Below are 72,089 nucleotides of genomic sequence, written 5' to 3'. Positions count from 1 at the left end.
CTGGGCTAAGCCACTGCCAATTTTTATAACTAGTAGGCGTGCGAATGCATGCGTTCATTATTGGCCTCTTCTTTCTGGCATCTGAATGTGCACGCAACTGCGTTTCTCACTCTTCATTTTCACTCTCTCCACCTGGCGGCAGGTGGCGCGACGCTCTTCTACCAATGGCTGCCACTGGCGCGATGCTTATTGGAACTAATCCGATCTTCTTCCGAGGCTTCACACAAGATTTTTGGTCGCGTTAGGCCCCATGAAGTAGTGCTTTAGTTTTAAAGTTAGAGGGGCATCTCAGCGATTCCTAAGGTATGTAAATGCGAGATAATTGTTTTCCGCTCCGTGTGTCGTTGAGTTTTTTTCAGGACGTCATGGTGAACGTTGTTTCGCGGACAAGCTCTCTTCGGACGTTTCGATGAGCGGCAATGGTCGCGTACTTCGTCGACAGTGAACTGCCGCTTTCGGTCCCGCTTTGCTGTCTCGCCTAATGATGTATACGAGAACGACTGAAGTTCGACAATGAAGACTCCATGGCCACGCAACCTCACTCTCTGAAAGCTGAAGGCCAACTGACGGCGGAAGTGACGTTTCCTTTAGTGTAATCTCTAGCTTCGTTTACATGAATACTCCAGTGCAGCATCGTATTTCCGAGTGCATCTCACTGAGAGGACACGCCACCGTTTACATGTACCACATCAAGACAGGCAGGACACTGGCATCTCGTTAAGTGCTTGCGGGGTAAGCAGCTAGCTGTTCGCATATACTGCATGGTCTGATTTGTTATCCGAGTGAGGAGCTATTGCATAGCGATTCCAAAGAGGAGTAGGGGGGGGGGGGGGGGACCTGTTTTAATTCATCCAGAAAGTCGATCGCCTTTGTCCGAGGTGTAGAGTCACATTTCGCACTACGAAGGCTGATGGCGTCACTTCACTGCGGCAGTTCTGCCACGCTTTCCTGCCACGGCTTTCTGACAACGGCGCGGTTTTCGCACTATGAGCCGCGCAATGTTCTCACCTTAAAGTGGCTCTGAAACGAAGTCCAAGGACAGCACTTTAACACACTTAATCGCTGCACTGTGTTGCCATGAAAACCAGAGCCAAATAATACTCTTCTACACGCATAAGACGACCCACAATCACGCGTCAAAGGTGGCGAGCCCTTCCCGGCGACTTTTTTCATGCTCGCGCCCTCCTCCGTCCCCAGCATCTGCATAGACAAGGTGAGAGGTTGTTAGATTCTTTCAGATGTCAGGCAGCTACCGTAGCCCCGGCAAATAAGCAGCTTATCTCCGGCGGGTCGGGAAGCTCTGCTCCAAGAGGGCGGTCGGCGAAGGAGCGCCTAGCTTTCAGCATGCAAAATGTGACCAGAGGAGAGGGAAAGGCGCGAAGACGCTGAAATTCAAATGTCAACTACAGATAGCTTCTACAAAGCGCATGTAGAAAATCCTTGCTGGGCACGATTCCTGATGCGGCGTGCTTCAATATCCCAGGCATCCCGCAACTTTATTAGAACCCCCTTCACAGCCCCTTTAAAAAGAGTAACCTACAACCGCTGAAGCGGAATCGCCCCGCTTGGTGGGACGTCTCGCAACGGGTCGACAGTAACATTGTCTGGATTGACGCTCTGAACTATGACCTGATAGAGACGAGTTTAGGAGAAATAGCTCTGAAGTCATCTGTTTGAAAAATTTTCGGATAAAGAGGCAATTGAGTAATGAAAAGATGTCTGCTTTCCGCTTCCTGCGCAGCGCAGGACAGCACTTCGCGTTGCTCTCACTCCTAGACATACACTAGACGGCGCTGATGGCTGGCGGTTTTTCGGGAGCAGAAATCAAACAAATAAAACCAGCCCGCTAAATGCGTCCCCGCTTGATGTGAATTACGGCGTCAGCATCAGTGGTGCAGGTTACTGAAGGCTTAATTTTTTGTCAACGAGCACTTAGTTTCTAGTAACACCTTTTGACGAGCTGGCTGGTTCATGATCTTTGGAAAACAAATGTACGCTTAAGGGACGACCACGGAGAGCGTCTTGTGTGTCCTGCTTGTTCCCTGTCCGTCTTTGTCCGTTAAGGGCACGTTTGTTTATTAAAAACTTACTTTCTTGGACAGCTAGGCTGCATTGCGTCATTTGTCGAAATGTCTATACTGAACTGTTTAAGAGGCCATGGATATCATCTTGGATTGCTACGTGGACAGGCCATCTAAATGTGCCGCCTAAATTCAGCATCTCCCTCAAGATGTAAGCGTGCGTGGTAATTGTTCTTGCAAGAAGTTTCGTAACACTTACTGTTCCGCTAGTTGGTTTCACAAGACGAGCGGGCAGCGTGAATTCTCGTGGGCGCCTGCCGAGAACCGACGGCGACAAACTCAATTCACTTGACACAATGTGGTCTGTAAACGACTTATTTTCCGTGAGCTCAATATTTTGTGAATTAAGCAGATGTTGCACTGTAATATTTCGTGGTCAGTCAGTTTCGGGATGCAGCAGTGCCAGGCCCCATAGGACTCCCATAGGACATAGACGTAGATGTGCCAGCTTACGGCTCTTCAACGGCAAGCACTAATCGTTAACTGATATACAAGGAGGAAACATACCTGATATAGCGAAGGTGGCTGTAAATCGCAATAGTAGTGCAAAATCTTTGAAGTAGATGACGCTGCTTGTATCTTAGAACGAATGTTTCCGAACCGAAACGCCCTCAGATGTTTGTATTTTGTCTTTTCCACGTTTGCTGCGCACCCCGATCTAGCACCCTAATCTAAACACTTAAAGCTCTCGTAGCTAACGCTCTTAAGTCAAACGCTGATGCAGTGTTGGCGGAGAATTTTTTTAGCGGCAGTGACGTGGTGCTTATCATAAAATAGCAAAAAAAATACTTTACGACGTCGTTCATTGCCTTCACTGAAAATTTCATGACGGTGACACGAAAATGTCGCTAAATATAGACAGCAGCGTATGCAGCCGAAGGTGAAATGCGGCGGCCAGCGAGTTTGAACCGATTTGATTCTCGGTCGAAATGAGAATAAAGTCTTGGGACTGACGTCAACCGCGCGCTTTAAAGAGTTTCGCCTGCTCTGACACAGTCTAGCTCCGGTGCACCCGCGCTCGGTCCTCTAAACGGCTCTGGTCCCAGTGTGACTATGTGCTATGACAATCTGAGCGAAAAGGAGGATGTCTGGGGGTTTTGATGTGCACCACGGCCATACAGTTGAGCGACATGATATTGTACGGGCGCGGCATGCCAGCCTGAATACCGGCCGCCAGCGTCAGAAAAATCCGACAGTAATGTTTGTTCAAGTTCATACTAAGCCGTCGGATGGAGTATCGTTGTTCAATATCAAGTCGTTGGTAGAAGCGATAACAGGAATACAAACAAATGTCTCCCCACGGCGCCTTTAATTGCTGCTGCTCAATCGCGGCTCTCCTGGCCTCAGCTGGCTCTGCTCCTGAAGGCGTCACGGAAACCGAGCATATCTTTGTTTTACTATGAGACGAGGTTCACAGCAAAACGATGACGAGAGCAGCACCTCAGCGCTAGCCAGTTTCGAAGTGCACTCAGCTGCTGCATCGATGTGAAACCGGCTAGGCTTAGCGACGACTAGGGCAGCCAGGGGGTAGCGCGTAGTTCATTGCCCGGCGGGCCCGCGGGCGGCGTCGTTCCCGAAAGCTCGCCTCGCTCACTCCCGCTGGCTAACTGATTGGCTCAACAGCTTGCGACCTTCACTCGGAAGGCTGGAAAATCGAGAAGCGAGTGACTGGCGCTGCGACTGAGCGATACTTTATGCCCACGTTTTCAGTACTGGTGAACAGCCTTTAACGCACATATGCTTGGGTTATGGGCTGCGTTGCGGCGAGTCTTAGTTAAGATTTTCCGCGACGCCATCGTCACCGTCCGTGACGCACAGGCTGAAAACTTCAATTCCAGTACGTGCCGAAACAGCTCGTATTTATCGTAACGATGCGAACCCGAAAACACGGCTGCTTCGATGCGCTAGTGGGCTCTTGCTTGTTAAACTACACGCGATCAGGATGCGGCGAGTGCTAGCTGCTGTTGCATATTAGCTAAAGTGAGACGCAAGTATCGACGTAGTCAGTGCTGTGGCATGTTGCAAGTTGCGCGTCCGCGCCATAAGTGTCGCCACGGTCGGAACGATTGCAGCGATCCTGGTATCTGGCAGCAAACGCGGCTGGAGTCAATGACACAACGCGTCTGCGCCGCCAGTGCCGCCGCGGGCAACGCTGCAGCGCAGTGGCAGCAGACGACAGCGACCGGCGCAAGCATAGCGAGCAAAGTTTTGAGCAATTTATGTTTTTACCGCCAACTCCCAGGCACCGCCACCGTCGCATTTCAAAATCGTCCCCATTGGCTCTACGGGAATGTCACACCCTTGACGTAGTTTCGTAACGCAGTTGATATCAAAGCAATCCGCTTGTACTGGTTACCGATTAAGCTGTTAAGTTTCATGATCTCCGGTGAGCGTGTCAGTTTCGCGCAAATTAATGAATCGCAGCTACTCTTCATCGTGCCAATTGCGTTCAACTTATCCACGATATTCGCCAGCTTGAGATACAGCGCTTTTCTTCGCTGGTTTTGTCGCAACTTAGTGATTTTATCTGGCATGAAACGAAATTGCATTCTGTCAACACCGTCGTCTGCTCCGTCGTCTGCTAGAGCATCCGGGTCACTTCAGGGGATCACAGCATCGCAGCTTCTACAAACGACATGCCAGAAAAAGTAACTGAAAGCGCTTCAGTATTCTTAAATAATCTAAAAATAATTTAAAAAAATGCAGTGTCTTTTTTGTGAAGATAATATAAATATTCATGGTTTAAAAAACAAATATTTTTGTCGGTTTCAATTTTTCACCGACACGAAAGCGCAGCCGTCGGCACCATTGCAGCGCTACCGACGCGTCATGTTTTGTATTATTTGCCTCTTTGGGGCATTGCTTGAGTACTTGTACGGCGGACACGTGTGAAGAACTCATTCAATAGGAAGGTGAGGAGTGTGTTTTGGAAGCCAACGACAAGGATTTCGGCCTGTCAACATTGGCGAGTTTCAAGGGGTAAGCCATGAAGAAAGACAGTGCTGTGACGTCTTGTCATCTGTAAATGGAACGAAGACTCCTGCGCCGTTTTACTAAGCCTGGATGAATCGCATGGCCGGTGAGTCCCGCTCTGCGTTTCTTTGCTAATGATCTGTATTCACACGCGCTATTTGTATGCGGCTATATAGGAATGTGAGTGGAGGCAATCCGCCTGCGGTTGCCGCAGCTATAATGCGGCGCCAAAAAAGCAGGGCCTATATCCTGCATGACAAGTGTTGTTCTCATTGTCTTTATGTGCATTTAGTACTCGCGTGCTGTGGTAAATAAAAATGGCACCAGATATCACAACAGAGTTCGCTTGCTAGCGCTTCGACACTCGGTGAAAAAACATGGATTTGCACTGCGTAGAAGACGGTGAGCGAGAAGTGCCGCGCGGCGGAGCGCTCGCGCTAGGCCAGCTGCGATCAGACACCGCACTATTTTGCTCAGGGTTAGTACTCATCGGATTAGTGCTTGTGCCTTAATATGCGTCATACTAAATTCTGAGACAGTGATCGCATGCGAAAGGCTAGTGCATATTCCTCGCCTTGTCATTTGAAAACTTGTCTGTGCTTCGCCAGTGGAACAAGATTTGAGGCAGTGTTATGTCAAAGATAAATCTTGCGTCTCCTGAGCTGTAAACGTTTATGCTTCCTCTCCTTCTGAGCACTGCGAGCTGTCGGAGATGCAAGTGCACAATTATTTAGGATTTCTACCTTTTTGCTATATCGCTCGCTTTTGCGGCCCGCATTCAAGTCGTTCGCCATTGTCGATGTTTTTTTTGTTACTTATTTTCGCTTTATTTATTCTTGGTTGCGTGCCATCAGCTGTGGTGCCGGCGATTCTCTGAGCTCGGAACTCTTCCCAGGCACGGGATCCTACCCACAGACCTCCCTTCGCCGAACTCACGAGTGTTCTTTGGTATTTTTGTGTTTCTCTTGCCCTAATTGCATTGCCAGTCGACAAATTTGTGCAGCTTTTAATTGTATGCGGATTTGTTAAATGCGCTAGCAATTTTTCTATGATGCTAAGCTGTGCTGTGAGATACCAAGCTTCTTGCTAGTGAAGGCATGCTTTTTTCCATTCTCTTCTCATTTAACCAAGGCAGACTGGTTGCAACTTTCAATTTAATACCTAGACATTGGTGCAAGGCAGCATGATAGGAATTAATGAAAACCTGCACATCCTATATTCAAATTGGTGTGCGGTATTTCAGCCAGCTCATCTTTCAGTGTGGTTGCAACAGTTATTGTGACTCTTCTCAAAGAATGTATATGGGTGCATTACATAAAATCTGTTCATTTGTTTTGTCATGGGCTAGCTCATTGGTTTTTTTTTTTACTTATGTTACGTCTAAGTTTAGTTTTTAAATCAGTAGACGATTTCCTCTCTTGTCATTCATGACATGGCTACAGCCACTGACAGCTGTTGCTCTGGATGTATTTATTTGCAGTTGCCAGCGGCCAGCATCTATTGGACCATGCGTGCTTCCCACCTTCGGCTGTGTCATCCCTCCTGATCCGTTCATGGTAGTTATTCTTTTTCAGTGATGCATATCTTAACTGCCTATTTAGAAAAATATTTTCCATATAGGCTTGCAGCTAGGTTTAGAAATGCATGAAACTCTACATGCACTTCACAGCAGTACCTCAGCTTACAATTACCGTAACTGTAGACTTGTACAAAATATAGTCGCTGATGTAGCTCTTGACGCAGCTGCTGTTAACATAAACATGCTTTGACATTGCACACCTGTTGCCTGGTGTGCATATGTGTCCTAGAAAAGGACCTATATGTTCATTTATCCCTTTAAAAACATTGTGCTCTACAATGATGGTTTACCAATATTTCTGATACAGAGACCAAATTGTCAGTCAGTAATGTAACATTGCACAATGACACCAATTCTTGCATGGCTTAGCATCCTTGCAATGCACTGGGCAAGCTGCTATCAGCACAGATTTATTGCTGGTTTATTGCCATAGCATATGGTTATACTGAACAGTTTGTACCTCTACCTTCTTAAAGCTGTATACTTGAAAAATTTAAAATTAGTTGAAGGAAAATTCAAGGAAATGTAACAGTAACTGTCTCACATTTTGGTGGACACTTGAACTGTGATATAAGAGAGGGATATAGAAGGGAAGTAATGAAGAGCTGATGCCCATGTTAGATGCCCCTCTTTAGTTAAACATACCTTGCAATTAACACATTTGGTGCAAAACAAACCTGGGATTTGCACGCTCACTAGCACCCTCATGTCAGTAAAACAAAGTGCCAATGTTGCCGTACTTTAGAGCTTTGCTCTTAAAAGCGCAGCTGACTGCTGCTCAAAGTTGAGAGCAAAAATATGTCTACTTTTCCTCATGTGCAGTCTGCGGTGCTGGTGCCATTTCCAATGGTGATTGACATTGAGTTGCATGATGCGCAGTTCCTTCCTGGAGTTAGTGATTTTGTCTGTCGTGTGAATGTGCTGTTAAAATTAGTGCAGAACAATGGTTCTCTAGTTCATTTTAAGTAACTGTGTCCTGTGACACATGCTTCCACCCTTTTTCCTCAAATTTCCTAATCTCATTTAGCCATCTGATTGCCACCCATTCATGCATTCACCTACTCTTGGAATCCTCCCAGTGTTTTAGTGTGGTATTGCTTATATCTTCTCTGCATTACACATGCATTGCAGTTCCTCTTTTTTTGATTTAGTCAAGATATCTCTGTTCCTGTTTCTTGCATAAGCATAAGAGGCGACTGAAGTGCACCATCTGGGCTTGTGATCCAATGTGTAGGGCCCTTCGTTTTGAGTAAAACCTGGTTTCTCCCTACTGTTTCACCAATAAAGATTCTTAAAGATTAGGTTCAACGCAATTTCTGTACAAATGTGCCTGTAAGAAAGTGTGGTTTGAAGGTGCTCAAAGCCAAAGAACTGCTGGAGTGTAGTGGATGTCACATAATTCTGACAGATTTTTTAAACAATTTTGGTTACTTTATTTCCCTTCTAATGTTTATTGTTTGTCGGTTGCTTATAAGTTTTGGATAAACTGAAAACTGCATGTACTGACTAGTATTTCATTCCAATAATTATACCCATTATAATGAAGCTGTGTTGGAAGGTAGGTGTGCATTTAGTATGCGTGCTTTGAATTTCAGTGATTGTTTCTGCAATGCAAAATGGAGGACAGAACTCTGCTGTGCGAGTTTTTTGCAATGGAGTGAAAGTAGCTGGAGCAGCATTTGCTGCTGTGTCACCCAGCCAAAAGTTCTCCCACAGACCACTGAGCTTCTGAATACTTATGGCTTTAAGCTCGAAGCTCTGGTTGTCCTTTCCGAGGTTTTCTGCATTAATGAGTGCAAGCGCAAGGGCTCAGAGCTAATAAGCATTTGAAACCATAGAGTAGTAGTGCTGGGGCCGTGCAGCAAGTCAGTGTGAAATAGGTCTGGATAAACGTGGTTTACTGTAGAAAGCTAGTGTGAAAAACTAGTTGCGCTCACAGAAACCGCTTTTTTTTCTTATTCGGTCATTGAAACAAAGCAATGCATGTAAAATTTGATATCTCACTGATCCCTCAATTTTTTTCCAGCTAAAGACCAAGAGTTGCATGGAAGTTGTGCAAGCCACCAAGTTGCGTGTGATTTTTGCCAGGGACCTGGAGCAGGCTGGGAAATTAGTGGATGGCTAGTGGTATTCACTCAGTAAGGCAAGCTTTTTCTGTATGTACAGTTTTTGGCATGGCATTGCTTAGGAACGCATGCACTAATCTGACTACTCTATGCCCGCCAATGCTTCAAGAATAATGAGGTACATGAAAAAAATTGATTGCCGAATTAAAATTGCTGCTTTTGTTATGTTTTTCAGGAAAGTATTTGCCATTTAAAGGGCTGGGAAAACCATAAAAATTATGTGCTTGTAGTGGCTTTTTTTTAAAATTTCCACGTCTATGTTGGCCTGACCTTGTAGCTTGTCTGCATGATATTGGCTGCTACCTACAGTTTGCTTTTTTGTTGCTTTTTTATTGCCAGTCATATTCTTTGCGTGGCAGTGTCATGCAGTTTGGGAAGTAATCTGAGTTGATTTCTGCATTGGCCTGAAGTGCAAGCTTTTGCATGTGGCGCAGGTTTATGGTGTCCTTTTGTTTGCTGTAACTGCAGTTTGGCCATGAGGGTTAGCGGTTTAGTCCTTTATTTTGATGCAGTGTCATATATTTCATGCATAAATTAATGAAGTAAGCACTATTTTTTGTAATAAATGAACATTCATTATCGCTGTGGCCATTATAAGTGCACTTGACTCTAAAATGGCTGTCTTCCAGCATTCAGTATTACATCTCAAAACCAGCCGGAAGACACAAAGCAGGAGAAGAGATGAGCACAAGATGAGCCTGGTCTAACAACTGAAATTTTATTGAAGGAAAGTGGCAAAAGAAGACCTGCAAAGAGATTCAACCACGCAAAACCCCAAAGCAGTGAGAGGGCAAAAAACAATCGAAAGGCACTGAAGTACTAGTAAACCATCTAAAAAACTAATTCCTTACTGTGAAGGTTCACCGACGGTTTAGCCAGGCACTTGTTTTTAGCCTTACTGATGTAGTAAGCCTCCACTATATCAGGACAGATTTATCACTTCCCTAAACCACTAATCTGCGGCAGAAATCAGGCGTGCAAAGAGAAAGGTCATCCTCCGATTGCATTCACGAGATTGAATGTGCAGTGTCAGGTGAAAATTCGTATTCCGCTCTATACAGTGAAATTGCTCTCAGCCAGGCGCACATTCAGATATCTGCTTGTCTGCCCATAGTAGTTTCAGCTACGAGGCAGTGTAATGCAAAAAACCCGTTTACTTTTGCAAGTGGTGAACATTTTTTATCTGATACTGTGCATAGCGGACGATTACCCGTAGTTGTATCAAGCCTAGTTTGAACGAAGAAGCAAAGGGCTCCTACTTTACTTTTAGCGGTCAAGACAACAGCAACATCATAATTTGGTGCAACTTTCTTTGGACGGTGAGAAATGGCGTGGAGGTAAGGTATAGAGCCCGTCTATTTGTGCTGCTAAACTACATCAGCATCATGTGAATGGTGTTCCGTTCCCTCGAGAGAGTAAAAACACACTCTGACAGGTGCGCGAGATGGGCAAGAGGGAACCCAGGTGCCATTGGCTTGGAAACCTGCTCCGAGAAAGCATTCTAAACACTGTGATGGCATGACTTCCATAAAGCGGTCGTGATGCATGCGATTGCCAACCTGTCCTTCACCAGCCTCGAGTGGTTCAACTCGTAGCTAAGAGGCTTCCTGATCTTGGGCTGTGGCGCCAACATATGTGGTCGTCCACAAAGTGCAGGTCTAAGTCAAGAAGCTACAAACGGTTATGCTTAGTGAAATTCAGACATAAAAGATAGGCTTTGACCACATGCCTAAAGGTTTCTAAAACGTCTTGTGCCAACTTATCTGAGCCCTCCTTGTGCAAAAAAATTAGGTAGCTATCAACATAACGAAATGCTACTTAGGCCAAGGTCTTCCACACAGGGCTTTGATGCGGTATTGACTGGACAGAAGATTGTCGCGGAGGAACAGTGCAACCTGGGACCCTCTGCATATGCCTGATTTCTGATGTAAATACCGCCTTGCCAACTCACAAAAGTGGAGTTCTGTGGAGTTCTAGTTTCTTGTGGACAGCAACCTGGGCAGGTGCTCTGCAGTGAGCATCGACATGGAGGGCCTGCACTATTCATTGTCACATGATAGACCGCTGACACATGTGCAAACTGCATCAGGGTGAACAATGAACATGCTTTTACAGATGATTGCGTGATTTCGGTTGCTGGCTTCATGGGGCTGTTGTCCTTTTACTGCAAATCTGCATTTGTCAGTTGGCAGGGCGGTTTTTACACGCAGGTCGTACCTTTGCTCAGCAACATTTTTTTGTCTAAAGTCGATAAGGCATTAGAGCCCTGTTTGGAAGACCTTGGAATAGTAGCATTTCGTTATGTTCTTGACTATCTAATTTTTCTGGACATAGAAGGGTCAGATAACGTGGCACAAGATGTTTTAGGAGTCTTTAAGGCATGTGGTCAAGGCCTGTCTTTTACATCAGAATTGTCTAAGCAGAACCGTTAGCAGTTTCTTGATGCAGACCTGCGCTTTGTGGACGAATATGTTTGTCGGGGCTACAGCTAAAGATCGGGGAAGGCTCTTTTTAGCTACGATTCGGACCACTCGTTGCTGGAGAAGGACGGTGAAGAGGTGTATTTGTCGCTGGTTAAGGTCAGTAAAGATGGAAACACTTGATGGGTGTGCAATGTATGCATGACATGAGCTTTACATAAGTCATGCCATCACTGCTGAGGACGCATTCTTGTAGCAGGTTTCTAAGCAGCTGGGTTCCCACTTGCCCATCTCAACAACCTGTCATAGTATGTTTTCACTCGCTCGAGGGTAAGCAGCACATACTCCGATGATGCTGACACACCTTACCTCCACAGTATTTCACAGTCTCAAGAAAGTCGCGGGAATGCGTAATGCTGCTGTTGTCTTAACAGCGAAGTGCAAGACAGGAGGCTTTTGCGCCGCCATTAAAAAGGCTTGATAAAACTTGGTACTTGTCCACAATGGACAGTGTCACAAAAAAAGGTTCACCACTTGCAAAAGTAATGGAGTTTATTGCGTTCCACTGCCCTATGGCTGCAACCAATATGGGCAGAAAGGCAGATATCTGAATTTGCACCTGACTGAGCACTTTCACTCTACAGGGGGAAGGCAAATTCTAATCTGGCACTGCATGCTCAATCTTGTGAATGCAAATCTGAGGATGACCTGTCTCTTTGCACGCCTAATTTCACGACACATCAGTGGTTTTTGGAAGGGATAAATCTGTCGGTAGATACCTGAGGCATAATACATCGGTAAGGCTAAGGTCACAAAACCTTCACCGTAAGGAATTTGCTTTTTTAGATGATTCATTAGTATGTCAGTGACCTTTGATTGCACTTCACCCTTTCACTGCTTTGGGTTATTGTGCGCTTGTATCTCTTCGTGGGTCTTCTTTTGCGGCTTTCCTTCAATGGTGCCGCCGCGGTGGTTCAGTGGTTATGGCGCTCGGCTGCTGTCCCAAAAGACGCAGGTTCGATCCTGGCCGCACCAGTCAGATTTCAATGAAGACGAAATTTTAGAGGCCCGTGTACTGTGCGTTGTCAGTGCATGCTAAAGAACCCCAGGTGGTCGAAATTTCTGGAGCCCTCCACTACGGCGTCCCTCATAGCCTGAGTCGCTTTGGGATGTTAAACCCTCACAAATCAAATAATCAAAATCTTCAATTAAATTTTAGTCCCGCCTCTTGAGCTCATGTCTTCTTGTGTGTTCTGGCTGGTTTTAAGGTGAGTCAGTACCAACTTGGCCAGTCATAAGCCTTGTTCAGTATTACAACATTTTGAATAAAGTGAAGTTTACTAGGCTATGTTGCCGGGGATCGTGTCCGCAGCAGTTGTGGGCAACTCGGAAGAGATAGCGTCATACGATTGGTTGCGTAATTGGCAGAGGATGATGTGAGGATGCTGCTCGAAAAGAAAATTTCATAATCGGATAATTATTTACAGCCAAAAATGTCCAGAAAGTGGCTGGGCCAGAGAAAAAGTGCCACGAAATTTGAAAACGCTGAAAGTAGGTGCAGCTACAGCGTAGTGCCAAGTTTGAAAAATGGAAGTATGGACAAAGCCAAAGCTTGGCGCCAAGTTTGAAAACTCGAAATGAGCAATCACATGACCAGTGATAAGTGTCCTATACTTAGCCAGGAGATGGGAAAAAGAATTATAAATTAGAGGCAATTAGGTAATTATTGAGAAGCGAAAGGCAATGAACGGGTGATTAGACTGGGCGGGTATTCAGTGAGTGGGCAGGAACGATCCATCGAGTAAAATTTGAAAACTCCAAATCGTTGCTGGGAGGAAATGAGGGTAAAATAAGTTAATTGATAACCAGTCAAGTCAACGAGAAAACAACCATGGCGCCAAATTTGAAAGGCGACCAGTGTCGAGGAGGCGTCAACGCTTTCACATTCTTTTTGCGCAGGTAGCAGCGGTGATCTCTATTTTTCTTTTTTTCAGCCAAGGCAAAAACCTTCTTGGCTCATGGGCGATGTATCTAGGAACCTGCGGCCAGGACAATGCTGGACAGCATGCATCAGCAAGCTCGAAAAAAAAGCACGAAACAGTAAATAAATATTGATCATTTTCATTTCAATTCTAGTGGTTTTGTGCACGAATTACTCTGGAATGCACAAAGCTTGTGTTAATTGACAGGCGACCATTAACAAGCTGTGCATTTTTGTGCATTGCCTACTCCAGAATACAAATTCTGTGTTAATTGACAGGTGACACAGTAACGACTGTTACACAGTGTACGAGCACTACACAAGACACACTAAAGAAGACAAGGCAAACTACAGAAGACAAGACAGACTACAGAAGTCAAGACAGACTACAAAAGAGAGGACAAACTACAGAAGACAGACTATAAAAGACAAGACAGGCTACAGAAGACAGGACTACAAAATACGAGAGAGACTACAGAAGACAAGACAGACTACACAAGACATGCCCAAAATACGACAAGACTACAGACTACAGAAATTTTCTGTCTTAGAATCCTGTAGTTCGTTTTGACTGGGAAAGAGCCACACGTCTCGTATATTGGCCAGGGCTCAACGCTGCGATCACTTCTATGGTGCAAATGTGTCCTACATGTCGCAAGTACGCTTATAAACAGCCGCAGGAACCGCTTCAAATGCGACCCGTGCCAGGTTGTGCATGGTATAGAGTTGGGGCTGACATTTCTTTGTATGCGGGAGACTCGTACATCGTTGTTTTTGATGCCTTATCAAACTTTCCAGAAGTGCAGAAACTGCCAGACACATCGGCGCGATCAACCATTGCAGCCCTCAGTGCTAACTTTGCAAGATTTGGCGTGCCAGTTGAAGAATGTACTGATGATGGTCCGAATTTTCTAGCTATGAATTTGCTGTATTTTCAAGGAAATTTGAGTTCACACACATTACATCTCGTCCTCGTTATCCGCAGTCTAACGGACTTGCGGAAAAAGGTGTGCAGATTGTGAAGCGCATGTTGAAGAAAACTGCAGACTCGGGGGATTTCTGTTTGGGCCTGCTGGCTTACCGCCTACCCCACTGGAGGACGGGCGATCCCCTGGTGAACTCCTGCAAGGAAGGTGTCTTCGCGCCAACCTCCCGGACTTCAGTGCTGTGACTGCGACCGACATCAATAACCACAGTCAAAAACAAGCTGGAAGGCCTTTGCCTCCTCTCCACAAGGGTACCATCGTGAGGCTCAGAGATACTGCATGGTCCCGAAAAGCCCAAGTGATGGTTATGTCCTACCCATGATCGTACCTGGTAAAAACGGAGGACCAGAAGCTCCTCAGGCGCAACCGCCGTCACCTGCTGCAAACCGGCTAACGGCTCTTAAAGGCAAGCGATGACTACATCAATACCCCCCCCCCCCCCCCCCCGCGGAAAACGACGTTGGCTACCATTCAACAGCGACAGCTCCAACCTCGCAAACAGTCACGTGTCAACCATCGACAACGGGCGACCCTGCGACCACGGTTATGCCACCGCCAGCTTTGAGAAGGTCGACCCGAACCGTGAAGCCACCGCAACGTCTTCAGTATGACGAAAGTTTTAATCAAGTGTCTGTATAATCCTTACGTGTGGTGCGATGAACTTTCAACAATTTTTTACTTGCTACCGGAGGTTTTAAGTGTTACCGGAAAGGGATGTATCCGATAAGGCCATTGTAGCATGACTGCGCACCCTAAATGCGCAGATACTGTCGGCGCACGCTCTCGCGCCTATATAATCAAATGCTTGAATAAAGCAATCGTTCTTCTTGTTCTGGCCATCATGCTGTTGTGTCGTCCTTGCTAGTTACAGTGTGAATAAATGTCTTGAGACACTGTATAAATGTTAATATCTCCCATGATAAAGAATGGTTTTTGATAGGATTTACAGTACTCCAGAACCACCTCGAACTTAGCCAAGAAACGGCGCTTTTAGCCAATTGGCGGTCTGTACCCAACCACAAGTATGAAATTTTTTGCATCAATACCCAAGCACTCAATATCACAATCTGATTCAGTAATGTCATCAATTATCTCACCTGCGAACTGGCAGGTGCCATTACTCAAACCATCTCGGAGCCGCAGCGGTAGCTGAGTAGTTGTGGTGCTCGCCAGCTGGCCCGAAAACCGAGGCTTCGATCCCGAATGCGTTGGTCGCATTTCGATAGAGAGGAAATTGTGGAGGCCTGTGTACTGTGCAATGTCAGTGCACGTGAAAGAATCCCAGCTGCTCCAAAATATTCGGAGCTCTCCACTGCGACGTCCCCCATAGCTTTTAGTTGCTTTGGGACGTTAAACCCCGTAAACCCAAGCCAGTGTATCCCACCACCGCAATAACTAGTGAAGTAAAGTTAAGGTCTGATACATATTTACTTTCGTGGTTCTGTTATGGGAAAACTTTTTTAAGACTGTCGGTATTTTGTTCAATGAAGAGGGCTAAGTCAGGCTGGTTGGTGCATGTTGATGCAAACGACTGGACAGCGCCAACGGTACGGAAGAGAAAGCAGACACCAGCGCATGTGTATGTGTTCTTTTCGGTCCCGTCAGTTAGCGCATTTCAGCCGTTACCAGCAACATGTATTTTTTGTTTGCCTATAATCAAAATGGTTCGAAAATATTCAGTTCGCAAGCAAAAATTTCATACTCGCGCATCCTAAGGTTCTTGCCGAAGAAGAATAAAAGTCTCTCGCTTTTTTTGTAAGCGTCCTTTCATAGTTTGCCCAACAGCCATTCTTATTAAAGCGGATTCAGTCCTTGCCTAGCCTCTCAGGCGCCGATACACCCTGTGTATGCTGGCCGAGACCACGTGGATCGAGTACTGAGCAGACACAAACGGCGTCAGAGGCTTGTTTGGCAGTCCATGTTCCTGGTGCTGGCTGCCTCCCCTCTCGAGCAGATGGAGGAGGCGGAAAAAACTTCATTGTACTCTTGTGCCTCTTTCTGCGCACAGAAAGAATTCTAGCCATGGGGAAAAGAGGTTGGTGGGGGGGGGGCGCTGAACAGACAACTAAAACCGCGAAGAAAAGTTCTGGGAACCTGGAAGAGCTTCAAGCTGTGAAGAAAAGTCACTGAGAGCGCCGCTGTACTCCGATTGATGTAAACCGGACCCCGCTTCTAACACGTGCGCGAGCGCCCGTTAGCTGGCGCCTATGTCTAGCACGGACAGATATCGGCGCCTCGCCGAGGTTCGGCGGCGTCTCCTGCAGTGGGCATGCGTAGACCGGTTTTATCGTATGTTAAGAGTGCCGACTTTGGGCGTGTGCACCAAAAAAAAAAACGGCCCTTGGAGCACACTTGAAGAATATCGAGCGTCATCTACAGTTTGCCAACCGAAAACCATCTCTCCTCATGCTAACGCCTTCAGTCAGCAGAGCAGGAAGCGAAAACGCGGTTTGCAAACGTGGGTTGCTGGTTGGAAGCAACCTTCCTGTAAGTCGGCAATTCTACAAGTTGCCCATTCACTTCTGAGAAAATGAATGCTGCACGTCGGGAGCACCCTGTCGATAGATCTTTGTGCTTGGTTGCCTTAGGGTGCAGTGACGCGAGGCAGATGAGATCATGTGTCTTTGAAAAAGGGTTGTCTGCACTCTCAGAGCACGCGCTCACATTTCCCCGTTGAGAGGTACATGAGCACAGTGACATCACGACTAAAAGAATAGTGACGCCATTCGTACTCAAGGAAAAATGAAAAAAAGGCAATAATGAATATATCTGCCGTTCTGCAGTGGTAAGCGAGTCTCACAATAAACTGCACATCTCCAACCAAAAATCATTAATTTTTACCGAACATTTCAAAGCCGACTCGGCTCCTTCATCAGGGATGACTGAGGCCAGTAGCTAGTGTTTCTAAGCATGGAGGGGAGGAATAGTCCAAGGAACGAAAGCTGTGATGCGAAAGGCGTGGGGGAGGGGGAGGAAGGGGGAGGGGGTTAAGGCTGTTAGTCACATTGTCGCACTGTGGGGAGGCTGTCAATAGCGACTTTTTTTTGGGGCATACACTGGGAACAGGTTTCCTTTTGTGCGGTTGATGGCTTTCGTTGTGGTTTGGATGTGCCAGAATTACAGAAGGAGCCTTTTGTGGTAATTTGTTTCGGTTACTAGGATGCTGGTTTCTTAGAAGTTGATTCTGTGGTCTGAGCCCTCGGAATGTTAGGCTACAGGATTTCAATCTCTTGCGAAATTGCGGACGTCGTTTTATGTTGCTGAATTCTTTCTTTCAGGTTTTTGGTCTCGTCGATGTAGCCTGCGTCGCAGTCGACGCAAGGAATTTTGTAGACAATGCCTTGGGATCCTTCTCTACGCGGCCGGTCTTTATGAACAGGTAGGCAAAGCGCTACAGTGTTTGTGGGCTTGTGCGCAACCTGAAGACCCCCTTTTTTCGGTAATCGGGCGATGGTTTCACTGACACCTCCGACATCAGGTAGAGTGACGTATTTTGGTGGTGGCGTTGGTCTTTGTGCGTTGATTTCTTCACGCACGTGGTCGCGTTTTTGACGTCGAATGGTTTTTTGAATGAAATTTTTGGGTAGCCATTCATGATGAGTTCTTTGAGTATCGTGCGGTGTTCTTTTTTCTGTCAAGTTCTGTGCTTTTTGTGCAGATGAGACTGAGATGTGCATTTTTTATGTCTTAAAACCCAAGCAGACAAGAAAATCTGTCAAAATGCTCAGTTGTTTTAAACTAGTCTCCTGATCTTTGTGTTCTCCTTAGCGGTGTTTTTTTGACTTTGATATAGTTTCGTTGGAGACTCCATGCACCGTGCTCGACCCTTTCGTCGCCAAATGAACTCAGGTGAAAAGAACAGTTTGCTCTATGCGAGTAATTTCTTGCCACACAAAGCGAAAACACGTGCTTTTTGAAGCTGTCACCAATTACGCGGCGCAGAAGGGTCTCGCCCATTCACAATGGTCTGCTTTATTTTGTACTGTACACAGGCCATAACAACACAGTGCACTCACGTTGAATGCCAAGGAACGAAGTAAAGGCTCTAAGGAAAAGCCTTTCAGCGTGCCGTGTTTTTCAGTGAGTGGCCACTCGATGATGCGGTTCCATCGAGCGGCCGCATTGATACCAACCGCTGCCTCCACACGCTAATAGAACAACAGCGGGCTAACGGGGTCGCATTTTTTTATTGTGGCAGTGAGGCTTCAATTCTGGATTTGGAAGTGGTCTGTCTGTATGTCTGAACTTTACTTCACCTGAAATAAAATAATCGGAAGGGTTTTACGGCGCGAGTGAGCTTTGAAACCGGGACGGCGAGAACACATCAGTTTTGCTGGTTACTCCAATAGACCACTGCAACATCGCCGCAGCCGAAAATTTTGTGTATTAAAATACCAGTCTCTTGCGCTGGGTTTAGGATATCATCGTCTTCATCAACTGCATCCGTGCGCAACGGAGCCGAACACCGAAACAGCACTGAAAACTGAAGTGCTAGCACTCCTAACTGCATTTGGCGAAACCACGCTAAATCATCCGAAATTTGTTTTTGTGCGACTCTTTACCTGTGCCATGCGCTGTGCTTTTAACAATGCTGGTAGAATTCCTTTGGTTGGTGGAAGGCATTAACGAATGTGACTGATCTTCTGCAGAAACTCTCTGGCAGAGTTTTGCCAGCGTCAAGGAGAGACCCTTTGCCAGGACTGGCACATTAGCGATTGTATAAATTTTTTATGACAGCCTGCAGACAAAAGTGCATCCATGACCATTCCGGGCCGTTTTCACAGAGGCGCCGACTACGTCATACTTCACACCGTAGGGGGCAGAAACACAGCACATTCAATAAGCAACCACGTACAGAGCTCCACGATTCGAGGAAATTTAAAAGGAGGAAAAAGAAAGGCCGACAAAGGCACAGCAGGAGACCTTTTCCCATTGTCCTTTAATACCTCCCCCTTACCATCTGCAACCGGGTGCCCGTGTACCTCTTGAAAAAGAATTTCGTCCTACCTAAGCACCTGCTCACATCTTTTACCCTTCTCGTTACCGCCTCTCCCTCTTCTTCACCGTTTGATGCTGCGAGCCGTGCGTCTTGTTCTCGTAGCCTTTGGGGGAGGAACACTGCCAAAAATTGTGCCCGAAGGGGTGAGGGAAATTCAAGGAAGTTTTGATTAAGACGATTCCCAATATTTGCTTATTTTAAAAACAAGCGACAACTGCAATGGCATATCGCTTTAAGCATGCGGCTCGAGGATGGTTTGTGGTTCGTTCCCCAGTGCCGCCGTTTAGCCACTGGTTTCAAATGGGCACAAGTTCTCTCGAAGGCGGGCGCTTAGTTTCTTTGAGCTGAAGCGCTCGGAAAATGGTCTTTCACGTAACCTTGTTTTGAAGAAAACATTTCATCCCATTGCGCTTGGCGCGATTTTGCCATTGCACTATTAAAACTCATCATCAGCAAAAGAACACATTTCTAAGAAACGGATACCCAAGATTCTTCACTCGATGTATCCTCCAAAATCGAAAAAGATGCATCGAAAACTACTGCATATGCTTATATGTTAAGGACACGCCGGTGGCAAGATCGCGCATGCAGCTTGTACACAGAAGGTGTCAGCGAAGCCTTGGCCAGTATTCTCTGAAAGGAAGGAATGCAAACTACACACAAGCCGGCCACCATTATCAGACGCCTCCTATGCCCCTTCAAAGATATTCATCCTAAAGATAATGCCTAAGGCGTTGTCATGATGCAATATATACCTTTCTTCGACTGCTTGGTGTCCTAGGCTGTGGAAACAAGCTATGGCACTTTTAAAAGTCGCCGGATATTGTTAATCGTTACCTGGAAACGGCTCCCTCTTCTTACTCCGGCGGTTTGTGTGCTTATAGAGCCTCTGCAACTCCCAGAGCCACACCTTGAAGAAGTAGTAGTTTACTAATCGCTTCAGAGGCAACAACAACTGATGAAAATACAAAAAAATTAAAACTGTTGCCGACCCGACGATTGCTATCTAATCTCTCAAGCACCGGAACTGTAACCGGCGGAAATAAAGACAAATAGGGAGGATAGCGAGAAGAACATAGATGAGTAATAGAAAAAATAATCAGAAACGGGATAGGTTTGCACACCATATGCAAAAAAACTATGTTCGCGCCACTCTTGCGACAGTGCTTATATGTACTGCACATATTCGCAACACGGTAAATTCAGTGCGTATTCAGGGCCGCGCGTATGTAGCGTCCGGTCGCTGATCGCTCGTGCGAACGTCACATTGCACAAGCGCGCTGGGTAGAGCGCCCCGCCGCCGAGATGGAGATAACCAGTAAGCTTTGAAACGTCTTGTTATCGGACAATAACTTCTGTTCATTTTTCAGCAAATTTCATTGATAATCAAGAATATTTAACTGGGGTTTGATTCTTGATTGCTGCTCTGGGTAACGGCGTAGTTACTAACTTGCCGTACTGATCGCCCATTCTTCAGAATAGTTCCCAGCATGCCATTCTATGAAGTCTTCGTTAGCGGTTCATAGTTTACGTACACGGTTGACATAATTGCCGAAACTAGCATCGAATACAGCAATGGTAAATCCCTTATCGACAGCGAGCGATCGAGTCTGAGAGGCACTTTACCAAGTTAGAAAAAAAATGTTGTGAACTACCACACACTAATTTTTACAGTGAACAAATCACCTACTGCCATATAACGCAGCATCAAGTTTGCTGCCTCTTATAGTGCAGCACTCAGTCACTTAAACGCGTCCGTGCTGCACTTTTACCACATCGACAAAACTCTCGAAGAGCTGTCTGCTATTGAGGCTAATAACTGCAGTGTTAAAATGTAGTCATTAATACACGATTTAAAATTTTCAATGCACAGTGCAAGAACCTTATACAAGTATCGATGAGTGAGCTCTAAGTATGAGCGTCCGGGAATTACGCATTTCACTGCTTGCACGAAAGTACCTGGATGTTTCATTGCTTTGCACTGCTAATGCGCACGCAATTCCACAATCACCTATGCCCGTGTCGTGGGGTCACTGTATGCGCTTAAAAATGTACCGGTCAAGCAAAAGAGTCTCCTTATAATTTCCTCTACATACCTTACAGTAGGCACGCGCTTTCTTGTAGGAGCTCATGGTCGTAGCCTCACTCCGATGGGGGAGCTTTTGATAAAAGTGCGCATTCGCACGGCGCGGCCCAACCTACCAGAGAAACCTACCAAAACAGGGACATTCTAGCAGGGGCACTGTAGCACGGACGTGAGCCTTGCCAACACACCGAGAGTAGGCGCCACGCGTTTTTTGCGGGTGCGGAGGATTCATAGTCAACAGAAACACAGCGCAGGAAATCGTTTGCTAAACTCAAATGTAAAATACTTTATATTTTTTTAAATGTAGGACATTACAGTACCTGAAGCTCCGAGAGCTTATCGATGTATATTAAGGTAGGGATTTGGGGAGCGATAAAGTGAAGTCAAGTGGGGCATGTTTCGGGACCTCGCCATAGGCTCCATGCTATGGTAGCTCATTGAGCATAGTAAGCGCAATATATAAGCTACACTGATGAAACTCTATGAAAAAAATCTTTAAGAAGCATTCAACATATAGGCGAGAGAGCTAATCTCTAAATTTTATGCACGACTAGGTATTAATTCTTATTTTTCATCGCCATTGAGTTACGTGAGCGCGGCCCTGAATATACGGTGAATTTACCGTGTTGCGAATATGTGCAACAGTACTTATAAGCACGGTCGCACGAGTGGTGCGAAGATATTAATCATTTTTGCTTACGGCATGCACACGTACCCCCGTTTCAGATTATTTTTTTTTCTGTCACTCTCCTATTTACTACTCCCTGTCCTACCTATTTTCTTTTATTTATTAATAATAATAATAATTGGTTTTGGGGGGAGGAAATGGCGCAGTATCTGTCTCATTTCCGCCGGTTGCAGTTCTATTGCTTGAGAGATTAGATAGCAATCGCCGGGCCGGCAACATTTTTTACCTTTTTGTATTTTCGTCAGTTGTTGTTGCCTCTGAAGCGATTGGTAAACTACTACTTCTTCAAGGTATGGCTTCCTTTGAGTTGCAGGGGCTTTATAAGCACACAAACCGCGGAAGTAAGAAGAGGGGGACGTTTCCAGGGAACGATTGACAAAAGCCAGGGACTTTTAAATGCGCCATGATTGCTTTCCGCAGCCTACGACACCAAGGACCCGAAGAAAGGTATATATTGCACCACGACCCCGCCTTAGGCATTTTCTTTAGGATGACTGTCTTTGAAGGGGCAGAAGAGGCGTCCGATAATGGCGGCCGGCTTGTGTGTAGTTTGCATCCCTTCCTTTCAGAGAATACTGGCCAAGGTTTCGCTGATACCTTCTTCGTACGAGCTGCATACGCGGTTTTGCCACTGGCATGCCCTTAGCGTAAGCGTATACAGTTGTTTTCGTTGCATCTTTTTTTGTTTTGGATGATACATCAAGTGAAGAATCTTGGGTATCCATTTCTTAGAAATGTTTTCTTTTGCTGATGATGAGTTTAGTAGTGTAATGGCAGCCTCGCACCAAGCGCAATGGGTTGAATTGTTTTCTTCAACACAAGGTTACGTGAAAGACCATTTTCCGAGCGCTTCAGCTCAAATAAACTAAGCGCCAGCCTTCGAGAGAACTTGTGCCCATTAGAAACCAGTGGCTAAACGGCGGCACTGGGGAACGAACCACACACCATCCTCGAGCCGCATGCTTAAAGCGATATGCCATTGCAGTTGTCGCTTGTTTTTAAAATAAGCAAATATTGGGAATTGTCTTAACCAAAACTTCCTTGAATTTGCCTCACCCTTCGGTCGCAATTTTTGGCAGTGTTCCTCCCCCAAAGGCTACGAGAACAAGACTCACGGCTCGCAGTATCAAAGGGTGAAGAAGTTGGAGAGGCGGTAACGCGAAGGGTCAATGATGTGAGCAGGTGCTTAGGTAGGTCGAAATTGTTTTTCAAGAGGTACATGGGCACCCGGTTGCAGATGGTAAGGGGGAGGTATTAAAGGACAATGGGAAAAGGTCTCCTGCTGTGCCTTTGTCGGCCTTTCTTTTTTCACTCCATTTATTTTTCCTCGAAACGTGGAGCCAGTCCGTTGTTATTTATTGAATGCGCTGGGTTTCTGCCCCCTACGGTGTTAAGCATGACGTAGTCGGCGCCTCTGTGAAAACGGCCCGTAACGATCATGGATGCACTCTTGTCGCAAGGCTATCATAAAAATAAAAATCAACCGCTAATGTGCCAGTTCAGGCAAAGGGTCTCTCCACACACTGACAAAAACCTGCCAGAAAGGACATCACTTTCTGCTGAAGATCAGTTAATTCTTTAATGCCTTCCAAAACCTACGGAATTCCACCAGCATTGTTAAAAGCACAGCGCATGGCACAGGTAAAGAGTGGCACAAAAACAAATGTCGGATGATTTAGCGTGGCTTAGCCAAATGCAATTAGGAGTGCTAGCACTTCGGTTTTCAGTGCTGTTTCGGTGTTCGGCTCCGTTGCGCACGGATGCAGTTGATGAAGACGATGATATAAAAAACACAGCACAAGAGACAGGTGTTCTAGGACGCCGAATTTTCGGCTGTGGCAAGGTTGCAGTTTTCTAATGCAGTAACCAGCAAAACTGATGTGTTCTCGCCGCCCCGGTTTCAAAGCTCACTCGCGCCGTAAAACATTTCCGATTATTTTATTTCAGGTCAAGTAAATTTCAGACATACAGACAGACGACTTCGAAATCTAAAATTTAAGCCTCAGTGCCACAATAGAAAATGCGACCTTGTTAGCCCGCTGTTCTTCTAGCGTTTGGAGGCAGCGGTTGGTATCAATGCGACCTCTCGATGGAACCGCATCATCGAGTGGCCGTTTTTCTCATCTGCTAACTCACTGAAAAAGACGGCACGCCGGAAGACTTTTCCTTAGAGCCTTTACTTCGTTCCTTGTCATTCAACGTGAGTGCACTGTGTTGTTATGGCCTGTGTACAGTACAAAATAAAGCCAATCATTGTGAATGGGCGAGACCCTTCTGCTCCGCGTAATTGGTGACAGCTTCAAAAAGCACGTGTTTTCGCTTCGTGTGGCAAGAAAACAGTCGAGTGGAGCAAACTGCCCTTTTTGCCACAGATCATTTCGTGACGAGAAGGCCCGAGCACGGTGCATCGAGTCACCAACGCCACTACATCGAAGACAAAAGAACACCACTAAGGAGAACACAAAAATCAGGAGACTCGGTTAAAAAACTAAACATTTTGACAGATTTCCCTTTCTGGTTGGGTTTGAAGACTTACAGTAAACTGCACATCTCAGTCTTATCTGCCCAACAAGCACAGAAATTACAGTAAATACCCTTCAATTCTCCGTATACCGCAAATCAACCCACTCAGGCTGGTATCTCCACTTCTCTTCGAACCACCCGGCAGTCCATAAAGCGTCAGTGGTGAAGACACTGTTCAGAAGAATTGAGACACACTGCAGCACAGAACTTGACAGAAAAAAAAGAACAACGCACGATATTCAAAGAACTCATCATGAACGGCTACCCAAGAAACATTATTCAAGAAACCATTCCATGTAAAAAACACGACAACATGCACCAAGAAATCAACGCACAAAGACCAACGCCACCACCAAAATACGTCACTCTACCTAATGTCGGTGGTGTCAGTGAAACGATCGCCCGATTCCCGAAAAGGGGGACTCTCCAGGTTGCGCACAAGCCCACAAACACTGTTGCACTTTGCCTACCTGTCCATAAAGAACGGCCTCGGAGAGAAGGATCCCAAGCCATTGTCTACAAAATTCCTTGCGCCGACTGCGATGCAATCTACATCACCGAAACCAAAAACCTCAAAGAAAGAATTTAGCAACATAAAAAAGACGTCCGCAACTTCGCAAGAGACTGCAATCCTGTAGCCGAACATTCCGGTGACTCAGATCAAAGAATCAACTTCGAAGAAACCAGCATCCTTGTAACCGAAACAAATTACCCCAAAAGGCTCCTTCTGGAATCCTGGCACATCCAAACCACGTTCAGGGACTTCAACGAAAAAAAGTCGGCATTGACAGCTTCCCCACAGTGCCACAACGTGACTAACAGCCTTAACCCCCGCCCCCCAGGCCTTTCGCATCACAGCTTTCGTTCCTTTGACCCTTTTCCCCCCTCCATACTTAGAGACGCTAGCTACTGCCCTCAGTCACCCCTGATGAAGGAGCCGAGTCGGCTTTGAAACGTTCGGTTAAAATTAAAGATTTTTGGTTGGAGATGTGCAGTTTATTATGACACTGGCTTACCACTGCAGAACGGCAGATATCTTATTCTTTGGTGACATTTATTTTTATAATGTTTTGAGTACGCATGGCGTCACTATTTTATTCGTTTAGTCGTGATGTGACTGTGCTCGTATACCTCTCAGCGAGGGAACGTGAGCGCGTGCACAGAGAATGCGGACAACGCTTTTTCAAAGACACATGGTCTCATATGCCTCCTGTCACTGTACCCTAAGGCAACCAAACACAAAGATCTATCGTCTGGGTACTCCTGACGTGCAGCATTAATTTTCTCAGAAGTGAATGGACAACTTGCAGAATTGCCGACTTACAGAAAGGTTGCTTCCAACCAGCAATCCACGTTTGCAAACCACGTTTTCGCTGCCTGCTTTGCTGACAGAAAGAGTTATCATGAGGAGAGATATTTTCGGTTGGCAAACTGTAGAGGACGCTCGATATTCTGCAAGTGTGCTCCAAGGGCCTTTTTTTTTTTGGTGCACGCGCCCAATGTCGACGCTTTTATCATACGACAGAACCGGACTACGCATGCCCACTGCAGGAGACGCCGCCGAACCTCGGAAAGGCGCCGATATCTGTCCGTGCTAGACGTCGGCGCCAGCTAACGGGCGCTTGCGCACGTGTTGGAAGCGGGGTCCGGCTTACGACAATAGGAGCACAGCGGCGCTCTCGGTGACTTTTCTTCATGGCTTGAATCTCTTCCAGGTTCCCAGAACTTTTCTCGTTTAAGCTGTCCTTTCAGCGCCCCCCAACCTATTTTCTTCACGGCTCGAAATTCTTTCTGTCCACAAAAAGAAGCACCAGAGTGCAATGAAGTTTTTTCCTCCGCCTCCATTTGCTCGAGAGGGAAGCCTGCCAGCACCAAGAACTTGGACTGAAAAACATGCCTCTGACGCCGTTGTGCAGAGATTGTTTACATCCTCATCATTGCGAAAACAAGGATTTGTGCTACGCAGAAGACGACAATGACCTGGCAGTGCTGCGGGATGGAGCGGATAGAAGTTGGCGAAAACCACGCTCTACAATGTACAGAGCAAAAGTGCGGTGGAGTTTAATGCGAGGCGTGTTAGGCTGTGGCGACAGCCTCAGTTGTAGCATCACAGGCTACAACTTAGGACGTTTATGATAGAACAGACTTTCTACCGGTATGGTTTCAGCTCTTGAAGCCATGTCTATCTTTGCCACCCTTTTAGTTGTGTTGCCTTTTATCAAACTAGTGCTGTGCGGCCACTAGCTGAGTGCTTAGTAAATTATCTGTATATAGCCCCTTTCTATGCATGCATAACCTCGTACAGTATGTGCCATGATGAAAAAACAAGCGGTGATTGACATCCACACAGTCTTGCGCAGTGGCCTTTGCGTCTCCGCGGGCTCTACTCTCATTCTTGGATATTTTTGATTTCCTATTCTTCCCTTTTTTTTCATGATTGGAACAGAGTGGACAAATATCGGCAAGAGATGGTCTTTCAAGGCTCTCAACCTCCGGATTAGTGCTTTTGCACTTATACATGCCGACAGAATAATTTATACAGCCCAAAGGACAGCTCAAACTAAACATGCATTTGTAACAAAGTACTTTAATTCCCTGCTTCTTATGGGCGATAGAGTTATATATGCTGCATTCCTTGTTGATAAAATCTAGTTGTAACGAGGCTGAAAACGAGCCACCTGTGGTTGACTGCAAGCAAAGTTAACTAGTTTCTTTTCTAGTCGGTCGATTCACGAATAACTTGTCGTCACGTATTATGTAATTTCAACAAACTGCTGTTGTAGCCATAACATTTCTTTTTATTTTAAAGTTCTATAATTTAGCTACTATTGAGCGTAGTTCTTTACGACGCGGTTGCGTCTGAGCCTTTCCAACCTGAATGTGTTCGGCGGAAAAAGGGAGGACAAATTATTGCACGTTTCAGTATATTTCAGCTTCTTGCAGGATTGCTATGACTCAGAGAGTCAAAGAAAACTATTACCAAGATGTGACATCCATTTGACCAAGAGCCGACCAAAATTGATAATTGCAGATGAAATGATTTCATCTGTTAGAATAAAGACACGGAGCGGGTGGTAGGCGCTCGATTAAGATCTACATCTCCAGTTAGCAGCAGCAAGCAAACCATTCAAAAATATTGAAATAATTCATAGCAACCGTTTTGATGGCTGGTGGTTACTGGAAAGGGAACCAGTAAAAAGAAACCGGTTTTCGCTTTTCAGATTTAGTAGGAATCTAAGCGCATACTAAACCACAAGCACAGACCTGAAAGACATGTAACGAATAACGTTTTAATCTTCTCATGTTTTCCGCTTCGGTTCTATTTTGTATATTATATGGGCGTGGGATTTGTTTTCTCTTTTGTCAGTGTTACTGCGCGTTTCTCCTAGTTTTCTGGCACGGCTGTGCCTTGCGGCTCCTACTTGATCACACTCTTTTCTTTTCTTGACGCGTCGGGCATTCTCCCAGGCGTTTGCATGGAGCATGCCTCGGTTGCGTCGGTTATCGTTTGTAGCAATTTATTTTTGTCTTCTTAATGTTGTATTTTCCCCTCTTAAGTGCACTTGGCTGTGACGGTTAGGCGGCTTCGCATCGGTGCATAATTTTGACCGACAGCTTGTGCTCATGTCGATTCGTATCAGCTGAGCTGCTGATTTTTGTTAATCGTCCCTGACTCCTACGCGTTTTATGGAAAAGTCCTGCAATAAAGGAAGTTGGCGCTGGTTGTGTGTTGTCTATAGTCTTCACTGAAACGTCTTTCTGCGGTGACGAAGCTATAGCACACGAAGATAAAAATCTAGCACGTGTTCTAAAACTCTTCGAGGACAAGTGGTAATTCAGGAAGAGTTCTGCTGGGGTTCAAGCCACAGATTTGAAACTTGGACCTAAATCTTTCTTGGTTGTCTGGACTAGGTTAGTGAACTCACAAAGAAAATTATTCGGTGATCCTAAACATCTTTCTAGAAATCGGCTACGAAGGCGCATCTAGGGTGTCTGCATCGGTAGAAGGGAGGCAATTTTCCTGTCTTTTTTTTTTTCTAAGAAAGTATGAATGGTTGGCTGGGGCGCACAAGCATGTGCATGGACCTATACTGAGAGAAGTGTTAACAACTTATAAAACCACGCTAACATGGCCGAGAGGTGCGACCCCTTCGCTTTGTTCCCCTGAGCTAACTGCGTCCGCGAGCTGACTTCTCGTGAAGGCAGGAAGCGTTTGGGACGTGTCAACAGCGTACCCTCAAGATTGGTGGAATGCTTGCTCTGTGAATTCCGCATAGCAAGAAAAGAAAGGCTGCAATGCATAACGAGGTCCCTTTAAACGGGAGAACAGAGGTGCTGGAGGAGTGTTTCCTAAACGGCTCCATGGAGAAAGCACTTTTGCACCTTCAGTTGCAATCCCTTGACGTCCCGTTGTTTAGACCAGTGGAAGCTCTTCCTAAAAGCACATATGCACTCGGAACAGCGCTGAGCAATGTTCTAACAAGGCTACTGACTTGTTATCTTGTTGGGTTAGGATTTATGCAAGAAAATGCGGCGTTTTAAAAAAAATTAAAGGAAAGTATTGGACACGTCACGTGTGTGTACACCGGTTGACTCATTCTCAGGTGCAGGTGTGTAACAGAGTGGCTTCCTGGAGAACAAAACAAGAAAGTGTGTCGCCGTGCACGGAAGCATGACTTTCTTGAACATAACCGATTCATAAAGCATAAAATGTCTCGTTTTTTTATGAGGACATGACCTAATGTCGGATCGAAAAGTCGTGTTTCCTCGAGGTTTCGGCGTCGGAGGAAAACCGCGTCCCTTGTGGTGTTTGCGGTATGCGGGCCACACAATTTAGACCGGCTTCGGTCAATCGAACACGTAATTCTTTTAGATAACTATGCCCGCATCTATACAGTTAGTGCAGCGGCGCCGAAATCAACTTCTGCCATGTTAACTGAAGGATCACCGTCGCTGCTTTGGCAGGCCTTCTCGCTTAGAAGTGCTTGCCCCTCTTTGATGACATTTAGCTTTAGCATTGAGCGATACCGCACATCTCTTTTTTGCTCTATGTACCAGCAGCTGAGCGTCGACGCGTCGCGGCGCTCTCTGCCTCACAAGTTTTGTTGAAAAAGGCGTCCTAGTCTTACAGCGTCCCGATATTTCATTATTTTTTTAACAATGACCGTATTGAGCTTCCGGATACAGTTTTAGCGCAGAAAATCATCTAGCTCCCACATTCAGCAGACTGAAGCGAAACCTTCTGAAATTCGTTTGATGGTACTAAAAAAAAAGTAAACTTTGCAACCAAGAGCGCAGAGAGGGATTGTGACCGACGCTGCCAAAAATGGGCCTTCTTTGTTTCCGTACGCTTCATACCCCTGAGCCACAGCCGTGGCATCCCGCGCTATGATAAGTGCTTGTTGGTTGGAGTTATCTATATTGTCGTAATCTTTCATCGCATCGTTCTCTGGTTCGCGGCGGTCGTGCAGTAAAAGGGTACGAGTGATTATCGATAAAGTAAGACTCGTTTTGTCACCCACAACAGCTTTTATGTAGCCGTAAAAAAAGGCGAGAAGCGAACCATTTGTTGTGTGACGTGCATACTTGTAATAGATTTAAGAGCCTTAGCTCTTACTCATCGCGTTTCTCGATTTCTTGGGAAATTTTCTTAGTCCGAGAAATTCAAGACGGCAGCCTCCGTAGTAAATCGATTTTGCAGCCCATTTTGCGATTGACTGGCAACATCATGAGTATATCGAATTGGTGATTGATTCGGGCAGCGGTGGCGGTGGCACGTTGCTGACAAGAGTGCTCAAACAACTGTTTTGAATTTGCAGTTCCTTCGCTGCTGTCCGTCTGCATCTGCGATCTGCATTCTGCTGGCTTCGTTGACGCACCGTGTGCGGCTGCCTATCGTGCTGTCATCACGTGAAGATACGCCCCTTCCTTCTGGCTATAAGGCTGCGCAAGTCGTCGAGAGCCTTCACACATCGGGCAGCGGTGGCGGTGGCACGTTGCTGCACAAGAGTGCTCAAACAACTGTTTTGAATTTGCAGGTTAGTTGTCTTTTCTTACTGTTGTTAAGCTGCCAGTGCATACTGCCGCCACTGCTGCCACTGCTGCCCATGGTCTAGTGTCTTGCTTGCAATGTCATCTGAAAAGTTTGATCCTTGTTCTGCATGCTACGAAGACATTATAGATGGTGAAGAATTTATGACTTGTGCGGATTGCTGTCAAAGGTTTCATATAGGGAAGTGTGCAGGGGTTGCGGAGCGGAGTTTCAAAGCAAAAAATGCTGAATTAAGAAAAGCCTTGAAATGCTTGACATGTCGATCTTCGGCGTCTCGCAGTCAGGATAGCAGCAGTAATGCATCTTCTGCTGTTCTATGCAAACAGCTTGCTGAGATTAGTAAGGCTTTGGCAAATCTCACGGCCAAAGTGGATGATCTGACATCTTTGAAGGAAACCGTTTCAAGCATTGAAATGTCTGTACAACATATGTCTGTCACGTATGACAAATTGCTCGAAGTATCTAAAAGGCATGACAAGGAAATCGAACTCCTGCGTAAGAGAGTTGACGACATTGAGGCAAACCAGGACGGGCAGCAAATTCGAAAACTGCGTCAGGAATTGAACGATCTGAGCCAGTCCAGTAGGCGGCAAAACATGGAAATACATGGAATGCCAGTGACAGATGGTGAAGATTTACTGAGCAAAGTAAACAGCCTTGCTGTGAAGCATGACTTGCCCACACTTGTTGCAAAGGACATTGAAGGGCTACACCGCCTTCCATCTCAACCAGACAAGGTGCCTGTGGTTTTGATCCGTTTTGCCAACCGATCCACAAAAACAGACTGGATTTCAAAGCGCAAAGAATGCGAAGATGACATTCGATTTTTTGATAACCTGACGGCTTCTAGCAGGAATTTACTGTGGCTCACTAAAATGAAGGCTAAGAAAAAGAAGTACGCTTTCGTCTGGTCTAAGGAAGGAAAGATCTACGCTCGAAAGCAACCTGGTGCACGAGCCATCAGGATCGCTTGTGAGGAGGACATTGATAAGATGGTTTAATCACTGTTGCTGCGAGTCTGCGCAGTACGCCTGCTCAACAATGGCTTATTTTACTGCCGAGTCATTCACCGACTTTCTAAAGGACGGTGCTTACAATCCTCGCAACACACTATCTCTTTACCACTTGAACTGTCAAAGCCTAAAAAATAAATCAGAAGAAGTAGAAGCTGAATTAACTAAACTGAACTTTAATTTTGACCTTATTGCCGTCACTGAAACATGGTTTAACTCAAATGCAGATGTCAGCGAGTTTCCTGGTTACAAACCCATTTCAGTATTTCGAGATGGAAAGCGTGGTGGTGGTGTATCTTTATATGTGCAAAATTATTTGTGCTTTGAGGTCTTGTCGGATTATTCACTTGTTTGTACTGATTTTGAAACTGTCTGCATTGAATTTCATAGAGTTGCTATTATGGTTGTGTATCGCCCCCCTCAAGGAAATTCTGACAATTTTTTCGCTTCATTGTTTTCTGAAGTTTGCAAACCAAAACAACTGGCGTATCATTGTGCTAGGTGACTTCAATATTAACTTTTTTGGAGGATAACGCTCTGAAGATTAATTTAAATGAAATAATGCTGTCTAATGGTTGTGACAATACTATTGAATTGCCTACTCGCATATCCTTGCACTCTGAAACATTAATTGATTTGTGCTTCACTAATTTTCCACCTGAGAGTTGCATATCCGGTGTTTTTTCTTCTGGTATTAGTGATCACTTGCCTTTCTTTTCACTTTTTCCTGATACGACCAAATTGAATAAACCCGTTCACGCTCGTAGAGTTAATGATGAAAAGAGCATCTCCAGATTTTGTCACTTGTCTACAATTAATTGGGTAGATGTTTATGGGGAAAATGACTCGTCCCGTGCTTATGACATATTTATTCAGAAGCTGCTTGAATGCTATTACGCCGCGTTCCCAACTCAAACTATAAAAAAACATAGAAAGGCTAGAAAAGAATGGATGACAGGAGCACTTTTGAAACAAATTAAAGAAAAGAACAAAATGTTCTCTCGTTTTTTGGAAACGCGATGCCCGGATGATTTAGTTACGTTTAAGAAGTTTCGAAATAAATTAAACTCAGATCTATAGAAAGCTAAATCTTTTTTCTATATTAATAAGTTTTCGTCAATCTTACACAATCCTAAATTACTTTGGCAAGGTATTAAAGTTATTATAGGGAACAGGAAGAATTGTCTTCCCTCTGAGCTGAAAGTCAATGGGGTGAATTATGCTGGAGTTTCACTTGCCAATATGCTGAATGAACACTTTTTAGCTGCCGGAGCATACCGACCTTCTGCTAGCTGTCATTCAACCCGGACTGTCGACTCATACTTACCCTCTTGCAGTACTGAATCTATATTTTTGTCCCCTACTTCAGTGGATGAAGTTATTTCTATCATTAATTCATTTAGGAACACCTGCTCACCTGGAGATGACGAAGTTGCTGCTTTTCCTATCAAATGTGCTGTAAATATTATTGCTGGCCCTCTTACGCATATTTGTAACAGAATGCTACTTTCTGGTGAATTCCCTAGCAAATTAAAAGTCGCGCGCGTTACCATTTTATTCAAAGGAGGCAACAAAAATGACCCAAATAATTACCGTCCTATTTCGGTATTGCCACTGTTTTCGAAGTTAGCTGAGCGTGTACTCTATAGGCGACTAAACAATTTCTTACAAGCTAAACATCTTATCTGCCCCCAACAGCATGGCTTTCAGGCCGGTAAATCAACACAATCTGCTCTGTTAGATATTAAAAACTCTATAATTAACAATTTTGAAACTAAGCTTTTTTCTGTTGGAATTTTTCTTGACCTACGCAAAGCTTTCCATTCTGTGCAACATACAATACTGCTCCATAAATTAAAGATTTACGGGATCCGTGGAGTGGCAAATTCACTTTTGGAAAGTTATCTAACTGCACGGATACAGTACACTAAAATTAATGATGTAAAATCCAGTTTTGGTATGATAAAATTCGGTGTCCCTCAGGGTTCAATTTTGGGACCACTTTTATTTATTCTCTTTAATAATGAAATTGTAAACATTCCATTAACTCCTAATATTATGATGTATGCCGACGATACTAATGTCTTTTTTTCCGGCTCCAGTCTCCAAGTAATTGAACACCAATGTAATGCCTGGATTGAGGAGTTAGCGGTTTGGCTCTATGTTAATCAACTTCAATTAAACGTAGACAAAACAAAGTTTATGCTCTTCCATCCAAAAAACAAACCATTAGATCATCACATCAAACTGTTTTTTAATGACTTTAACATCGAGCAAGTTCATAGTTTCCGGTTCCTTGGTGTGTTTTTTCGTAGCGATTTGGGTTGGAGTGATCATATAAACTACATTAGACTGAAAATGGCCAGATATATTTATGTTATTTATCGTGTTAGACATCTCCTCCCATTACAAGTTAAAAAACAGTTATATTTTGCCCTTGTTCATTCTCACCTGGTGTATTGCAACCTAGTCTGGGGTACATGCAACAAAACTGATTCATACAAATTACTTTCTCTCCAGAAAAGAGCTCTACGTTTATTAAGTTCAAGTTCATCTGTTGAAGCAAATCTTTCTGAAACATTTCATGTTCGCAATTTCTTTAATTCATACAATTTTAGTTTGGCTCTTCACATTTTTTATAAAGTCAAGCATGACTTTAGCTCTTTTTCTAATACTTATAATTCAAGAAACGTTGCGTATGGTCTACGTTCCGTTGCCCTATCTACTGCAAGACCCAGAACAAATTATGGTAAACAAACAACCGATTATCAAGTTACAACATTGTGTAATGCCTACCAGTATCTTACTCAGATTGCTTTAGAAAGTTATAGTGTGTCTGTATTCAAGAAAAAACTGACGATTCTTTTCCCCCCCGGTTAAATTTCAGCTAATTCTGTATACTTAGTTTTTTTTTTGAGTGTGTGTTTCTGTTCTGTTTCCTTTATTATTTTTTTGAATGTGCATATTATGAAATGTTTCGTTTATTGTTAATTGATATTTATTATTGTCTATCATTAACTTTTTTCTATTGCGATCATGTTTGCTCATTGTTTTTTATCTTTTGTCCATTCGGCCCCCGTTTTCCATGATGTGTGATCGGGGTGTAGGCCTTGTCAGGAGGTATGCTTGGTCTACCTCCTTTAGCCTCACCTCGAGGGCATATTGTATATAATATGGCCAAGTAAACATACTACTATTACTAATACTACTACTATTGATTACGTCAATTAAAAATGCAAGATGTCAACTTTGTATTTCCAATGGTATTCCCTCACTTTAATCTCATTCATATCAATTCTAGTAAACCACACAGCTAAAGCGCCAACTCCAAGCGCCCTTCCTTGGGGTACGCGCTCAGCGTCGGCGCTCTTGGCGTACGCCAAAGTAGGTCTGCGCATGCGCACTGCAGAAGACGCCAGCGAGCCTCGGCGAAGCGCCGATATCTGTCCTTGCTAGATATCGGCGTCAGCACACCGGTGTTCACGTACGCGTCGGAAGAGGGGTCGGGTTTATAACAATGGGAGGATCGCGGGGATGTCGGTGACACTTTTCTTCGTGGCTTGAAGCTCTTCCAGGTTCCCCGAAGTTTATTCCTGGTTTAAGTTGTCCTTTCATCGCCCCCCAACCCCTTCTCTTAACGGCTTGAACTTATCTCCCTCGGCTCAAAAGGGGAAGCGAGCCAGCGCCAGGAACATGGAGATGCATGCCCCTTTTCGACGCCCGTTCCGGCGTACGCTAAGAGCGCCGAAGCTGGACGCGTACGCCCAGGAAGGGCCCTTGGAGTTGGCACTTAACGCTTCAATGTATTCCAGACAGTGACGGGCCGGCATCTTTTTTGACAGATGACAGCTGAACGTCCGACAAAGACGACGCGGGTACGCCGCGTTAGCCGCGACCCGACTTTTCTCCTTTTCTTGCAACCCAGCCAGGAAAATGAGTAGGGGAGCCAACAGTCTGTCTCCCTTGAACACGCTGGGCGTGAAAAGAAAAATAAACAGAAATGCTAAGCCCCCCCTCCCCCTCTCCAAGAAACTGGGCGTGAGAGGACACACGAAGAGGACAGTGCGCGAGCTCGCGTCTCTCTCCCAAACCAGGCAGGGAGAACGTAAAAGATGGAGGAGGCGCTCAACTTCATGCGGCGTGTGGTAACGGCTTTGTGACCTAGCGGCGCATGAACCAGAATCCTGGCCATGACCATCCCTATACTGGAACCTGCTCTTATCGCCACCGAGACAGCGCCCTGCGTATCGCGCTGTCATGTGCGGAGAATAGCTTAGGTATTAACCTTGCGTGCAACTTCGGGTCTTAGGATGACTACAAGCCGCCGCTGTCAACGTTTCTCGATAAGGACTGCTGGAAAATTGCGGCGGTATGCCAGGGAGCAGAGCGGACCCAAAACGAATGCCGCCTAGGCCGTAATGCTACAGTCGCTTTGGGATGGGCTACTTCCAGCTTGAGGAGCGTAAGCAGACGGTGACTCGCATGCTTACGGGAAAGTATTTATAATGAATTGCGACTTCATCTCATTTGTAATAATGAAACAAGATGGCCTAATAGCATTTATAACTAAGATTAGCCGGGCACGTTGAAGACGCGCTGGCAGACAGCGTATCACATGCGCATTAGATACGCATTCATTAAATGGCTCAGTGGTTAGGGCGCTCGACTACTGATCCGGAGTTCCCGGGTTCGAACCCGACCGCGGCGGCTGCGTTTTTATGGAGGAAAAACGCTAAGGCGCCCGTGTGCTGTGCGATGTCAGTGCACGTTAAAGATCGCCAGGTGGTCGAAATTATTCCGGAGCCCTCCACTACGGCACCTCTCTCTTCCTTTCTTCTTTCACTCCCTCCTTTACCCTTCCCTTAAGGCGCGGTTCAGGTGTCCAACGATATATGAGACAGATACTGCGCCATTTCCTTTCCCCCCAAAACCAATTATATTATATTATAAATAAAGCCACCCAGCTCTCAGTATCGATCAATTTACTTTTAGAAAACGTCTTAACCCCCAAGACGATTATATCTTTATCTCGACGCATTAAAACAGAAAGTGTCTGATGAAAAAACTAAAAAAAGAACTTCTAAAACAAACTAGAAAAAAGAAGAAGTGTGTTCCTGCTAAAGTGGCTGCACACCGCTCTTCAGAAAAACCTCGCCATCCACAAAAATACGTGCCCTATTTGAAGGGAACTGCATCCTCTCCTTCTGAAGAAGCTCCGGACGTCCTCCCACCGCCTGAGGCCTCCTGAAAGCCATGCATGAGCGCAGCTGAGCTGGGCACTGACGCTAGGCTTAGTGCCTCCGCTGCCACGCTGGTGGAGCTAGCTCTGCCGGCGTCTCTCGTGGCAGCACCTGCCATACAGTTGACACCTGACCCGCGGCGCCAGGTCCAGCTTTTTGCACCCGGTTCATCGGCAGATGCACCCCTCCTGCCTTCCCGAAATGCCGGACTTCTCGTGAGTGATCTGCCACCAGGGCACATGGCCTGCAAATATACACCACCGGATTGGCCTCAAAACGCACGGCATGATGAACCGGGCATTCAAATGGACTTATCGGCACCTCTACCCGTGCAAAAGTGCCCTCGTGCAACCCAGAAGCGTCCCTCAAACGACAGCCAACCGATTCCACCTTCGGCAAGCGATGGCTCCAAAGGTAAGCGCACTTGTCTTACGATCGAGAACCCGGTAGAGCCTACACCCGGATTGTCTTCCTACGAAGTGACCATTAAATCACTGGCTAACAAAAGCCCTACGGATCTATCGAACAAGATTTTACAAGCTAACTTGGACGCGTGCCTCGGAACCAAAGGTTTTCGGAGCTTCACAGCCAGACCAAGTCCAACACCATTGCAGTGTGGCTTCCGACTCTGTCTGCCGTAGAAAGGCTGCAAACGCTCACCAGTATTTCACTGACAAGCGAAATCTCAGTGCCGGTACAAGTGTGTTTAGTTGGAGGCTCCGACTTGCAGCGCTGCGTCGTCTACAACGTCGATATCACTGAGGATCAAAGTGCACTCCAGCGTGAGCTGTACTATCCCACGCACCGTGTCATCCATATCCGACGCCTGGGAAAGGGGCGCTCTTGCATAGTCACCTTCCAAAGACCTCTGACACTACCAGCCCGTCTGTACTATTATGGCTGCATTTTGCGGCCTCAGCCATATAAACCGAGTGCGGTATATTGCTATAACTGCTTCCGTACTGGACATATGCGCAAATCCTGCCCCTTCACTGCTGCCGGTGAAAGTACATCGTAAAGGAAAGTGGCTTATCGATGCGGCCTTTGTAAATCCGACGACCACGAGATAACATCTCCAAGCTATCCGACAAAACAAAAGGCAACACAAAACTCTCGTCGTCGAATGACTAAGCATTGGCCAATACAAGACCGTATAACTTCATTGCAGACATCCAATTGGTTCGCAGCTCTCCAGTGGGATGACGACGAGTGGCCGGAGCTCCCTGAGCACACCTCGCATGATCCTTCAGCTCAGCAGCCTTCTGATGGTACTGTGGGAAAGGAACGCCTCCGAAAACAGCCAACAAAGCAGCGCAGCGTGCCTGAAATACCGCAGGATGATATGGCCGCAGTCGAATAACAAATCGCACGTCTTTTAGCGGAGGTCACCAAGCTCCGGTAACACCGTGAACTGCTCGCTCGAAGTATAGACGGCAGCGGACTCATCCGCCACATCTATCAATGGCGCAGCAACATCGCCTTCTTGCCGCGCACCAGTGTCATTTCTTGCCGCCTCTTCTCAGATTACCGCAATGCCACTGGACAGCTCTGCGACTTCTTTGCTGCGGTTTATGGTCAACTAGCGCTTGGGCTAGTAACTAAAAATGGCAAGTTCCAGTCGTGCTTGTGTGCTGTAGTGGAATTGCAGAGGCATTTCCACGAAGGTGGGAGAGCTCAAGACCCGACTACAAATTCACAAGCTCCAGGTATGGGCCATGCTGCTACAGGAAACAAACGTATTGCAATCGATTCCAGGCTTCAGTGCCTACATGTCTCCTTCAATGATAGACCTTCGTGTACAAACTTTTGCTCCCCCGCGAAAGGCGGCGGTGTATGTGGACTCACGTTTTCCACATGTACGCCTTGCTCTCGAAAACTGGGGCACGTCGTATCAAGAGGTAGTGGCAGTGGCTGCGAAACTAAAGAAGGGAACCGTTGTGGTCGTTTCATTCTACTCTAGACCAGCCGGTGGTGTTTCCTCCAGTATTAATTATGGCTGCTTAGCAAGTGTCCGTAAGCAGTATCCCGGGTGTCCGATTTTAGTCTGAGGAGACTTTAACTCCCCTCACCAGGATTGGGGGTACCCCACTTCGAGCCCTCGTGGCAGGCCTGTGCGGGACGCCTTCACGGATGCCCAATTTGTGCTTTTCAACCATCCTGGGACAGCAACACGGCCAGTTCGTCAAACTCGCAGTGTTTCCTATGCTCCACACTTGACGTGGTGGTCGGGTCCAGGCGCTCCCTCTCGGCACATGGAGCCAGACTGTTGGGGAAGTGATCATCACCCTTGTTAGATGCGGGCCCCTGGTTCGCCTGAACCGTCTCTCGCCAAGGTCGGTGTCCCCGGGTTCCGGATCGGGAGACTGCTGTAGTGGGGTTGACGAAGAGATGAGAGGGTCTTCGAGGTGAAGAGACTGAAGGGTTTATTTACATTTATACAAAGATTGAAAGAGTGAATCGGGAGCTGGCGAACACACGCCAGATCGCTGCTTAAATAGGGTCCGCTGTCCCCAGGTCCCTAGTTGGGGAATCTAGTTCATTAAAAATGCGTCGAATCACTGTGATGTAGATCACGTGTCCAGTCTTCCGGGTCCGCCCCCAGCCACACACTCTTGCCACTTCTGGCAGATTAGTGTCCGCGCTGTCCAGGCTTCAGTGATGAATAGCCCGAAGGGGGTCCCATTGAGAGCGTCGAAGGTCATTCACCTGCACTTCACAGCGGTAGCGTGGGGGCGAATGGATCCCACCGCAGTTCGCAGAAGCTTTCGCGTATGGGTGTGGGAAAGCACAGTCTAAGTCGAAGTTGTTTTCGAAGCACGAAGATTCCGGAGACGTTGGCTTAGTCAAACCCGGCCGCATTTGTCACGGCTGATTTGCAGTTCCGCCGCTCGCCGGCTCCCCCGTCGTCCCCTCCGGGAGAAAAATGTCCCGGGTGGGTCCGGCGTTGAGAACAAAAGACCGGTTCACTAAAGCCGTTTTCAGACAGCGGGGAGCCGTTTCACCCCGTAAACAGCAGGGGGGGGGGGGGGGGGGGGGGAGGACCCTTGTAGACGCCACCACCTGCACTCGTAGCGCTGCAACCACATCGACGGCCCTTTGAAGCCTCGGTAGATTGATGATTCCCAGTGGCTTTAATATTCTTGGCATGTTGGCGTCTCCAAACGTAACACCCTATTATCATGAGTCTTCACACCTCACATTTCCGACCTTTACGCTACAAATGTTCTGTGATCAAATGGAACAGTTTTCGCTCCTGTATGGACAATCTCTCCTACGTAGCGCTCAACAGTGCTACAACTACCTCCTGGAGTGATGTTGGTCAACCTGCACCAGACCTCGGCCTTTTTAACTTGTGGGCGGCACACCGTCAAGCAGAGCTGGCTGCTACGCGAGACCCTACTTCGTCGCAGGCACGTACGCGATTGCACTATCTCACTGCTAAGACACGCAAATATGAACTCGACCTCTCTCGGCGGCAGTGGCATGCTTGGTGCTAACAATTTTCTGCAAAATCCTCGAATGCCTCTCTCTGGCGAACATTCCGTACAATGGAACGCGGTCGACGTTCGACTGACGCAGCGGCAACCGCATGCTTCGCGGCTAACTTGTCGCCAGATGATTTCGCCAAAGAAGCAGCGCGAAAGTTTTTCCCAAAATACTATGTTGTGTCTTCTTCATCCGCTAGTTTAAATATTGCAGGCATCCCAGCGCATGTATATCAAATGTCGTCTGATGTCGACGTAGATGGAATTGCGTCTCCATTCTCTATGCCTGAGTTGCTGGCTGCGATAGATGATGCGAAACGGAAAACAGCGCCCGGCTCGGACAATATTCTGTACGAGGTGTACAAGAACCTGAGTAGCGCAGCACTCCCTCGACTACTTGACACCATAAACAAAGTATGGTTGGATGGCGTAGTGCCCAAGAGCTGGAAATCCGCTGTCGTGATTCCTATCCCAAAAGCAGGAAAGCCTCCTACGGACCTTGCCAACTTGCGACCTATCTCTTTTACTCCTACGCTGTGCAAGCTGGCGGAGAAAATGCTAGCCACACGATTGTCATGGTGGCTAGAGCAGCACGGCTTTTATCACCTAGCACAAATCGGCTTTCGTCCATATATTGGTACAGAGGACGGGTTGGCGGTCTTTGTTTTAGCATCTGCAGTTTTGTCATCTACCCGCAGCCGCAATGCGCGTATTGTTTTAGCAATGGATGTTGAAATGGCATATGAAAACATCAGCCATGCAGCCATTCTGAACTCTATTGATATGCTTCATCTCCCTCTGAGTGTGCGTAGTTTTGGCCAATAAATTTTGGAAGGCAGAAAATTGCAGTACGCCTCAGCGGCGGAGCGGATCATTTTTTCCTCTCTGCGGTGTGCCCCAGGGATCAGTATTGTCGCCGACATTACATAATATGGCTTTCATCCCGCTGGCTTGGCGCTTACATGACATCCGTGACATAAAATTTCTTCAGTACGCTGACGACATCACGGTGTGGAGTACTCACCAAGATCTCCGTACTCAGGAGGCTGCCCTTCAATCTGCCTTGGATGTTACCTGTAATTACGCATCATCCATCGGACTTAAGCTTACCGTGCATAAAAAAATTACACGTCAGTGGCAAACCGATGGGGACGCCGTAAACTTGCTGCAAGACCAATCCGTCTTTGTCTATCAGGCTCCCCACAACAGAAAAGTCCCAGTGTAAAAATCCTTGGCTTAATGATTCACCAATTAGGGTAAGCGACTGCATTGCTTTTTCAGGCAAAAAGGCAAGCTATTCAGAATTTGGGTTTGATTAGAAAAATTGCCCCTAAAACTGGTGGTCCAGGCTCGTTCGTTGCACGGCAATTGGTGATTCCAGTTCTGCAGCCCCGTATTGTTTATCAAGCCCAGTTTAAACATCTTACAAGAGCCCGATGGGATCGCCTTGAAGCCGTGAACCGAGAGGCTTTGAGGACCATTACGTGCCTTCCACGCATCACACCGGTCATAGCTTTAGAAGAAAATGTGTAGCTCAATACCGTTGATGAGCTGGTGCAGCAGCGCCGTTAAGCGCACAGCCGTACACTCTAAGAAAAAAAGGACTAAAAGGGGTAGGGAGGTTAGTCCTTTGGGGGACCAAGTGATTTGCCACAACCATTCGTCCTTTTGGGGATCAACTGCAAGGGGATATACAGTTAGTCTCCGCAGGACTAACTGCTGGGAGACTAATGGTTGCACCTTGCAGATGGTCCTCAAGAGACTAACACTTGATCCTTGATAATGATCCCTGAGGGAGCAAATGTTGCCCTCTAAGGACTAACAGCTGATCCTCAGAAATGATCCCTGGGAGAGCAAATGTTACTCCCTCTGGATTATCTGTTTATCTTCAGAAATGATCCCTGAGGGAGCAAATGTTGCCCTCTAAGGACTAACAGCTGATCCTCAGAAATGATCCCTGGGAGAGCAAATGTTACTCCCTCTGGATTATCTGTTTATCTTCAGAAATGATCCCTGAGGGAGCAAATGTTGCCCTCTAAGGACTAACAGCTGATCCTCAGAAATGATCCCTGGGAGAGCAAATGTTACTCCCTCTGGATTATCTGTTTATCTTCAGAAATGGTCCCTGAGAGAGGAAATGTTCCCGCCTCAGGATTAACTGTTGATCCATTTGAATGATTTTCCAGGGACTAATCATTAATCCGTTGAGACCAAATTTTCATCCACCTGTGGATGACATGTTATCCTTGCCAGACCCATGCAGGCATGCTAGCTGAGGTTGGCTGTGCTTCTCACCACTGCACGAACATGTGTAAGAATGTGAAACTGGACAATTTAATTTCAGCTTGAGAATTTTTATTAGTGACGTCTTCCACACACCGTGTAAAGGCACACCTCAAGGCTCGGTCATCTCGCCCGTCCTCTTCAACGTGGCAATGATTGGACTAGCAAACAAACTAAAGAAGATCGAGGGAATTCAGCACGCGATGTACGCCGATGACATCACGGTCTGGACCACCCGGGGATCCCTAGGCGAAAAACAAGAAAGGCTGCAAGAAGCTGCCCCCTGCGTGGAAAATTACACAAAGGAAAGAGGACTGCGGTGCTCGACAGAGAAATCGGAGTTCCTCAGAATCGGCAGACATCCCACCCAAGCAACCCTGGAAGTCACCCTCGAGGGTCAACTCATACCCGAAAAGAACATGATAAGAATCTTGGGCATGTGGCTACAAGGCAGCCGCAAATGCAGTCACACCATTAGCCTGCTAAGCAAAGCGGCAGAGCAGGTGGGCCGCATGATCAACCGCGTCTCTCAAAAGAGATACGGCATGAGAGAGGAAGACACCCTCAAGCGCGAGCTCGAGCAGAGCCGTAGAGAGTCGAACGAGCTGAGAAGACAGCTCAATGAGCTCATTAGAGAGAAACATGTAGGAGGTGAGAACAGGGCGCTCACCACGTAGAACACCAACCCCTCCCCCTATGGAGACGCAACAAAGCAACAATGAGGGAAACCTCGACAGCAAAATAGAAAATTTCATGGCTCAAATAATGGAGCAAATGAACCAAATGAAAAACGAAATTCAACAAACTCAACAAAAGTTTGCCCTACAGGAGCAAAGCTTTAAGAATTACGTAAGAAATCAAAACACCCAAAGAGTCAATGACGCTAGAGACAGACTATTTAACGAACGAAGGTTCGGCACAGAAACCCAGAGTACAACCAACTTTAACCAATCATGGCAGAACACAAACAACAGCAATTAGAAATTTGGCAGTGGAACTGCAGGGGGTACAAATGCAAGCAAGGCCTCCTCCAGCAATTTATCCACACCCAAGCAACCCCACCAGACGTAATCATCCTGCAGGAAACTAACAACTCCCCCGCACTAAGCGGCTACACGTCAGGAAAACGGCCGTACGGCAACGCTCATAAGCAACAAAGTAGTAGCCATAGTGCACGACGAAATTAAAGATACCCAGATAGAACACGTAATTACGGAAATAATACCCAAAAAGAAAAGGAAAGCCAACAGCACCTTTATCGTAAACCTATACAGCCCGCCCAGCCAGACCAAAGGGGACTTTATCAGACACTTTGCGGAGGCGAAAAAGAAGGCGGGACAAAACGCACTGGTAATTGCGGGCGATTTTAATGCTAAAAGCCCAAAATGGGGCTACCCCAAAGAGGACAAAAAAGGGCGCGGCATATGCACGGCGGCAGAAAGCGTGGGCTGTGAACTTCTAACCGACGAAAATCAACCGACCAGACAGGGAAACAGCGCGAGTCCAGACACGTGTCCCGACCTAAGCTTCGTCAGGGGTGCCAAGAACGCAGAGTGGGAGAACCTGCTCGAGAACCTTGGCAGCGATCACTACATTCTAAGAATCAGCCTTACGGCGGAACAAGTCAGGAGGAAGATTGGCACGGCTCGGCTAACAGATTGGGACGCCTTTAGAGCGCACTGCAAGCAGCTCGAAGGAGGAACCATCGAATCGGCGGAGAACTGGAGCCAACAACTAAGACAAATCCAGGACCTCTACACCAAAGAGGTAGTTAGAACAGAACAGACACCCGAGGTGGACAAGCGGCTACTGAGGCTATGGGAGGCAAGACGCGGACTCACCAAGCGGTGGAAGAGACAAGAACTCAATAGAAAACTCAAAAAGAAAATTGCGGACATTACCAGGCAGGCAGAGGAGTACACGAACCAGCTGGCAAGACAGGGATGGCAACAGTTTAGCAACTCGCTGAACGGCACCCTCAGCACGGCTAGGACGTGGCAGATCCTCAAGGCCCTCTTGGATCCGAGCAAAAACAAATCGGAAAGCAGCAAAGCGATACAGCGGCTAACCCATCAATACCAAGGAACAGACGAGCAACTACTAGAGGAAGTCCAGGTCAAATGCTACGGCAAAGACCAAGTCGAAAGTTATAAAGAAGAATACCGTGGAGAAGACAACCCCACGATGGACAGACCCATCACGAGAGAAGAAGTGATGGAAGCGGTCGCGTCGGCAACAAAAAACACAGCGGCAGGAGCAGACAAGATCCGAAACTCCTTAATTCGCAACCTCAACGACGAGGCAATAGACCAACTGGCCAAATATCTAAACACGCTATGGCAGGAAGGAAGAGTCCCGGCGGAATGGAAACACGCCGTCGTCGTGATGATCCCGAAACCAGGCAAGAAACTACAGATAGAGAACCTCAGGCCGATATCACTCACGTCGTGCCTGGAGAAGCTCTATGAGAAAATAATAACCAGAAGAATCCAAAATCATCTAGAAAAGGAGCAACTGTACCCGGACAGCATGTTTGGGTTCAGAGCCAACCTATCCACGCAAGACGTGCTACTCCAACTCAAGGAAGAAGTGCTCGAAACGATGCCGAAAGCGGGCGAAAACGTGGTCATGGCCATCGACATAAAGGGTGCCTTTGACAACGTGAGCCACGTGGCCATCATGGAGGGCCTGAACAACGCCAACTGCGGAAAGAGAACCCACGACTACGTCAGGGACTTTCTCAGCAACAGAACGGCAACGGTAGGGCTAGGCGAGCTAAGAAGAAACGTCTTCCACACCCCGTGTAAAGGCAAACCTCAAGGCTCGGTCATCTCGCCCGTCCTCTTCAACGTGGCAATGATTGGACTAGCAAACAAACTAAAGAAGATCGAGGGAATTCAGCACGCGATGTACGCCGACGACATCACGGTCTGGACCACCCGGGGATCCCTAGGCGAAAAACAAGAAAGGCTGCAAGTCGACAGAGAAATCGGAGCTCCTCAGAATCGGCAGACATCCCACCCAAGCAACCCTGGAAGTCACCCTCGAGGGTCAACTCATACCCGAAAAGAACATGATAAGAATCTTGGGCATGTGGCTACAAGGCAGCCGCAAATGCAGTCACACCATTAGCCTGCTAAGCAAAGCGGCAGAGCAGGTGGGCCGCATGATCAACCGCGTCTCTCAAAAGAGATACGGCATGAGAGAGGAAGACACCCTCAAGCTAGTAAACAGCCTCATAGTCAGCCGAGTTACGTACTCCCTGCCGTACCACGCAACCACCAAGGCGGAAAGAGAACAAGCCGACATCATCCTGAGGAAGGCTTACAAGACGGCTCTCCACTTACCCAGAAACACGTCAACCGAGAAACTGCTACAATTAGGCATCAGCAACACTTTCGACGAACTCGCGGAAGCGCTGCTGGGAGCACAAAAAGTCAGACTAAGAGGCACTCCTGTGGGACGGGCGCTCCTGAAAAGGCTGGGTCGGAACACTCGCGGACTGACAGACAGATACGCGGAGATGCCGGACCACCTTAGAGAAACCTTTAACGTTAAGGCCATACCGAGAAATATGGGCCCTAACCTTCACGCAAACCGACGCAAGGCTAGGGCGGAGTACGTAGAGAAAACGCTAGCCTCTGAAGAAAACACAGTATACACGGACGCTGCCGTCTACCCGTGCGGGTCAGAACACGCAGCCGCACTGGTAGTCGTAGACAGCAAAGGAAGAATGCTAACGAGCGCCGCAGCAAAAGTCGCGGGCGCAGCGGAGGCCGAGGAAATTGCCGTCGCGCTGGCGGCAGCAGAAGCCTACAGAACCGGTCGCCCACTCAACATACTAACAGATTCGAAAGAAACGTGCAAAAACTATACACAGGGCAGAGTCAGCAAAACGGCCCTTAGGATACTCGGCGGGGTTTTCACTCACTCACTTTCCCAAAACAGTTTGTGCCAAACGCACAAGTGGAGTTGGCCGTAGGCCACTGTCAACATTGATGAGCCTGCACAGCAAGTCAAATGACCGCTGTGCTTTTTTATCGAAAACTATATTAAATGCCCAGTACAAGGCCATCTGGGTTGCAACTGCCGCCAGCAGGCTTGTCTCCTTGATGCAAATCTTTTCAAGGCAAACAGAAAAATCTGTCGTTGTGAGAATGCCTCCTTTGTGCACTACAGTTGGTATATAGTGCACAGCTGCAGGATCCTGTAAAAAAACAAATGCACATGCAAGTTTTAGAAAAGAGTGTTTTGCAAATCATTCGAGAAATCTCAAGTTCAGACACCTCCAGCCTTGCATGTAAAGGAAGCATTTGCAAGCTTGTCCCTCCACAATGCTTAATACATATTAAAAGGTGGCTTACTAGAGCTAATTAGCTAAATAGGCCACCTAAGCAAAAATGTTGCATTCAAACCAAGTCAGCTGCTCTGCAGGTCATTTATAAGTCAATTGCTTGGATGCCTGAACAATGACTGGCTGCGATAGTGACGCCACTATGCCTCAGTGCGAGATGGAATCCTTCAATGGTGATAGAGTTTACTGTAGCAGCACACCTGATTCGAGTTCGATAGCAACTGAGAATTTCTAAGCCTCTGGACTACATAGCCTCTGAAAATGTCCATGTAACAAGAATATGAAGGCTAGTATCCAAAGCTATGTTGTTATATCAAATACTGTGTATTTGTTTTCTTCAGTCTGACACAGTATATTTGTTTAACTTGTTAAGAAACAAAAGTAATGTCAAATGCATTCTCAAGGAGAAAAAAGAACTGCATGCCCCCAGCATCCCAAAAAACATCGCTGCTCACACATGCGGTTTTAAAAACTTACAAATGGGCGGACGAAAGTCTCCACTCTTTCCTTCACCATGCTTGGCAACAGGCATACTGCTGCCGTGACTGTTGTCTCTGAAAGTGTGGCGAATGAATTTTAAATACAGTGACATGAAACATGGAGACATAAAAAGAGCACCAAAATTAAATGAAAAATAAATTCTGATCTTTATTGCTTGTTACAATATGCTTCAGTCCCAAGGTCCTGCTCCAGCCAACTTTTTACTGCATGCAGACTATATTAGTGCCTTCAAGAGGCATCAACGAAAGTGCGTTGTCATCCCAGAATGGCTGCACTGGAGATAACTAAAATAAAAGGTGCACCACACTAACTACCCAAGCAATGCACTGCTACATTTCAGACTAGAAGGCATAACAAATTAAGCAATAGCCCTGTATATCAAACACATTCTTGAAGTGATAGCTGCCAATTTGGGGTTAACTAGACATAAGCCAAGAACAATAGTTCAGGCAGAATGTAAAGTAGTAGCGGAGCTTGCTGTCAGGCAAGATGGTTCATAGTTTCAAGTAGTAGTAAAGCGCCAGCGCAAGACAAACAGGCATCACACATTGCCCACTTTATCTGCTTTATGCAATTTGTTTTTCAGGTGAGGAAATATAAAAAAACAACACACATGCAGAATGAACAGCTGTAAACAGTATGCATTCATGCATACAATTTCAAGATCCACAATTTGGCTTTTAAGAGCTGTACAGATACTTCGCTAGTGCATTTCCTTTTTTTTATGCATAAGCTTCCAACAAATTTCTGGTGCTAAATCTTTACCACATGCATCCGTGGCCACAATGCTGTAATAAATTTGCTTCTGTACATGTTAACGACCACAAACGTAGGTGCCTCGTTAGCCTACATGGGCCTTCCCACAGGTCAACAGAATTTCATAAACAACCCTGCTGCAACATGGCACAAACTTTTTGGCCCTTTTTTTCTTCCATAGCACAAAATGTGCAACAAAATTTGGGCGAGCTTTTGAGCAGCAGCAAACACAACTTGTATACCATGTCTGTCAGCTATTTTCTTTTTCATGAGCAACCTTATGTGCATATGGTATTTCGAGTTTAGCTGCATCGTTTTTTCCTCTTTGCATTGCTTCCACAATATGCACCATTTCTTTTTTTTAGAAAACTGCCTCAGCATGAAGTGATAACCGCACAGGGGAACCCAGCTAACAACAACCGTTTCAACTAGCTTGTTAAAACTTAAATGCGTGATTACGTGACCTCAAAAGAGCAGATTCGAGACAAGCTGTCAATAGCTTGCTTGACTATATTAGAGTGTGCCAAAGCACAAGAAAGCAGCTCCTGTGCTTGTAGTGAATATTCCCAGACCTGTAGAAACAAAATTCTCTTATAATAATATTATGGCCCAAAACTACAACAAAATGACCGCTTACCCCCTCCAACCGAGGAAGCTTTTGTGCTGGCCAAGCAAAAGGACCCATATCCCAGAGGCCAGGCACCCCTGGGCTGGCGCCCAAGGACGTCAAGTTCTGGTGATGTGTACACACCTCCCCGCTCGATAGGGGTAGAATCCTCTCTCGAGTGAATCCCGCTTAAAGTGCGCAGTTGATGAGGTGAGCGAGAGAGAGCTAGGGCCTGGTTCAGCCATATCTAAGAATTGTTTGCGTGGCTCATAAAAAAAAAGGGCGGGGGGATTTATTATGAGAGCTGATCCCCCTAGTCCCCGTTCTCTTCGGGACTTTATTCTGCTGCAGAATGACACTTGCTCCTCAGTTCTCCAGCCTTCACTAAACAAAGACCCGTCTTTCCCTTTCCTGCTCAGCATAGCCACAGAAGGCAGTCCCTGCAGACCAAATTAGTGATGCTCGCCTAGTGTGGCCTTCACAATGAGTGGAAGCTCATGCAATAAGGGCAGGTAGGAAGCACTATGAGCACTGCTAAGCTGCGTATTGCAATGTAGTGGTCGACACAACAAACTTCAGCACAGGTTTTCTATGAGCAGTAAGCATTTAAATGACTTTGGTAGCATTTCCTAGCTCGGACATTCAAACCATAGTGCAACATTCATAGTACTCTAGGCTATATCACTCTTAATGACATATTCTTTCCAATGCACTTTGCAAGGAACAAAAGCGCGACTGGAAAGCTTACATTGCTCATTGCTACACATGCCTGGGCCTTACCGATGCACTCAAAATAGGGAAAGTATTTATCTGTGGCCGTCACAGAAATGGGTGATGCATGAACTGAGTTCCACTGTGGCCGAAAAAACTGTGGGAATATTCCACTTTCATGTACTATCCTCAGTCTGTCAGTCTACAAGAGTAGAGCCCCTACACAAGTGGATACGATAAGCTATATATATGCCGACAATATACAGTATAATATGTGTACCATATACTGCATCTTCCGAAGTGCCATCCATGCGGGCATCGAAGTCTTCAAGGAAGCCTTCCAGGTGACGCTTCTTTCTAGCTGCATGCACAATTTTTTCTTTTGTGCGCTGAAGGGCCTCTTCAAGCCGTTCCAACACTGGCACGCTTGTGATCAGCTCAAACTCCAGCTGGGCCTACAAATGGAGAATACGAGCATAAAATAACAGTAATGAAGAACTGTTTTTTCTAGTTATAACCAGGTTCAAGTAAGATGAAACCTACACAAATTGTTTTTTGAGGCCTGTTAGCAACACTGAGCAAAAGTGCGCACTACAAGAGAACTAATTAGTGTCCTGAAAAGAGCAGAAAAGCAGTATTAAGCACACAAAATTTCACTGCTCTGGGTGGACCATTTAAAATTGTTTTTTTTTTCCTGTGGCATCTCCGCTTAAATGTGGAATGATCTTTGGACTCTCATTGTGTGGATTTTCTCTGCAATGCAGGTACTATTCAGTGCATCGAAAGTATAAGTACGGTCCCTGACGAATATCCTGACTGTCTTGCTTAGTTCGATATTTCCCTTCAGTGTCCACCATGTAACAGCTGTCACCAGCAAACACCGGTAGTACCAACTTGAAGCACATACCAAGAACCGTGCAATAAATAAACGACTAAACAGCAGAAGTCGAGAAACAAAAACAAAAAGACCAGAATGTGGAATCAGGGCATGCTGCACTGAACCAACCCTAGGTGTATTCTGAAATTCAAACAGTGCGAGCCATTCAATCAGGTCTCCACTGAGGCAAAGAGAAATAAATTTGAGCTGAATTTTCTGCACATATAGACCACTTCCGCCTAATTGCTTTAGCGGGTTTAACGTCCCAAGACGATTCAGGCCATAAGGGACGCCGTAGTGAAAGGCTCCAGACAATTTAGACCATCTGAGGTCCTTAAACATGCAGTGACGTCACACAGCATATCCACACTTTTGTATTTCGCCTCCACTAAGATGGAATGCAAAGTGCAGGCACCGCAACTGAAATCAAGAAAGGAAAGGATTAAAAGAAAGAAAGACAAAAGAGGAAAAGAAAAAGAAAATTTTTTTCCTTGCTTCGCTAACTGATGGTCTAGTTACTGAACTTACGATTGAGCTCATGGCCAATGCTGGAAATTTCTCTATTGCCACTTCCACTGATGGATCCTCGGATCCAATCCACTTCCTTCGGGTCGGAAATGTTCGGCGCATACAATCTATTATGTAAGCCATGTCTGGCCGAGCTTTTTGTACTGCCGACTTCATTCCTTCGATGTGGCCAGCAATACTGTCTTCATCCTCCCCGTCTGGTGCAGTTGCCTGCAAGCAAAAGGAGCCTACTTCACACTGCACACCAGGCTGTCTTCAGCACAAGGACTACATGAAATCCAAATGCATACCACAGACGGCCTCGAAACACGCTGCAGGGCATTTCCGCCAACCGTGGCCACTTTCCCATCTTTCATCGTTTTTTTTGACGGTGTAGAATCTGCCCCATCATTCTGCTGGATACGGATTTTTCTCCGCTCATATTTTGCCTTGAAGCGGAGAGCTTCTCGCCAAGAGTCCTGTGTTTAAAAGATCCCACACAATGCAAGCATTACTACTTGCACTGACAAAAGCAATCACAGTACAATTAAATACATGCTAACAGTGATGGTGTTGATCACAAGCTACCAGTAAACACCCATGGACATAACAATACCTCATGAGAAGCTATAGATATTGCTCCATATTTTATTGCAGCACATTTTTGATAGCATAAAAACACTAAAGGACCCACACTGATCTCTCGCCGACATTAGTTTTTTATGGTAGCGCGCACATTACCAAATTTGCAGCATAGAGTTCCTTTCCAGTAATTCAAGCTTTGTTTTCCAATTATCTTTTCACTGTGAGGCGAACTTTTTTGTTGTTTTAATGTCCTGAAACGACACATCAGCTACGATGGGCACCACAGTGGAGTTTCTGGATTAATTTTGATCACTTGGAGTTCTCTAATAACTAGGCCAACCAATGGCCTTTCAATTCAAATGCCAAACAGACAAGCTGGGCCAGGATTATCAAGCTCTCTCGTACAACCCTTTAATACACCGTCCTATTCGACAGTCTTCATGACTACCTCCAGAAGACGGCTGTAGCACCGAAAAAGACAACACATAGCAAGCAAGACGGGACAGGCACAACTTCCAACTATTTATTCACCGCGAATGCGAATGAATATAAGGACAAATCAAGATGGGTAGCAAGAACCACACATGCGCGCGAGGGTTTTACAAAAAAACTGGATAAAAGATAGGTTAGGCACACACATATCTCACGCCCGTGTATCTAAAAAAGCAGTTTCATTCTTTTAAATGGAGATAGATGGGGCACTAACACAATCGCTACAGTTTCTTTTAATATAGAAGGCCGGCAACAGATCACGGGCTGTCTGGTCCTTACTTGTTTAAAACCTTTGCTTCTTTCAGCCTTGCCACACACTTAATCTTCCTTTCTTCTCTGCAGGCTTTATAATGATCTGGCAGATGAGAACCAGTGCATTTTGTAAATCCCGATTATGTTCCACTAATTGGTCGTTATTACAGCGGCCGGGTTGTCCAATGTGCTTTCCGCATGTGAGAGGAATCTGATATACGACTCCCACGGCACATTTAACAAGCGGAGCTGCATGCTTCTTTTTACAATCAGTCTTGTTTACCTTGTTGGGATCAGTTTTAACGCACAAGCCAGCCAGTTTCTTTGGGGTAAAAAAAACCACAGGAACCTTATATTTTGTTGCCACATGCTTCAAATTGTGTGCCAAATTTGCTGTCTTTTTCGGCGCTACAACCATCTTCTGGAAACATGCACCAACTAGCCCCCCAACAAGTATTACTCATGACTGCCCCGCTACTGCAGCAAGAGGGAAAGAGGACCTGCTCACTAGCGACGTACCACAGGAAATATCTGAACAATTTTTTATCCCATTTTTTTTTGTGAGATAGTATTTTATGAAAGAGAATCAGCCAGCCATGCCAGCAGCATGCACTGTGGTGTGAATGACTATCAGTGGCGCCCAAAACAGAGTCATTGAAAATGGTACGGCTACCACTGATAAATAGAGAAGACATTATTATTATACTCAGAACACCTAGGCCGCCCTGTTAATTTAAGAAAGTCTGCTGTCCCTACAAGATTAGTTTGAAGGGCTTCAGCTGCCTACTTACATAGCCGGTGCCAGATGAGTCAGCCAGGTTTGGGTACCTGGACACCAGAGCTTGCGCAGCCTCATTGTACAGCTTGCCAGGGTACCTAGCACAGTTAAGACAAACGTGTAAGGCAGTACACAGTGAGGATGTTCTTTTGTAGGCTCACATAGACATTTTAGTTTCAGATGCAGTCAGTGTCTTAGGTGCAAGACGTGGGAGGACACATAAGCTCTGCCTTTAAGTTTACGACGTGACAGCAGTTCCCCTTGCTCACATAAGCAAGGACATTGCTTGCTCTCTCACAATCAATATGTGAAAAACTAAACCACACACATTTACAGCCCTCTTTAACCAAGTCCTTTGAACATTCCTACATGACATACCAATAGCATGTATGACTCGCAACCCAAGGGTCACGGATTCGATTCTCAACTAACCGCAATTTTCCTTTCGGGGCAACTCATCCACTTCATATGCAGAACTGAGGATTGGGCGATTTGGCGATGATCCACCAAATACAAACCAGCGCTTACAAACACAGACAAAGGACGAGACGAAACAAACTGAAAAGCCTTCAGTTCGTTTCGTCCTCTGTCCGTGTTTGTAAGCGCTGGTTTTTATACGATGGATCAGTTTATATGTCTGGATGGCCTAATGATGTTCCAGGCACATTGCAACCTTCTAATCACCAGTTTTCTAATTTCATTCACTTTTCAAGTCCGTCGCTCTATGTGTGACATAGCCACCTTTTCAACAAATTCAAATTTCTTGCTCATGTCTACTAATGCCGACACAGGATTTTCTGCGCCACGAGCTCCTTCATGCTTTCTCGTTAAAATGGCTTATGGCCACGCAAGTTTGTAGCCCAAGTTATCTCCACATTGCCCTACATGGTCCAAAAGTCTTGCAAATAACTTACATGGTGTATAAGCAGAGGTCATGATAGAGCCATTGGACAACTCTGCTCCGTGCTCTGAAGTATTGTCCACTTTGGTGGCGCTCTATACTGAATTTGATGTCGTTTGGTACAGCTGGCAGGCTGTATGTGAGGCTGTATGTGGCAGTGACACGGGATTGCTCCGCTTGCTGGGGCTCGTCAAGAACATCCGCAATCCTAAAGTGCCAGGTTAAAATAAGAAAAGAAGAGAAGAGCATACTACACAGTGAGCACAGACTGTGGCCAACATTTCCATACATTTCTACTATGATTGCCATTGATTGCAGTGGAAGACATAAATTGGACACTCCTCCTTGCTGCATGATGCTCCTCCAGCATTATTTGAAATATACAAAATAATGGTTAATACTGGTAAGAAAATGTACTCACCGAACCTGGCAATCCTCGGAGACTTTGAGTTTTGCCCTGTCCCGAATTTCAAAGTCTTCAGGTATGTCAACAAAGACATTAAAATCTTCTTCGAACATCTGTGGAAACACGAGAATGATACTAAAATAGCTAACCATGTAAAGTTAAACTATTCAAAATGAGTGTGTCACATTATTTTCCGGAGAATGTTGGCATGCTTGCTGCATCGCATTACGAGACCTCAATCAACGGGCTACGCACTCAATTCAGGACCTGTCAATTTAGAAGAGCAACGACCATAAAATACTGCAACACCAGCAACACTTCCCTCTACCTCGGGTATTTCGAGTGCAGTCGTCAGCACGTCTGTCTAGAGCACAGGAATGCCTGCATATCGCACTAAATAAGTGGAATTTTCACGCTGGTATTTGGTCGTAGAGATAATGCTTGCGCTGGTGCGAAGCAGCATTGACAGCGGTTGAGTGAAGATTTCACTTTGCTCCGCACTACACCGCTCCAGCGCTCTAGACAGGCCTGTACCTCGCGACTGAAATAAAGCATTAATATGTGAAAAATGCTCTATACAGCTGCCTTAGTGTTAAGCGGCGCGCTCCGGTGTGCATTTTTAATATTCGCCGACCTTTGTTGTGACACGAGATCCTTATGGAAAGGGAGATTTTTAGAGCATGACGCATAGGGAAGCACATGCATGCCGAGATATTGCTTTAAACTTTACATTACACGCAAACTGTCAACGCACTACGTAATTCACTGTGGACAAAAGCGCGAGGCATAAGTAAGGTACACACATTTACACGCGTGGATGTAATAAGCACCTGCCTACAAGCACCAGTCCCCAAAAGAACCCGAGAACGGCAACTGACTTGTCACGGAGCTACCACGTAGATAAGTTTACACAATTACTCACCGTGAAGATGAGGGTGGCAACGTCGATGCCGCGGAACAGCTCATGGTCTCCCACGCGCTCAACCAGCCCGCGCCGTGTAAGCGTCCCATCAAAGGGCAAAACAAAATTCCTTTCCCGGAACGTTACTAGGCACTTGCTCGTCATGGTGACGTACGTATATGTACTACTGCGAAATTAATGAACGTTGCTGAGTGAGACGCGAAGTAGAGTTCCTCGAGCACGTGCAGCAACTGGCAGTATGCGCCCTTCTCAATTTGGCTGAGCACTGTGGTGACTTGGCTTGGCTTGGCCAGCTTAGTTTGCACAACGTGACACTCCAATTGCTAAGGTTATTGCAAAATAAAATTACACCAAATATACTTAGTTATACTAAATGCGACTTAGGTGCTCTAGCACCTAGTGAATTTGATTATTATGATGAAAGGGCAAAACAACAACAAACATGCATAGCGGCTTTATCGCTAGGAGGCTGTTCGTGTCTATTCGTGTCCCTGGCCGTTGGTGGCAACTGCGCCTAATGCGATGTGATTCCGATGTATATGCAGGAACTACGGCTTTCTGGCAATTGGCACACCGCGTTTGCGGGGTCTCTTTGCGGTCTTTTGGCTTGCGACTACAACGATGGACGCGAAGTACTGCCCGAGGTGCCCATTCTTTTCGTTCCAGCTGACGAAAGTTGTCACGCACATTGGATTAGTTCACAGTGCAGAGCCAAACTTAAATGTTTTCTGCGGCATAGGAGGCTGCGCGAACACGTACTCGAATTTTTCATCCTACAGATCGCATCTATATCGCCGCCACCGAGATGTGCTTGAAGAAAACGGCAGCACTTTGAGACACGGATGCACCGAGAAAGCAAACAGAGAAAATTCAGAACTGGACGACGACGAGCCTGTCCCACATGAAATGGACTGGGCTGACACAGCGGACTATGGTAGCGGTCACCGCCAGAAAGAACGACCTTCGGCGAATGTTTGTTCAGCTCAGAAGACAACAGTCCAACAAGACAGATTTAGCAGCTTTTTGGACCAGGCAAAATCGACCCTGTGCAACTTCTTTTTCTTTTTCACTGAAGAGCACAGCTTGCCACACACAGCGGCTGAGAAGGTGTTTTCTGAATTGCAGCTGGTGTTTGAGCTGGTGCTGAAGGCCTATGGCAAGGAGGTTGAACGTGCAGCAAAAACAAACACAACAGCACTACAACAATTGCTAAGCTGCTCATTTATGTCTGACCTCTTTAGTGACTTAAAGAACAAGTACAGGCGTGAGCAATATGTGGAAGCGAATTTTCCTTTTGTTCCTCCTGAGGAACAGCTTTTGGACGGCACAGCAAAGTACCATTATGTACGTTTGCCCAAGCTGCTCAGTGCACTTTGTGAAATCCCCGACATTGCAGCCCACTTGAAAACACCAAAGCGTGAGAACACGACGCCGTCTGTGTATAAAGACTATACTGATGGTGCGGTGTACAGAGAGCACCATCAAGATGTGATTCCAGAAAGCAGAACACACACAATACTTCTTTTGTTTTATACAGACGAAATTGAAGTTGTAAATCCTCTGGGAGCGAAACGAGGAAAGCACAAGTTACTCGCTGTATACTGCAGCTTGTTGAACCTTCATGTCAAGCATAGATCGAAACTTGAGAGCATATATTTGGTTCTGCTTGTTCGCTATGTTTATGTGAAAAAGTACGGCCTCAGCAATGTACTACAGCCATTACTCGAAGACCTAAACAAGTTGTACGCAGAAGGCCACACCATTTGCTTAGAAGGACAGGAGACAAGGGCCACAGTCATCGTGTTCGGCTTCTGTGGAGACAACCTTTCCCTAAACCGCTTGGGCGGATTCACTTGTTGTTTCAGCCGTGGGCGAGTCTGCAGATTCTGCATGGTATCTGTGAAACATTTGCCAGAAAAAACCTGTGAAATTATGTGCCAGCCACGCATATTACGCAGCCACCAGTCACATCTTGAAGCAATCGCAGTGAACCCTGCTAACAGGACTTTGTATGGCGTAAATGAGGTCTCGCCCCTTTTGCAGTTGCCATACTTCGACATTACCCGGCAATTACCACCAGACATTATGCATGACATTTTGGAAGGAGGAATAGATTGCATCCTTCGACATGTTTTGAAATCTCTCCTTTCCAGTGGCTTACTGTGCAAGCAAGACCTTGAGGAGCTGTCTTCATTCAAGTATGGAGCAAATGATCTGAAAAACAAGCCCCCACCGATCAACCCGGCATTCATCAATAGCAAATCTGTTTTAATGGGAACTGCTGCTACCAAGTGGTGCTTGATAAGGTTTTTTCCCTTGATCTTTGGAGCGAGAGTTCCAAAAGAAAATGAGGATTGGGAATTGCTTTTGAAATTCCGGGAAATTGTTGACATTGTATTTGCATCGGAAATGACATCTGCACGGCTTGTCTACTTGGAAATGCTTGTGCAGACATTTTTGAACGAGCTCACTGACAGGTACGGGCCTGGTGCAGTTACCCCTAAGCTTCACTTCATGGTGCATTATGCTAGGTTTGTGCGCGAGGTGGGACCTCTTAGACATTTCTGGTCCATGAGGTTTGAAGCGAAGCATCAAAGCCTCAAGAAGTTGGCAGCCTGTGTCAAAAACTTCAGGAACCTTACATACACACTTGCAAAAAGGCACCAGTTGCGACAGAGCTACCAACTCCGCACCTTTCAACTGTACGAAGAACTGAAAACATCGTCAAGTAAGCCTGTTGACTGGAATGCGCTCCCTGCCTGTGCCAAAGAAGTGCTTCCAACCACAGTCGTCCATGACGTCAAAAGTGCAACACTTGATCGACGCAGGTACAAGTGTGGATGTGTTTTGGTTGCGACAGGAGCGGAGTGGCCAGAGTTTTATAAGATTGAATCACTCTTAGTGGCAAATGGGGTCCTCCACATCGTCGCAACAACCCTGGAGGTGCAGCACTTTGACCGACACAGGTACTGCTACTGCGTCAAAACCACAAATGAGCAGAAAATCTATGAACCTAGTGAGAAGTTTGAACATTATCTTCTGGACTTGTATGAGAATGGTATACTTGTACCAAAGTGGGAGACTCTGCTGTAAACAAATGCTGCCTTGTCTCAAAACAGCAGTATTGAACTGAGCTAATAGTATTCTTCAGAGTTTTATGTAGTGCATCTTTGGCATATTCAAATTACCACTTTTTATATCTGAGAATAAACGATTTTGATGCTTATGACTCATGCCATCTCATAATTATACTGTAGCATCTTAACAGGCCTGTGCTGTCTGGAAATATGTTTATAATGCGATAGCATTTTTCATGTCCCTTGGTGAAAAGCCATGCCCAGAATCCGCACCTAATAACTTTGTTCAAAAGGTGAGAGACTGACCGGAAAGAACCTGGGTCGCACAAGCCCTACGGCTAGGTGTGTTGGAAGTAGCCACCCACCATGACATCGATTAACCTCCACACCACAGCACTAGAGTTCGTATCAGCACTCCCGGTGATCTGTGAATGTGCTTAGCAAGTCGAGGGAACTGCTCACAACCTGGATTGCACAAGACTCATGGGTGGTTGTGTTGGCGACAGCTACCTGCCAGGTCATTGATTAACTGCAACACTGTTGTGCCAGGAGTGTTGTGAGGACTCCCGGCAATCTAGGAACCTACCCAGCAGCTAGTGAAGCAACGGCCCACTGTGACAGGGCGCAGTGAAATTAGTTATTGGTACCGAGAGGGTGCTCAGGGAGAGCAACTTGGGGCTCACAAGTCCCACAGGTGGCTATGTTTGAAATACAGTATGCATATCACGATTCAGTATCTCACTTTGCATCATTCTTTATAGCCGCAACTTGGCAAGACCACTTTGCAGCAACTCTCGGCATCAACAACTCAGTAACAACAACCTAGCCAAAAGAAACGCTATCGCAATACCATCTCAGAAGAATGTGCTTAGGGATCACCAACTTTTTAGCTACAACGCCATTTTTTGTCTTACATCCTGATGTCAACAGCACACAATGTAGACGGGGCACGAGAAGACGACATACCAAGCGCCATCTTCAACAACATTTATTTGAAAGACACACGGCTTCATATATGCTTACATAAAGGCACCATAATATCAGAAACTTATCAGTGCACACCACGTGGCACAGATAGTTCTGCACACTTGTGAAAATTATTGGTCATATAACAGCTCCAGTTCTTTTTTTGTTCGGCGGTCGAATTTCGATGGAGGCGAAATTCTAGAGGCCCGTGTACTGCACGATGTCAGTGCACATTAAAGAACCCCAGGTGGTCGAAATTTCCGGAGCCCTTCACTACGGCGTCTCATAGCCTGAGTCGTTTTAGGACGTTAAACCCCCATAAACTAACTAAACTGTTTTTTTGTTTGCAAAAAGGACTGTCTGCTAACACGTTGGTCACACAGTCTGGAAATCTCGGCTGCCTTGGTAATTTCACGTATCACTGTGCTTTTCAAGCGCTTTGCATCGTCTAAATTTTGTGGCACAAGTTTCGGATGGGCAATCCCTGATGTGAATTCCTGAATTTCTGCAGCCTGATCGGCATTAGTTTTGTGTTCTTTCGGTCTGGTTCGTGAAATTGAGGCAACTGAGATTGCCAGTCTGTGTAACCAATGTGTTAGCACGCCGTCTCTTTTGCTAACAAAAACAGAACTTTAGCTGCTAACGTGCAATAATTTTCATGGGTGTGCAGAAGTGCCTGTGTCACATGGTGCCTTTATGCAAATGTATGCGAAGTCGTGCTTCTTTCAAATAAACGTTGAAAGTTGGCACTCACTGTGTCATCATCTCGTCTTGTGTCCCCGTCTATGTACTGTGCTGTAATTGACATCAGGATGGAAAACCCCAAGCCCAAGCTGCTGTTCTAGCTGCCTTGCAGCAGAGGGTGAGAAGGATAAAATAATTCATTTGAATATCACCTGAAATAAGTAATTGTGCAATAGATACGAATAAGGTACACATATATCCATTAAACTGTTGCACTAAAAAGAGTGCAACTCACTGTTTGCTCAGCACTCATTTAGGCTCCTTGAAAATTGCTGTTCTGAGAGCGCCTCGGACACCACAGTCTAGTATCTCCTATTGTGTGTACTTGAGGCAGTTTGTGTCACTGAAGTGGACAGCTATGGTCTCAAAATACATATTTTAAGACTGTTCTTATTGTCAAGGTGTTCATTTTACAACGTAATAGTAGTGATCAGAAAACACAATGGTCACTCGTGAAAATCTGGCTACAATTCTGACACGTCACTGAAGAAAATTGCATCACAGCAGAGGAAACCAGGTTTTACACTTGGCAGAATGGAAATCAGAAAGGCACTTATGCAATTCCTCACAGTTGTGCTGTTACTTTAAGCCATTGCACCATTTTCCAGCCAGTAGGGAATGATTTGTCTCACACAAAAAATAAAGAAATGGCTTGCATACTTGTCTGTTGCTAGTAAAAACCATCTTGGAAGTTTAGCGCAACTACACTGCGTGAAAGGCATTCTAATGGCATATGCAGATGTGTTTTTCTCCTGTGTAATTCAATATTATAGGATACATTTTTTTTTAAAATTAGGTAGCTTTTTAACATGTTTGCCATTAATTAAGCAGAATTCCTTTTCATATATCATCCTACGTCTCTTTCCTGGCCTATTACAGCTGGTACTGGGGACATATGCAGCTACAATTTACGTTTTTATCAATAAGAGCATTTTGTCTGTGTTATACACAATTTATTTTCTAGTTTTTGTGTTTCTGTTATGGCAGGTGAATGTGCAAGGCCTACTGATGAAGAATTATCGTGCAATCACGCGTACAAAAGGTAAAGCAACTCAAGCTATGATCAAGGGACGCCGTAGTGAAGGGATCCGGATAATTTCGACTACCTACAATTCGTTACTGTGCACTGACATTGCACATGCAGTACACGGGCTTCTATAGCATTTCGCCGCGGCCGAGCCCGAACCAGTATCTTACCTTAGGCCAGCAGCCGATCGAGCACCGTATACATAAGAGTGTATAGTATATATAGTGACTGAGTCACCATGGCGATTTAGAAATGGAATTTTTACTATAGCGCTTCTAATTACGATTTGTACTGACACGCTATAGCGGATTAAAGTGTCTCACTCATTCAAATGCGCTTCCCATTTGCGATGTGCTACAATAAAAAAAATGCCTTTATCCGTGTATCCCACACTGACGCAAAAGTTCACAGGCCACTGCACCGTAACCTCAGGCCCGAGGATAAAGTATGTGTGTGTGTGTGTGTGTGTGTGTGTGTGTGTGTGTGTGTGTGTGTGTGTGTGTGTGTGTGTGTGTGTGTGTGTGTGTGTGTGTGTGTGTGTGTGTGCGTGCGCGTGTGCGTGTGTGCGTGCGTGTGTGTGTCTGTCTGTCTGCGCGCGCGCGCGCGCGTGTGTGTGTGTGTGTGTGTGTGTACACGCGCATTTCGGCGTAACGGCTATCCGTTGCTTGCATGAACTTGACTACACCAAATAGCGATCACCGAGCTGTCGCTGGACCCATGCCGCTCATGGACGCTTCGCCCTCGGAACAAGCGCGGCACGTGGGGCATGGACCACCAGCCCACCTACATGAAGAATGGCGTTTTCGCCACATTTCTTCATGCGCCTGAAATTCCCATAGCGCGCGACTGCTTCGCTTCGCGGTCCAGTGCATCCATGGATGCATGCATGCTGCATGCATGCAGCGCGCATCGGTCGGGGGAGTAAGCGAGCAGTTTGTCCTCCCGTTAGTCCTTTTCGGGCCAGGACTAAACAAATGGTCCTCCAAATTTGCACACGGCACGCAGCTCGCCGCAGTTGGTCCTTTCGCAGACTAACGGGCCGTTTTGAGGACTAAAGTTGACGTTACTCCCCCCTTCAGCCGGTTTTTTTCTTAGAGTGTAGGGCCAGTCTATCGCACTCCGCGCATGCACTGAGGACTTATGCAACGTCACATTCCATTCTTCAGCCACCAACGCCAGTTCTTCCCCCATGGAAGTTTGTACAGCTCAGCGACAACAAGCCAACAGATAATCGCCGGCCAACATGTGCTCATTCATCATCGTTGATTCGCCAGAAATTTGAGGAACAAGATGCTTACCTCCCTGAAGGATCCATTGTTGTCTACGTAGACGCAAGCATACAAGTCTGCAAAGCAACAACAGCTATCTACTGCCCGGTCAGACCTGTCCTGAATCAAAGCACTTGGTTTCAGCTTACGGAACCCCCTTCGTCCTTTTGTGCTGAGCTTGTTGCAGTTCAAGAAGCACTCTGCTCCGTGGCCGACATAACTATGCTCCTGCGGCCCGCGTTGTCAACCGCACTGACGCCCTTCAAATTGTCCGGTTGCTACGACGTGTTAGCCGCTCACCAACGATATGTCAGGACATCTACCAGCTCGCGGCACGCATCCCGCAGCCAGTACGTATTGAGTGGGTCCCACGAACCCACTGACCTATCAAAGGGAGGCAGATTTAGCGACCCACCTTGCGAATACAAACTCATCACCGCCTCGGCTCCTTCATTTGGACAATTTTACCCTCCTTTCATCAAGAAAAGAACCCCTCCGGCGCCGCACACGTGCTCTCTTCCCTCCGTGAGCGGTAACCCTCCCCCGCGGTCTTACCCGTGCAGAGGAGGTTGCGCTTAGGAGGATCCGGGTCGGGGTTGCCCTCACACCAGCCATAATTCGGAAGTGGCCTCAGTACCAGAAATTGTTTCCTCGGCCAGGGTGTCCGATATGTAAACACGAGGACATTTAGGCCGACATTCATCACTTACTGTGGCACTTCCCAGCTCTCAAGCCCACAAGGATCCGGCACCTGATGGTAGCTGGTCTTTCACCAAGAAACCCTGCTTCATACATTGCCTGGACGCAGGGACCGTACTATCGTTCTCTACTGGCCTTCATGAAATCAGCTAACCTTTTTCCATTCATTTAATGTCTACTTCATCATTTATCACACCTTCATCAATCATTGATGCCCTGGGGAAATAGATTTCGCTTAAAAAAACTAACTAAATGTGGTTATGCCGCAAGAAAAAAGAAAAAAACATTTACTGCCCGTAAGCATTTGCCATGTCTTATTTACAAACACTCAACGTTTAGTGATCTAATCAATAGAGGAAAGTTTACAGTCTACTTTCCACAACCGTATGTTACACACGTGAGGAACTTGAACTACAACGTGGTAAGCGGCACGTCCTGTTTCTCTGATTTTACGCGTGTTACCGCTGAAATAAGGGCTTTAGGTTTCGGCCGATATCTACAGACAAAATTGGCTGTGGTTGAGCTCTGGTTAAAAATAGTTGAATTGCGAAAGGTTCGTATCCTCGGCACGTCGTCTACGCAGCGTCTCATTCCGGCGCTCTCGAGAACTCAAACCGGTCCATTCCGCAGTTCAAGAGTCACTCCAGGACGTCGCACGGCTTCATCTAGCCGCATCTTCGTTGCGATTCTCGAGTCGTTCGGCGCGTTTTTCTTTCGTCTCTTGAGCGCGTTGACTCTTCCTCGATCGCTTCGTTCTGTCGTTGTTGCGTCTCTTTCGCGCTCTCCATAACGACTACAATACACTGAGGCGACGCGCATATATATTGCCACATTGCTGACATTCTGCCGGCGCCACCTGGTGGCCGAACCTGTCTCCCAGCGCGTAGCGGAACGTCTTCTTTCTCTCGAATGCGTGCGGCTGTTCGGCAAGCCTCGCCCTTACCACGCCCTGCGACGTTTGTCGGCGACATTTGGTGGAGGTGCTGGGTTCCATCCCATGTACGCTGACCCCGTCGAAATACTTGACGCTTCTCCCCGACGCGTGGACGCCACACCTGTCCACAAACCCAGCTGTCGCCTGCGAGGCCTGCAACCTGAATTTGAGCCACTGAAAAGGCCTGTGTGAGTTATGACTTCTACCACTGGCAGCCAGATAGATCAGAACTCCGGCAGTGCCCCGCCGTTCGTCCTTCCCGCACCTCGGTCACCACCATCCTTCCACGGAGACCGGTTCGAGGAAGTTGAAGATTGGTTGGCCAGTTTTGACCGTGTTGCTGCGTTCAACCAATAGGACGACGAGCGGAAGCTGATGAATGTGTATTTCGCACTGCAAGACTCGGCGAAACCGTGGTTCGAGAACCACGAGGCATCCTTTTCTAACTGGGCAGCTTTTCACCGTGAGCTGCTCGCCACATTCAGCTCGAACGAGTGAAAGAAAAATGCTGAAATTTCCCTTCGCTCCAGGTCACAGCAGACCATCGAGAGCATGGCAATGTTGATTGAGGACGTAACCCGCCTCTTCAATCGGGAACCCGGCCATGCCGCTGTTTGCTGGCCTCATGAGCGACCCTCCGAAAACCGTCGCCGCTTTTGCCAAGGAAGCTACGAACATAGAACGTTCATTGCAGGAACGGAGTGCCCAATACGGCCGTCAGGCAAATGTGGCAGCCGCTCACTACTGCACGTTCTTGTCAGGCCCCGGGGAGGAGGCGCTGCGAAAGCTTGTGCGGAACATCGTTCGCGAAGTACTGCGACACCTCCACTTGGATGCTCCGTCGGCAAGCATACCTGCCACAGGCGATGTCCTCCGTGACGAAATTCGGCGAGCGGTGAAACCACCACCACCACCACTATCGGAGCCGCACGTGATGTCCTACAGCGATGCACTGCGCCGACCTGCCCCCGCGCCGCAAGCGTTTCGCCCCGTTGCTGAACCACGAGACCACCCCATCGTTACTTGCGTCTCGTCAAGCAGCAGCAGAACCTGTGCCCTCCATTCAGCAAAGCGCACGTATGGCGATCATCCAACAATCGCCCGCTCTGCTACCACTGCGGGGAGCCCGGCCATATTCTGCGGAATTGCCCGTACCGGCGGATGGGTTTGAGAGGATTCCCACCAAGTGAGACCAAGGCCTTTCCATCTGGCACCGCCGACAAAGTTGCACATTTTTTCATTCAAAAAATTGTGCTTCGTCACGGAGCCCCAACAGTCGTATTAATTGACAAGGGCACCGCGTTTACATTGGCACTTACGAGCGAGGAACTTCGACTCAGTGACACCAGCCATCGCAATTAAAACATCTTACCATCCGCAAACAAACGGACTGACTGAGCGGCTTAACAAGACAATTGCCGATATACTTTCTATGTATGTCGGCGATGACCATGCGAACTGGGATCGGATACAGCCTTACATCACGTTGGCGTACAACACTGCGCTCCACGAAACGACGCGCTTCACTCCGTTCCATTTGGTGCACGGTCGCGAAGCCTTGACCATGTTGGACGCCATGCTTCTTCCGGAGTCTACTCCCTCTTCTGTCGTGGACGCTGAACAATTTGTTCGTGACGCCGAAGCCGCTCGCCAAGTTGCTCGACAGGGAATCCGGTGCCAACAGCAACGCGACGCCGGGCGCTACACCCTCCGCCGCAGGGAGGCGATTTACACACCCGGTGACCAAGTCTGGGCATGGAGTCCGATCCGTTTGCGAGGGTGTTCTGAGAAGCTTCTTCGCCGTTACTGTGGTCCATACCATGTGCTACGCCGCCTCAGCGCGGTGACCTACGAGGTGCTCCCTCAAGTAACTGTCCCGTCATCTCGACAACTGACGTCCGAAGTAGTCCGAGTGGCGCGAATGAAGCCGTATTACTCCCGTAGCCCCTTTTCACGAAGACACTCGCGCCGCTACCTGGAAGTCTTACGTATGTTTTTCCCCCTCGCTTACAGCATCGAGTTGATGCTTCTTGGAAGGGAGGGGGCAATGCCACATTGGATGGATGGATGGATGGATGGATGGATACGGCTGAACCCTTTACATCGGGCGGTGGCTCAAGACACCTAGCCATGTCTTGTGAGATTTTACTCCTGTCTTGCTTTTAGCCACCAATCAGATAACCTTCGCTTGGTTACTTCTAACCTCTTAAAATCTACTTTCCCTTCACTATCCCTAAACCCCAATGCCTTGGGTAAGTCAGCCCCGCTGCCTTCCACTGTAGGGTGAAGCCCTTTACAGAAAAGTATCAAGTGTTCAGCCGTTTCCTCCTCCTCTCCGCACGCAATGCACAAAGTGTCTATCTCCTGGTACCTGACTCTATACTTCTTAGTCCGCAAAACTCCAGTCCTGGCCTCAAACAACAAAGAACTTCCCCTACAATTATCATAGATATTTTCTTTGACAATTTCCTGTTTAAAGGTCCGGTATGTTTCTAGTGCCGATTTCGTCAGCATCCCTGTTTTCCACAAAGCTCTCTCTGTTCCTTTAACCTTTTTCTTAACCGATAATTGCTGATTTGCCCCCTTACTGCTGTCCAGATATTGCTGACGTTCTGCCGGCGCCACCTGGTGGCCGAACCTGTCTCCCAGCGAATGGCGGAACGTCTTCTTTCTCTCGAATGTGCGCGGCTGTTCGGTAAGCCTCGCCCCAGTAAACGGTTGTGCTTCCCGCGTCCTGCGACCTTTCTTGTGATTGTATCTTATTTTTGCGCTAAAAGTTGTACATTGAACCAAAGATGTTGGTTTAGAAAGTTGCGTGACAAGAAAATTGAAAAAAAACAAGGAGAAAATGTCTGCGAATATGTTTGCCGAAGATCCTCGCTTGCATTCTCTTCTCAAGTATACTATCCACGCAGGTAACGAGTATTGGAGCGAAAGCTACGGTTACTGTACCTTGGCACAGTAACGACTGATTTTGGTGTGAACCCTACGAGAACAAATACGGTCAGCAATGCGTGCAACATGCATGCTGGAACTGCACCGCAAGCACCATGAGCAGCGGGGGCTTCAACAGTGAGAACTGCCCCTATGGTATCGAGTTCTTGAGCGAAGAAGTCCAACTACAATGACAAGACGGGCGAGTTGGTGATACATACTTAAGGGAAAATAGCGCAAAAGACGGGGACAAGTGAACAGCTGGTCATGTTGTTTTCTTCACTTGTCCCAGTGTTTTGCGCTATTTTCCCTTAGGTCCAACTACAACAAAGCAAATATGTCCAGCAATGCGTGCAATAAGAAAGCTAGATCTGCACCGCAAGCAGCGTAAACGGCGGAGCTCAAACGATAGAAACCGCGTCTTCAGTATCGAGTTCTTGAGCGAAGGAGTCCAACTGCAACAAAACAAATACGTCCAGTCATGCGCGCAACAAGAAATCTAGACCTGCACCGCGAGCAGCGTAAAGGACGGAGCTCAAACAACATGAATCACAAGTTTCGAGTCGAGCCCGCGAACGAGTCCGACTATAACCAAACCAATACGCCACACCATGCGCACGGCATCAAGGCTACACCTGAAGAGCCTATCAGAGCCAGCAGCGTGAACGTCGGGGCTAAGACAATGAGAAGCATAGCTTACGTAGCTCGCGAGCGAACGAATTCATCTACAACCATTCCAACGGCATTAACTGCGAAGAGAAACTGCAGTCGCTCGCGCTTTACACGAAATCCTCCGAAAAAGCGCAACTGACCACTGAAGAACGACCACTCATCTCGTAATGACGCCGATACAGAAAATTATCTGTGTTCCCGGCCGATCCTATGCATCCAAAAATTTCGGCGAGCCGCGTTGCTCTTTCTGGATGGGATGGCAAAAAACTTTTCCCGCTGCTTTCTCGGTTGTTGAACCCGTACGCTTAAAGCCCGGGATATATATGGAGCGTTTTTTGGGCGATTTTCGCCCGACGGCGCGCATTTGACGCCCGGTCTCGAAAAAAACGCCCGCCGCCGCCGATCTGGCCCCGCCAGATATTGACGCGCGGCGTCCGGAGAGACCGGAAGCGGCAGCCGGATCAAGCCAATAGCAGCGCAGAAAGCCCGCTCTTCCGGTTTGGCTGCCTCCGCCGCCGCCGCCGCCAACATGGCCGCCATGGCCGACGAGCTCTGCTGTGTTTATTGCACGAAAATGTTGTTATCGTGAAAATAAACGCTTCACGAGACATGAAATGTCACTTTTTTTGGAGAACAGGACCGAATCTTGGATCGAAATGCCCGCTTTTCCTCCCTGAAGCGAAGGTGCCGAAGAAAACCGCAGCCGATGGTAGCCACGGCTGAGCGGGCATCGAAAGGTACGCGACCGCATGCATTCGAGCGCAGAAAACCTTGTAGATATCTATGCACGCGTGCTGCAATCAGTACCGTGGTGTCTAAATGAACAGTTTAGTTATTCTGAATAAAGAGTCAGCGTCGCTGCTCTCAAAGAGCTCCTCGCTCAATGGTATTTGCCACTTGTTGATCATATTGCTTTCGCGCTGAGAGATACGCGGCGGCGGGCTGCCGCTGTTTCGCTCCATGTATCTCCGGCCGGGCGTCGCGCCGCCGCGACGTTTTCTGCCGCGCGAACATCGTCGGAAAAAACGTCGCATGTATCCCGGGCTTAAGACAGGGTCGGCGTCGACGTTGAGCGTACACACCGTCAAAGCTAGAGAAACGCTTACCGCCAAAACTCCCTGAAGCAAAAAGAAAACCAAGCGCGAATACTACCATCGACAATGGCGCCCGCGTCTGCTGCGGAGCCAAGAAGCGCACGCTAACACGTGACCACGGCGCCTCGGCCAATGGGAGGCTCGATTATCTAGCGGAGCGCTAAGAGAGGGGGATGCCGGAGAGCCCAAAGCTTTCGGTTACTTTTGCTTTATTGATGAACTTAAGTTCATAGTAGGGCGCCTCGATGCCACCACCACCGTTCAGGGTGGAGACAACTTCAACGGCGCCGCCATAATAAATCACACGGGATCACATGCGCTAGCGTTCGTGACGGCGTCGTTCATGCCCTCGGCGCGCTTCAGAGTGATTTGACTAAAACAGGTTTTTTTTTCATCAGTATCGCACTGCGCATTTTTTTCCTCATAGTAGCCATTTTAATATCCGCGGGTTGAAGGCATGATTGTACGACTTAATTTTATGGCCGCGAGTGGTCGAGGTTGAACATTTAGTGCGCTGTTCGTTGGTTTGAAAAACGGGCTATTATTTTAAAGATTCGTTGCCAAGCAGGTGCTTCCGCTTTGCGCGTGTGGAAGAAATTGTTTTGTTTTTTTTTCTACGTGTTTTTGGCTTTTCATGTCCTGCGCTTTCATAACAGCCGTACATCATCAGCCTCACCCGCGCTTCGCTTGGTTTCACTTTCTTCGTGCGGGCTGTTTTCATGTGTTATGCCTGTCTGCTTTTCAACCTTTCAAACTGGTGTAACTGCGAGTGACTCGCCTGATTGCCCGCAGAGGTGAAGTAACATCTGTTTACAGGCGGGCGATGGAATAAAAAAAATGGCACCGCATAACAACGTTGCCACTCCGCCGGCGTTTTCTTTCTCGAAGCCCACGGAAAGTGATTGGCCCGCGTTGACAATGGGGTAAATGATTACTGTAAGTTTTTCACTCGTTTCATTTTTTTGACTGGCGCACAAACACCGAGCTCGCGCCCCTTGCTTTTCCACTTGGCAATGAAGAACCTGCCGGTCCACCTGGAGAAATTCCCGGGTGTGCAGCACGCGCTGTACGCGGACGACATCTCCATTTGGGCCACGCAGGGCTCTCTCGGTGAAATGGAGGCCAGCCTGCAGGAGGCGGCCACCGCGGTGAACGAGTACGCGAAAAGATGTGGCCTTCATTGCTCCCCTCAAAAATCCGAATTCGTCCACATTCGCCCCAACAAAAAATGCACAAACAAGATAGAATTGAGACTTGGATCGGAACCGATACCCGAAAGAAAAGAAATTAGAGTCCTAGGTCTTTTCATCCACCAGCGTCGGCTGGCGACGACCACGCTCGACAAACTAAAGAAGGTGGGAGATCAGGTGGGCCGAATGGTCCGCAGAGTCTCGAACAGGAAAGGGGGATTGCGAAGCAAAGACGCCTTGCGGCTGGCCAATGCCTTTGTAACAAGCAGAATCCTGTACTCGACCCCCTATCTCCGCCTCAACAAACACGACCAGAACATCATCGAGGTGATAATACGCAAAATGGCGAAGAAGGCCCTCGACCTCCCGATAACCACGTCTAACCTAAAACTCCAAGGTCTGGGTATGACGAACTCCTTCGATGAACTTAGAGAAGCCCACCTCACAGGTCAATACACGCGATTATCGCAGACGCCGTCAGGACGCCGCCTTTTAGCCCGTCTGCACATAGAACACACGACTCTAACCGAGGAGAGAGTAAGACTCTCTCAGGAGTGGTGTTACGCCCTGCACGTAAGACCACTCCCAATTAAGATGTCCAGGGACGACCACGAGGGTAGACGCAGGGCCAGGGCAGAGGCCTTAGCTCACCACTACGGAAGGAAACCCGGGGTATACTACGTGGACGCATCCGGCCCGCACCAAGGCGGGTGGTACACGGCGGCAGTGATCCACGAGTCCAAAACGATGAACGGGCTCACCTTCAAAGCCCGAAGCATCACTCAAGCAGAGGAAGTCGCCATCGCATTAGCGGCAACACACTCCGATTCCAAGACAATCATAACCGACTCGCGAGGGGCGTGTCGGAACGTCCAACAGGGCTGGGTCCCGTACCTGGCCTACCGGCTGCTGCAAAACAGCTCGTACGTAGGAGGTCCATCCCACCGCTTCATAGTCTGGGCTCCGGCCCACTCGGGGCTAGGAGGAAACGAGGTAGCAGATGCAGCCGCCCGCGCGCTCTCTAACCGGGCAACCTCGTCCCCCGCCTCCTCTGAAGAAGTAGCGGAAGCCACGCCGACCTACACTTACAAGGAAATAACGCAATTATACAAAGATAGACATAAACTGTACCCCCACCCGTGTAAAGGATTAACGAGAGCGGAGGAACGCCTGTTCCTCCGCCTTGTCACGAACACCATGATGTGCCCTGCCTCGCTAAAGCACTTTGACCCTGCCTTCTCCGGGGAGTGCCCGCACTGTGGGGAGAGGTCCTCGGACCTCTACCACATGGTGTGGGCGTGCCCCTCCAACCCTGCTTTTACTCCAAACCCAAACCCCACCCGGGAGGACTGGGAGGCGACCCTACTCGCCTGTTGCGACCTGAAAGCCCAAAAGGCGATGGTCGAACGAGCTATGGCGGCAGCGGAAGCCACTGGGGTCCCGTACTAGGGACTCCACCTAGTGATTGTGAGGGGAAGGGCACTAAGCATGATTCCAGAGGACCCTCCATGTAACTCCCTCTTTTCAGAGGAAATAAACGTTTTTACCACCACCTAGCGTGTGCTCATATGCAGACTACGCTTGCGCCATGAACGTACGCACCAATTGCTCTGCTGCGATTCCTCAGTTTGTGTAACCCATTTCTGCTCGAATTTTTTCATTGCATTTATTTTGTTCAAGCCCATCTGTACTCAATAATAAACCGTCGTTATAAATCTGCACATAAAAGGGTGTATTTGAGGTCATTAAAAAACTGAAGTAATCCTTGTCTCAAAATTTTAAATCAGAAATAAATGTAATGGACCAGAAACGGTATAGTTTTTAAAAACTGCAAATTTGAACGATGCCTATGCGTGCAATTCTTATTTTGGCTGCGAAATTAGGTAGTGATGGGTTAGGCTGTCTAAAAATTGAGCTTCATTACTTGCTTCAGCTTCATTACTGCCACGAGTCCCGGGGGAAGGAAAACAAAGCACTCCTTTAAGCCTTCTTCTGGAGACCTTTGGCACACACAGCCTGTCATGACGGCTCAGTCGACTTGAAAAGCTCGTCAGTAATGCGGTCGAACGCTCTTAAACCAGCAGAGCCACTAGCGAGTCATCCGCAGCCACTGTTACTCGAACAACGCAAGCTCAGCTGCTTGCACCAAGGAACTGCGCCCGTCCGCCGTAAATTAAAATGGCGTCGCAGCGAGAAGGAGGCGATGTGGGTGCGGTCATAGGGTTGCATCACTCTGAATGGCAGTGCTGGCATCGAGGCACCCTAGGTCACAGTGACACACAGGTCACAATTATTGATAAGAGACAGCAAAATTAGGAAG

General features: G+C 46.9%; 1 protein-coding gene, 1 long non-coding RNA gene and 1 pseudogene across 2 annotated transcripts; 2 read left to right on the top strand and 1 right to left on the bottom strand.

The window, feature by feature from the left end:
* The first annotated feature begins 4,927 nt into the window (after nucleotides 1-4,927).
* Nucleotides 4,928-8,783, top strand: LOC144105173 (uncharacterized). The gene is made up of 4 exons (XR_013308715.1): nucleotides 4,928-5,160; nucleotides 5,909-6,002; nucleotides 6,535-6,610; nucleotides 8,660-8,783. It is a non-coding gene; the product is annotated as an uncharacterized LOC144105173 (long non-coding RNA).
* A 5,069-nt stretch (nucleotides 8,784-13,852) lies between these two features.
* On the top strand, nucleotides 13,853-14,884 carry LOC144103434 (uncharacterized; annotated as a pseudogene).
* A 34,233-nt stretch (nucleotides 14,885-49,117) lies between these two features.
* On the bottom strand, nucleotides 49,118-55,425 carry LOC144103433 (uncharacterized). The gene is made up of 8 exons (XM_077636152.1): nucleotides 55,165-55,425; nucleotides 54,258-54,355; nucleotides 53,850-54,044; nucleotides 52,949-53,033; nucleotides 51,140-51,307; nucleotides 50,850-51,059; nucleotides 49,725-49,899; nucleotides 49,118-49,173 (listed from the first exon to the last, which is right to left on the bottom strand). The coding sequence occupies exons 1-8, from the start codon at nucleotides 55,306-55,308 to the stop codon at nucleotides 49,118-49,120; spliced, it is 1,131 nt and encodes a 376-aa protein (XP_077492278.1). The 5' UTR covers nucleotides 55,309-55,425.
* Between the last annotated feature and the right edge of the window lie 16,664 nt (nucleotides 55,426-72,089).

This window comes from Amblyomma americanum, chromosome 9, assembly GCF_052857255.1.
Source record: "Amblyomma americanum isolate KBUSLIRL-KWMA chromosome 9, ASM5285725v1, whole genome shotgun sequence".
Lineage (NCBI taxonomy): Eukaryota > Metazoa > Arthropoda > Arachnida > Ixodida > Ixodidae > Amblyomma > Amblyomma americanum.
The sequence above is the reverse complement of the archived record's forward strand: the minus strand, read 5'-3'. Positions and strand labels throughout refer to the sequence as shown.

What these genes read in the sequence shown, in the direction of transcription:
- LOC144103433 (XM_077636152.1), bottom strand. Translation starts at nt 55,308, where the DNA reads ATGACGAGCAAGTGCCTAGTAACGTTCCGGGAAAGGAATTTTGTTTTG. An exon ending in TTGCCACCCTCATCTTCACG is followed by an intron (nt 54,356 to 55,164) that starts GTGAGTAATTGT and finishes GTGTTTCCACAG; the next exon opens with ATGTTCGAAGAAGATTTTAA. An exon ending in CATTGGCCATGAGCTCAATC is followed by an intron (nt 49,900 to 50,849) that starts GTAAGTTCAGTA and finishes CTCCATTTGTAG; the next exon opens with GCCCAGCTGGAGTTTGAGCT.